We start from the raw sequence: 72,089 nt of genomic DNA, 5'->3' as shown, positions 1-72,089 counted from the left end.
GTCAAACTATAGGAATGCAATGGCTCAACCGTGTAATCCTCTAGAATTTTTCGATTCTTCTAATTTTTCAATTTTTACATATCAATTATGTTTTTCATAAAATTTGACCAAAAACTTTAATAACTGTTGGATTAAGGTGTCTAAGCTCATAACTAAAATTGTATAAACTTTCAAATAGAAGAAAATGCCTTTTTGGGTTGCCATCATAATCATAAATAGCTAGAAATGATATTAGGAGAGAGAGAGAGAGAGAGAGAGAGAGAGAGAGAGATGATTTGTTAATGTATTATGTGGTTAACATATTAATTGGGAATATATAATTGATACGTTAATTTGTTATGTGATTAATAAATTAACATGTGATCATAGTTAAATAATTGGTTTGTTGATTTATATGGTTAATAAATTAATTAATAAAAAAATCGATTAGAATTAATTAATTATTAATCCGAATTAATCTGAAATTAATTAGGGATTAAATTGAAATTAATTAAAAGTGTAAGGGCAGAATTGTAATTGTTCAATAGTTAAACAATAGAGGCAATTCTAGATTGTTTCTAGGGTTGGACGACTTCTTGGAGCCTTTTTAGGGTTTCTAGAATATTCCTCATTGCTAATAGGGATACAGATTTGAATGTATTAAAATATTATTATTTTAAAAATCAAATCCTGGTTTATCCTTGTGATCCCCTACCTACAAATATGACCCCTTGGCTCATTACTTTCATTCATACCTTTACCTACAAGCATAGGAATGAAATTTATATCCCTCTCCTATCTTTCCTCTTCATTATAGGGTTTCTAGGGTTTTGGATACAAACTATTTGAGACATTAGATTTCTGGTGCTTGCTTTTCAAGGTATTCAAGAATGATATTGATGTGATTATTTGCTATAATAATCAAGAAGTATGTAAACCCTAACTCTATGTAAAATTCGATTATTATAGTGTTCCCTTAGGTTTCTTGATATTCATAGGTTCTTTCTATCAATAGAGAAAACATAGATTTAAACAGGTTGCATGTAAACATAAAATTGAAGTAATTTTACACCTCATCCATAGATTTATAATCTATAAAACCCATTAGCGGTATCAGAGCTAGATTGTTTTCTATTGATTGTACATAATAGTGATTGGATCAAAATTAGGGTTTATAGAAATTAAATCCTATAGCCTTGAAATTTCGACTTGGCTAGGTTTTCTTGAAACCCTATCCTCCATCCCTTATTTTCTAAAATGTGAGGGTTCCCTTAGGGTTTTCTAGTTTCCTTAATTATTGTTGTAAAATCCTTAAAATTTGAATAATTAAAATTGGATAACCCAAAACCCTAATTTTCAACATTAGAAGGGTTTTGGATTAGGATTAAATTTGAATTATTTTATTAATTGCTTAATAGAAAATAATTATTTAATCCTTAAATGATTTAAATTGGCTTAATTAAAAGTCAATTAAAAGATAAAAATTAAATCATAATTGGTTTAAATTTATTTAATTAAAAGTTTAATTTAGATAATTAAAACTTTAAACCTTGTGTTTTGAAATGTTTTAAAATACACCTTATATATATATATATATATATATATATATATATATATATATATATATATATATATATATATATATATATATATATATTACAAATTCAATTACTATATGTATAATAATGAAAATGTTTGTTTATGGATTTCAGAGGCCTAAGCTAGGGGTGTTTCGGTATTTTATGGGTCTTGAAGTTTTATTTCGAGAGGTTTGGGGCCGGGGTGTGTAGCTAGAAGCGTAGGGCTTCTCGCCACCTTTTCGTGGATATATAAAGTTTGTTGGAAACGGACCTCAGATAAGGAAGATATGACACTTGGAAGTAATTGGCATTAATGGTCCCTAATGGAAAAAGTTGTGAAGGAAGGACCATGCATGCAAAGTGTAAGGTGCGTGGGTACGCCCAGCGTAAGCTGGGTTACGCCCAGCGTATGAATGGATATGGTCGCGGGTGTTTTTGGCGTACGCCCAACGTACGTCCAGTGTCCAGAAACCCTAATTTTAGGGCCAAGCATTTTATAAAGAACATAATGGCTCAAACCCTAGCCTCCTTATCAGCCTCCCCAACCTCAGAGAACCCCTAGAACGCCTCATCTCTTCATCCTTGGGTGATTTTGACTTCAAGAAGCTCATTTTGGTGGTGTAAGCTTGGAAGAAGAAAAGAAGAAGTTGGCAAGGAAGAACTTGGGAAAGTTGGAGCTCATAGATCTGGAATAGCATGATCATTTGGAACTTTTTGGAGGTATAAAGTTCATAACTTTACTTGAGGGTGCTTAGATCTAGTGAGGTTTAGTGTTGAAGTAATTTTGGTCCAAAATGTGGAAGCTTTATAGCCAAAATCTGATTTCCAAGCCAAGGGTTGCCACCCTTGGTGCTAAATGATTCCCTAGGTAAGAAAGTTGACACCTTGATGGTCTTAATGGATTCATTCAAGAGATAAGACCATCTTCATGGAAGTAATTCATCATTTTTGGAGTTTGAGCTTGTTTGGGCCAAGTAAAGTCACCAAGTTAGTGACTTTATGGATCAAGACGTGGAAAAGGACCAGGATCTTTGATTGTAAATTCTGAAGTGGATTATTAAGCACTTAATGCGAAAAGGGCTTATCAGGAGGTTTACACTGATCGTACGTGCATGTACACCTAACGTACGCACCACTTAGCTATTACGCTTAGCGTACGTGAATGTACACCCCGCGTACTCTGTCAGGTTTGGGCTTTGCATTATTGGGCCTCGGTTTGGGCCATGCTTTGGGTCTTTGGGCCTTAGTGGGCCATCAGAAGTCAGATAATATGGGCCAATGAAATGTTTGGTCTTAGGGTAAGGCCCATTAAAGGGATTGGGCCAATTTAGCAAATTGGGCCATTAGTGGGTCACTAGTGGGCTTGGGTAGCGCACCTAGTGTTGGGCCTTTTTCATTATGGTTTGGGCCTTAGTTATGGACCAAGTTGTCCTAGGGGTAGAATGATTATTCTACCCTATGAAGGGTTATTGAATTAGACTAAGTGATATTTTGGTATTGAAGCTCGGGGAGCCGAAGGGTCAGCAGTTTTGGAAGTTACAGTTAGCAGCCATAGGAGTTTTCAGCAGGGTTCAACAGTGCGCGGTGAGTCTCCTCACTGTGTGCGTGGGCCTACGGCTACAATGCCGGCCCATTTAGTTTACGTATGGTAGGAAGACCCAGGGGTTAGCCCTAGGCATTGTATGATAGTATGTTTCCGGACCACGGTCCGATGCCGGGCGAGGCCCAAGGAAAGTTTATATGTATGTTATTCCGGACCAAGGTCTGATGACGGGGCAAGCCCGAGGAATGTTAGTATGTTAGTTATACTTGTTGTCTGTGTGATACTTATATGTGCCTGGTAGGGAGGTGAGTGTGGGCGAGGTCCCGCGTCTCATTGCTAGCTGAGTATGGACGGGGTTCCGTATCTCATTAGTAGCAGAGTAGGGGCGGGGCCCGAGATAGGAGAGAAGTGAGTGCGGGCGGGGGCCCGTATCTCACTATCAGCAGGAGTGTGGACGGGGTTCCATGACTCATCAGTAGCAGGACATGGGCGAGGCCCAAGTTAGGCGAGGCCTTAGGATAGGAATACAGTAGAGTACGTTTTCTTATGTGTTAGCATGTTTATATGATTGTATGTGTATAACGGGCGAGGCCCAGAGACATGCCGGGCCTAAGAGAGACAGATCTGCATACCAAGCGGGGCTCGATGCCAGGCGGGGCCTGATGCCGGAGCGAGTCCGATGCCGGGCAAGGCCCGATGCAGCGGGGGGGGGGGGGGGGGGGGGGGGCAGTATGTGGTTATGTGTATGTAGTATGTGGTAGGTTGGGGAACTCACTAATCTTCATGCTTACGGTTTGTAGTTTTGGTTTCAGGTACTTCCGGTAGCGGAGGGAAGAGCTCGGGATGATCGCATGGCACACACCATTGGTTTTTAGCCTGGGATGTTTTACTCTGATATGATATGTGTAGACATGATACTCTGATTAAATATGTTTTGAATGAATGGTTTGACAACTATGGTTTTATTATGGTTTTAAAATGAAATTTTTGGACATGATTTTTGGGTCGTTACAAATACCATGCTATAAAGAGGGTATAAGGAATCGGCCTATAAAATGATCGTTGAATGGGAGTCCTTTTCGCCCACTGCTCTCCTGTGTGGTGGATGGTTGTTAGCTTAACAGGTTCGATATGACATAACCTCGTTAAAAGTATAATGATATAAAGTAGTAGAACCTTCTTCAAAATCCCACTCTAGCTACTTTAGGAAAAATGTGAAATATATGCTAATCCATGAAAACGCACATTATTCTTTATAAGTAGTTAGTGGAGCGTGTGTGGCTAAACGACACACTAATTTTGGACTATAAAGTTGATTGATGGTACAAATCGTAAATTATCATTGTTCATGGAGCTTGTGTGGTTAACCGCCACATCAATGTGAGATGATAAATGACATCAAGGTTGTCAAAAAGGTTTTTCATGGTTATTCACATCTCGTTTGTGATCCGCATCATCCCAGTGACAAAAGTGAGAGCATAATCCGAGATTAAACATGCCATTGATAAGATTCAATGAATCTCAAAAGATCTAGGAGTGTTATAATATTGAAATCGGTAAAAGCCTTACCTACCTAAAATAGATTCGAATTTGATTACAACATCCCTCTTCAAAGTTCGAATCGAAAATATAGATCCTAGCCTTAATTTAAATTTTTAAGTTAATAATTCAAGATTAAAATCAACTAACTTGAATTCTCTCTTTTCCTACTTTTAGATGTTTTATGAAGATAGAAATGGTCTTTCTCATTCTTATGGAAATGATTTTCCTTAATCTTTTGGAGATGGTCTTCCAATTTCAAGTCAAATTGAAATTGTTTTCCCTTCTTTAAGAAATTGTGGAACTGGATATCATGGTTCTTCAACTCTTCCACCTCCTCCAGTAACTCTCCCAACTTCATATTTCCCTCAAGTTGAAAGATATAAGACTACTCAATCCCTATTTTCATGTAAACATCAAGATGGAAACTCTATGTGTGTGCTTGTATAGAAAATGAAATCATACATTGACAAGTTGGATATAATGGGTGGCTTTTTCGTAAGGGAGAAAACCATTGATTTCGATCTTCTATCGCTTCCAAATTCATATGATCAGTTCATTGAGAACTTTTAGATGAGGATATCGATGTGACCCTAATTGATCTGAGCCATATGTTGATGGTTGCTGAATCAGAAATGATTAAGAGCACATCTGAAGAAGAGATGATTATAGGGTCTAATTCCAAGGTTTGCATGGACATTGACAAATGTGACAATGGTGGTCCATAAAAGATTTCTCTTCCCAATAGAAAGGGGTCGTCCAAGATCAAACCATTTGATTGTATGGTAAAGCAAAATGCTAGTTATGGGATTGTTCCATGTGTTGACTGTAACATCTCGTTATTTTCTTGTAGAAAGTCAAACATGGTCAAACTAAAGTCAACTAAAATTTTATTTTATCTTTTATAAGTTAGAGTAATGTATTTTATGGGTTTAATCATAGTATTCAAAATGTTGTTGTGTTAAGAAGGGTATGGCTTGAAATCCGAGAAGTCTCGCATGCCTTTTCTTCTTTTCCTTCGAACCGTACACCAACCTCAGACTGGGAGCACTTCGGCCGTAAACGAGGCCGCAACCGGCTTCGAGTCGTATACCCTTCGGACCGCAAACGAGGTTCACGGCTGTGAACCCTTCGGACCGTGAATCCCTCGCCATATATATAGATTTAGTTCATTTTTCCTTCATTTCTCACATCTTCCAGCCAAGAACTATCAAACTCTCTCAAGTATCATCAAGGGAAACCTTCCTTTCTCTTCAAAAACGTAAGTGATTCATCTCGATTTACTAGTTAATCTCCTTATTCAAGTGAAATCCTTTGACTTCATCCATGAATTCAACACTTTTCGTTTAGATCTTCAAATCACCATCTTTTTCACCAAGAACACACACTTGTTCTTGGGCCGTGAACCACTCAATCTTCAAGTTTTGGGCCGTGAACCATCAAATCTTCATAGGATCAAGGTGGCCGTGAACACCCCTTAGGGCCGTGAACACTTCTTTGTTGGCCGTGATCTTCCTTTAGCCTTCTACTTTTGATTCTAACACTTCTTGGTAAGTGTTTCCTACATCCTAAGGCTATTAATTATACACTTTAAGTGTTAATCCACTAATTGTATACATATATATGTTGTTATATATGCTAAATAGGATACATTTGTACTCGGGACTTCACTCGTGTGAATTTTCATCCTATATCGAACTTTCAGATTTACTAACTATCAGGTGAGTTCATACCCCCGTATTTTCATAGTTTTTACTGTTTTAGGGGGGGGGGGTGGGGGGAATACAAGCCTAACACAAGGATATTTTTGTGTTACACGCAAATGGTTTCAAAATATATTACTAAAATGAATTTCAATTGTTATCAAATCAAATGGTTTTAAAATTTTGTTAAAATGACATCAAGTCACCAAAAGTATTTCAAAATGTTAAATTCTTTAAATGATTTTATAAACTTATATTTTTCCCCAAAAATCATATATATATATATATATATATATATATATATATATATATATATATATATATATATATATATATATATATATAAGATTTAAAAGGCTTAGTACTGATAACTCACTTTGGTTCCTTTTCCTGGTTTGGATGTGGGCTTATAAGTATCAGTTATTTGTCCGAATGTCATTTAAATGTTACTTATATATATTTGTATATATATATAAATATAAAAGTTATTTCATTCAGTTGAAATACCCTTGTAACATGTTGAGCAATGGGTTGCATTCATGAACAGTTAATACCAATTCAGAAAGTACATATAAATTATAATAGGTATAATTTGTGATTCATAGAACATTAATTCACGATTCAAGTATACTAGAGTACACCATTTTACAAGAACAATAGTTTGATTCAAAACTAATTAAGAGTGTGCATCTTTCATGTACATGTTAAGAATGCTAATTTAGGAGTACACAATCAATCATTATTTCAGAATGATTGGGTTTTCATTTATATTATACACGTAACGTCTATATGATTTTTATGAGTCATTTGATTCAGGTTGTTTAATTCATTTAAACAACATAGTTAAAGTCCTGACATTATAACCAGAATCTCCAGTCGGGGATCGAAGCAAGTGTGTATAGATCTATATTGGGATTGACAACCCCGCACTCAGACTGCTAGCTACGGCCAGGCATACACGCCTACGAGTGACAGTTGTTATCAACAGTTTAAACGCCTTCAAAACGTTGTTTCAGGCCATCTAGTCTCAGTATGGTTATAATAACTCATTAAAAAGATATTAACAATACAGTTAGTGTATAATTAACTAAAAACGAGTACATTTTCAAAGTACCAGTTTACCAAAAATACAGTTACAATATTACATCTCAGTATTCAATAACAGCTGGTGAAGCTAGGCACACTCACTTTTACAGTTTATACAAAAAGGATACAAAAACAGAACACTGGTTTACAAACATAACAGTTTTATGTGATTAAAACTACTTTTCATATACAGCAGAAAATATAGGATTTTCTGGAACAGTTTACATATTCAAGAAAGAGAAAACATACTTTCAAACATAAATGCTTATGCACTCACTCAACTTTATGTTGATACTCTCTTTTCAAATTACTTGTATTCTCAGGGAATCAGTAGACAGGTACTCCCCGAGCTTTTGAGAAGATGGAGCTATTTTTGAGTCATGTCTTCTTCTTTTGTATAACTATTTTGGTATCAATATACAGTGATTGAACACATGTAAATACTTATACTTTTTAAATACAATGGTTGTTTGTACTTTGATTACTATGATGCATGTGTTGTGATACTACAAATGAAGTCATCCACCCCCGGACGTTTCCGCCGACTGGTTTGGGGGTGTGACATTGACCCCCAAAGAGTCCATTTGTTTCTACTACCAATTGAAGGGACCTTGGTTACGAAGCTGTGCAAAGTACCTGAAGGTTCTCATAGATGTTAAATTCGATTCATATGACTCTACTTCAGGTACATCGATCATCTAACTCCATTTTTTTATAAGTTCATATTCATAAACTCTTAATACATGATGTGATGATCACATTTTGATGATATTGAAGGATCTAAGAGAATGTCGGAAGCTTAAGCAAAGTGAGCTAAATCTGATCGTGAGAGATGGACTTTTCTCACATGGTTCGATGGTCAGAATTTGGAGCTACTATTAAGAAGTTATAAGAATTTAATAGATTGATGTTACTTTTTAAAGATGTCTAGAAACATAGTTTTCTTTTTATGCATTATAAGGAAAAGTTCCAATTTCCCCTTTTTAATAAAATGAAGTTTTGGTTCATTTGGTTGCCTCAGTTTATATATCCTTGCAATGGCTTAAATGAATATGTTGATCGTATTTCTAATAATGTCAATGTTAATTGTGGATTTGATTCTTATGATATCATTTGTGGTACTTTCATAATCAACCAAGTGAAAAGAAATCATATCACCAAGTTTCAATTGGACAGAGACTTAGAGTCATACAATTCGAATTGTGTTATGCATGAGAATCTTTTTCATTGGAAAATTATGACTACATTCATTGTTCACATGTTTATGTGAGGCGAGTGAAAGACTAATGGATCTAGTACATGTTGATATGGACTATTCAGATCTATTACAAAGGACAATAACTCTATTTGTCATGATTTACTGATACTTTAGTTAATATGTTTTTGTTTATAAGATTAAACAAAATTCTAATACTTTCAAAAGATTCAAAGAGTGGCAGAACAAATAGAAGAATCTATTAGGAAGAAAGATAAAACGTTTCTCCAATCTGAAAGAAAAGGACAACTACTTTATTATCATGTTTTATGATCATCTTAGTGATTGTCGAATTATATCACAATTGATTGTCGAAGAATATCTTAGTACAATTGTATGACTAAGAAGATGAATCAAATATTGTTGGAAAGATTTTGATCAAGAGATGAGTCATACTTCGTTCCAAATCAAGTTTTAGAGTCATGCTCTAGTAATTATGAATCATATCTTGAAACTCTTTTCAAATATAGAAGGTTGAAATCACCTCGAAATATGTGGAGAAAAAAAATGTGTTCTTACTGTAACACATATAGAATTAGAGTTACAATGTTTTTGTTAATCGAGAAACAAAAGATAAACTGAGACCTATTCTATGAAGTTTTTTCTTGTCGAAAATTCACACGAACTTTTGAATATATTTGTTTTATCTCATCAAGGAATGTTCCTTGAAAGATAACTCATATGTCAAGAAGTAAGTGGGATTTGTATTGATCTTGATAGTTTCAAGAGTCAATACACAATAAACCTTTTAGTTATCACTAGCATGCGACCTGGATAACCTGTCGTGTTTGACTGACACATTCTTATTTCTGTGCAATTCAAGTTGAGTTGGCAATGCTTATGAGTTCTATGTTTTTTCATTTAACTACAAAAGCAAATCACATTGGTCAGTGAAAGTACATTAATAAATATGGGTGAATTGCTACAATATGGAAGTAGTGGTAGGCCCTTGTGCTGCCAGAGGGTAAGAAATTTAGAATAACAAAGTTTAGTCCATGAAGGAAAGATAAAATTGAATTTATTTTTGTTTTAAACCTTGTCTTATGATTGTAGGTAGGAAATGATAGATTTACATGGATGGGAACGCATGCACTATAAAATCTATCTTGCAAAGGTTTCGCTCTAATTCATGAAAATGATTATGAGGAAATACTTTCACTGATAGATTTTAAAGATTTGATAAAGATCAATATGGATATTGGTTGTGTTAATTGCATTCACAAATTTTCAATATGATTATGGCATCCCTCGTCATATTTCGAATTGTGAGGAATGACATGGAATTCTTTAAACTTTCAAGAGATATATATATCAGTATTGAAGGTTTTAAACACACACATATGCTATCCAATTAAGGTGTATAAGCTTAAGAAGTCTAGTTAGAGACTTATCGAAGTATCGCATAACGGAGAAGGGTATTGATTTCTAGAAGTCCAGTTGATTTTTGGGTACATGTCAAAGCTAGTGGGAGCATAATTATTATGCTAGTATTAAATGTTGACAATACTGTCTATAGGGAACGATGTCTCCAATTTGCAAATTGCAAAGTTTGGGAATTGTTTTACTATAGTAGACTTAAGGGACAGGGCACTCATACTTCGTTTCAAATCTAAAGGTTTAGATTGTATAGTTTAACTGGACTTAGTCAAATACATATATGAATATCATGTTGAAATATTTCAACATAGGACATTTGATATATGGAAATATTATAGAAAAAGATTGAATAGATATCAAACCCTTATATGAGACATAATGAATCGAATCCCATATGCTTCGGATATAGGATCGATTACATATGTTATAATATTCGCTTATTCTAATTTTTCAAATGCTCTGAGCATTGTTAGAAAAAGGACAATACTTTTAATTGAATAGAGTTATTAAACAAACTGTCAATAACATTATGAGTTTTACCAAATATTGTTTGCTCTTTGACAGTTAGAAGTATGATATTATTTAGGACGGACCATAGTGACAGGTTTCTGGATTGAGACGATTTTTGGTCAGAATTGAAGGTCATATGAAAATATGGAAATGTTTCCTTAATGGGAGATGCTAATAAAATTTATATGTGAGTTAGAAACTTCAATGCAAGAGAAGTATTCAAGGAGTGTACCTTGAAATTGAGACTTTCTAGTAACAAAGTTCCAGTGGAATATTCTTTAACATCGAAGATTCAATCTTTGAGACTTTGGAATCTCAATATCATAGGAGATCAATGCATTTAAAGTTCGAATTCCACTACATCTTAGATAGTTATAAGAATTTGGAATTGTGAAATAAGTATCATTGGAGTAATGTCTAGTTGATATGTACACAAAGGAAGGACCATAGCGAGGCATAGTATGCATGTCCATAACATGGCATGACTGATGTTATTTAATTCAAGTGGTTAGTTGATTATTCGAAACATTATATAATGAATAAATTCCTAATTGTTATGGTGATTAAATAATAAGGATTTATTTATATTCAAAAGTATGGTACCATAGTCATTTGGTTTATTATTGTGTTTCAGTTTGCATGTTTTACTTCCTGAATGATTTGATTATTAAAATTCCACGGTCTCTCATACTTTTGGAAGTAAGTAGTGAATTAAATTTATCATAAATTGAATTGTGGATTGTTTGTGGGGATTAGACATTGCAATAAGATTGCTACAATGTTCATGAGTACTTAGAAAAATAGGGATTTTGAGTATTGGATAAACCCACTTTCAGATAATTACTTCATAGATTTTATCATGAGTAATTCTGACATGATAACATCTTTTATTCTTCAAACGGAGATATATATGTTGTAATTTACAAGTCAGTTATGCATTGGTATTGTGAAAATGCATCAGTAACATGATGCCATAAACGTAGTGTCATGTATGATTTAGTGAATAAAATATACACGTATATAAGTCGAAATTTATTCGTTCCTTTTGTCTTATCAGGAAAAGAAATATATTTGGGCCCCTCGATGATTTGTTGCTGACATTTGAAGTGCTTGGCCAAGCCCGAACTAAATTGATGTGTTCAATTTTTTGCTGTCATCTGAATTCAGTCGCCATCAATCGGGAAATTAGGAAACAAAATCATGGACTATGAGATTGATTCTAACCCATATCTCATGTCTATACAATATCTTTTAGAATGAAGGAATATATGATCACTTATCTAGGGCCAATGTCTGATCAGATCAGTGTTCGATAGTTGCTTTGGAAAGCACTCTTTGTTATTGGTTATACTTGCAATTATAGTTATAGACTTATCCAAGTGGGAGACTGTTAGATTAACGTGTCTAAGATCATAACTAGGTTGGTATAAACTTTCAAATAGAAGCAAAGTCCTTTTTGGGTTGCCCTCATAACCACAAATAACTAGAAATGATATTAGGAGAGAGAGAGAAAGAGAGAGAGAGAGAGAGAAATGATTTGTTAATATATTATATGATTAATATATTAATTAGGAATATATAATTGATATGTTAATTTTTTATATGATTATAAAATTAACATGGGATCACTAGTTAAATAATTGATTCGTTGATTTATATGGTTAATAAATAAATAATAAATCATTAGAATTAATTAACTATTAATCTGAATTAATCTAAAATTAACTAGGGATTAATTAAAATTAATTAAAAGTGTAAGGGTTGAATTCTAATTGTTCAATAGTTAAACAATAGAGGCAATTCTAGATTGTTCCTAGGGTTGGACGATTTATGGGAGCCTTTTTAGGGTTTCTGGAATATTCATGATTGCTGATAGGGATACGAAATGTAATATATTAAAATATTATTATTTTAAGATTCAAATCATGGTTTATCCTTGTGATCCCTTACCTACAAATATGACCCCTTGTGTAACATCCTATTTTTGAGGTAGTTCCAAATTTAACCCTAAGAATAAATATTTATGTATTTTAACCCTTGTGTGTGTGTAATGTTGAAAAAAGGCCCATAGTGGCATTTTGTAAATAATGGGGTGTGGGGACATACGTGGGGCGTACTCTTAGTATGCAGTGCGTACCTAGTGAGATCTCAAACCCAAATTTTTAGCGTTTGGACCCTATTTAACCAACTTTATGGCCTCCAAACCTCATCCCTCATTAGCCTCCAACACATCCATAGGATCTTAGAAAACCCAAGCTACTTGTTAGAGCATTCTTGACCCTTATGTGTGTTTTTTGTGGTCTTAAAGGAGAAAGAAGGAAGTAGAAGCACCTTGGAAGCTTGAAGGAGTTTTGGATCTAGGATCTTCACCTATATAGCAACCTCCAAGAGGTATAAAGCTTTAAACTTGGCTTGTAATTCCTTAGATCTAAGTAACTTTTTGATTCATGAGCATTTTGATCCCAAGTCTTGACCTTTTTGGGTCTGGCATGCTCCAGCCCATTTAGACTGTCCTTTCAGACGTTCTGAGAAGTTTAGAAGCATAAAAATAGGGTTTTGGCTCTTCTATCTTTCCCATGCATGTGGTTGGTTGTCTTAATGGGTTAAGAGGTTGGGGTTTCTAGCATTTAGCACTTATTGGCCATGCAAGACCATAAAGTTGGAAACTTTATGGTCAAGAATGATATTTGGGACTTGGATCTGTAATTTGGACGTAAAAGCTTAAGTATTAAGAACTTATTGAATTAAGAAGAAGTTCATCCGCGTACGATGGGTGTACCAACTGGTATGATGCGCGTACGTGGTCAAGCCCCTGTTTCCTCGACGATTATTGAGTATGAACCATGTTCTGCTGAGTACGCCCAACGTACTCGGCTCGGTTGACTCGGCTAGGTTGACTTAGCTGAGTTGTTGACTTTGACCTTTGACCAATGTTGACCTAGGAGTGGTTTGAATATTTTGGGCCTTGGGATTGTTAACTAAACTTAAGCCCTGGATCCATTTAGGTGATCAGTTGAGTTGACTTTCAGAGCTGCGTTCTGTTCAGCATTCACTTCGGACTGAGAGGAGAGTTTTCCTCACTATACTCATGGGTCGAATGCACCAAGGTAGGCCCATTGGATTAGATATCTTGGTTTGTTTTATGTTGTTATGTTGAGATATGTGTTTACTGGTTATGTGATTAGATTGATAAACCTGTAGGACTACCTGTGTTTGCTGATTTTTGATTGATAATGTTTATATCGCTATGTTATGGTTTACTAGGTTGAGGCGGACCAGCTGGTACAGAAGGCCAAGATACCCAGGGCGGTCCAGATAGATTGAAGGCCTGTGAGGTGGTCCATTTAGGGAGAAGGCCCGGTGAGCGGTCCAGATAGGCTGAAGGCCCGGTGCGGTGGTCCAGTCATGTTGAAGGCTCTGTATGTTAGTTGTTGTTTGTTATGTTATGTGGTGGAACTTTGGGGGAACTCACTAGGATTTGGCTTAGAGTTTTAGTTATTGTTTCAGGTATGTCATAGGATCGTGACAAGGCAAAGGCATGATCGTGCACATTCTTCAGTTTTCATGTTATTGGATTTCAGGATACTCTGATTACTGAAAAACGCTTTTGGAACAATGGTTTTGTAAACATTATGGTTTTGGATTGTTGTTTTTGAAGAGTTAAAATTTGTTGTGATTTTTGGGATGTTACAAGTTGGTATCAGAGCCTTGGTTGGAGTGAATTGGAAGAGCATCCATGTGAATCCAAACTCAAACTAAGGAACTGCAAGGATTTTCAAAAACAGGTTTCAAAAGTGACCAAGGAAGGGTGTGATGTGTACGGTCAGTCGGAGCCAAAAAGTTTACCCCAAGTTACCACACTGTTATTTGATATGATGTTTATGATAGAATATCATACTAGTGATAGGCTAGGGATCTTCAGGAATTGCATGATAAAATTGCCTGATATATGATGCCTGATATCCTAGGGTTACTTCTTGTATGGAATTGACATCATTACTGTAGTTGCTTTGTGTATGCATCAATATTGTATGTAACTAAGATTTTATAGCCTGAGAATGTTTGGTTTGGCCTTATTTCATGTTCCTTGTTTGGTTGTGGGCTTAGGGTAGAATCAAATATTCGACTATCTATAGGATCTAGTGTTATGTATGATTACCATATGCGAGTGTTGCAGGGTTGGTGGAAGTTTCATGGGTGAGTATATGCGTGAGCAGCCAGTTAGAGAAGAAATGTTTAGCCACTCTTGAGAGGGTGAGGATAGGATGTATGTGTATCCTAGTTATTGTATTTGTGTGGGAGGTTGTGATGATCCTTTGGGAAAAATACGGGTAGGTGAGGAAGGTAGTATGGGACCATACTACTATAAGCACATGACCGTACGCGTCAAGGAAGTCACAAACCCCGAGGGTTCGCCTATCTGGGGTGGTTGTGATTATATGAATTATGGAATTCTGATATACTCTAGTTTATTTTCAGTATGGTGTTCACGTGGGGATTAGGTTCAGGATCGGGAGCGAGCGACCAGGATAGGCCAGGGATGACTGATGACCAGATTAGGGAGGTCATTGCCACTGAGGTGGTTGCTGCTATCCGAAGATCTATGTCGGAGATGTTTGGGTCTATAAAGACCTATATGGTCAAGCATTTTGATGATCGATACGCTGCTCTTACTGAGGTTGTCGCTGCTGCAGCTACCGCAGTTGTCACTGCTGCGGGGATTGGTGGGGGGAGAGCCTTCCAGTACCGGGAATTCGACAACACAAAGCCCCGAGATTTTGATGGAGTTAAGGATTTAATTATTGCAATGAGATGGTTGTCTGATGTGGATAGTTGTATCTTCACATGCTCTTGCCCTGGTTACCAGAAGGTTAAGTGCACCCCGAGTTTCTTCAGTCAGATGCAAAGTATTAGTGCAGGTTGGTGACTAGCTCGTACACTCCTAAGCAGATGGCCGTTGTGACTTAGGAGCAGTTTTCTAAGTTTTTTTGCACAAGCTATGTCCCCATGGTGGAGAAGGAGAGACTGGCCCATGAGTACTTGGATCTGAGATAGCGGACCGAGTCGGTGACGGAGATCACCAAGATGTTTACTGAGAGGGCTCTTTTCTTTCCCGAGTTTGCTGTTTCTGAGCAAGCTCAGATGACATGGTACTTGAGCATGCTCAATGCGGATATCCGCCAGTTTATGTCTACCCAGCGGTATGGTTCACTTAAGGAGCTACAAGAGGCCCCTGTCCAGTCACAGCCTGCAGCGAAGCGGTTCAGACCCACTGATTCGAGATCCGGGAGCCAGAGGGGTCGCACATGTGGCAAGTGCAGCAAGGTTCATGAGGTTACTTGCTGATCATCTGTTGGATGCCAAAAATGTGGCAAGGCGGGGAAATTTACGAGGGATTGTCACCATCCGGCCCTAGTACCGAGCACCAGAATTTGTTACCATTATGACCAGTTTCGCGATGTGATGGTCAACTGATTGTTGCTCGCCGCCAAGCAAGTGCAAGCTCCAACGCCAACCACTATGAGGATCACCGATGGATGCCAGGGTAGGGTCAACGGGTGGTGATTCGAACCCCAATCGGGGGAGAACTGGCTATGTATGGAGAGGGTACCAGGATTGGGTCAACTTTTTGTTCTGCTGCCAGGGCTCAACAGTATATTCAACATGGTTGTATTGGTTATCCCGCCTATTGGTTGATACTCGGGTTGGGAAGTAGGCTTCAATTTCTGATGTTCTAGTTTGTTAGAGAGTTTGCTGATGTGTTTCCGGAAGAGTTGCCCGGTGTGCCTCCCGAGAGTAGGTTGAGTTCAGGATTGATTTAGTACCAGGTGCGGCTCCGATTGCCAAGGTACCGTACCGATTGGCACCGCCGAGATGCAAGAGTTTTCCTCTCAGCTTCAGGAGCTGTTGGGCAAGCAGTTTATTAGACCGAGCAATTCACTATGGTGAGCACCTATATTGTTTGTCAAGAAGAAGAATAGATCACACCGGATGTGCATTGATTACCGGGAGTTGAACAAGTTGACGGTGAAGAACCGTTATCCCCTTGCATGGATTGATGACCACTTTGATCAGTTGCAGTGTGCATCTTGGTTCTCCAAGATCGATTGGAGGTCAGGGTGCTATCAGATGAGGGTTATAGAGGAGGACGTGGAGAAGACCTTGTTTCGAACTCATTATGGTTATTACGAGTTCGTGGTGATGTCGTTTTGGCCCACCAATGCGCTTGCAACATTTATGGATTTGATGAATCGGGTGTGCAGGCGGATGATCGATCAATTAGTTATTGTGTTCAATGACGGTATCTTGGTGTATTCCAAGACTTGGGAGCTGCATGAGGATCCCTTTCGAGAGCTTCTAGGGGTTTTGAGTTTAGAACGGTTGTATGCCAAATTCTCGAAGTGTGAGTTTTGGTTACGAGAGGTCTAGTTCTTGGGGCACCTTGTTAACTAGGATGGGATTTTGGTCGATCGAGCCAAGATCGAGACGGTTTTGCAGTGAGAGGTCCCAAAGTATCCTTCTGAGATCAGGAGTTTCTTCGGATTAGCGGGGTATTATCTATGATTTATTCAGGGCTTATCCAAGATTGTTGTACCCCTCACTTGTCTGACGAGGAAGGGCGTGCATTTACGCTGGGGGCCTAAGCAGTAGGTTGCATTTGAGACACTGAGACAGAAGTTGTGTGAGGCACTAGTGTTGACCCTCCTTGAGGGTGTTGAGGATCTGTGGTGTTTTGTGATGCATCCATCACTGGTATGGGAGCGGTGCTTATGCAGTGTGGTTGAGTTATTGCTTATGCTTCTCGGCGGCTAAAGTCGCATGAGGTCCGGTACCCGACTCATGATTTGGAGTTAGGAGCAGTGGTGTTTTCTCTCAAGATTTGGCGGCATTACTTGAATGGGGTCTGGCGGACTATTTATATGGATCACAAGAGTTTGAGATATCTCATGGACCAGCCGAATCTGAATATGAGACATCGTAGGTGGATTGACGTCGTCGAGGATTATGTCTGCGAGGTTGACAGGTTCACTACTGACAGTTGGTGGGGTCAGTCAGACTATGTTGGAGGAGGCGCACAAGTCCAGGTTTTCGATACACCTCAGAGACACCAAGATGTAGCGGCATTTGAGGCTTAGTTATTGGTGGTCATGTATGAAGAGAGATATAGCTTGGTATGTCGAGCGGTGCTTGACCTGTCGGGTAGCCAAGGCCAAGCACCAAAGGTCGCATAGAAAGTTACAGCCATTGGAGCTTCCCATGTGGAAATGGGAACAGATCACCATGGAATTCATCACCAAGCTTCCTCGGACAACTAAGGGGTTTGATGCGATTTGGGTAATTATGGACTGGTTGACCAAGAGTTCCCATTTCTTAACCACCCGTGAGAGCTCATCGGCCGAGAAATTTGCCAACTTATACGTGCGCGAGATCGTGGCTCATCATGGTATCCCACTTTCCATTGTATCTGATCGGGATGTTTGATTCACTTCTCGGTTTTGGCAAAAGTTCCACGAGGAACTGGGTACAAGATTGCACTTTGGTACAGCTTATCATCCGCAGATAGATGGACAGAGTGAGTGGACCATCCAGATGCTCGAGGATATGTTGATAGCCTACATGATTGATTTTGGTGGGAGTTGGGAGTCCTACCTCCCTCTAGCTGAGTTTTCTTACAACAACAGCTATCATTCCAGCATTGGTGCACCGCCTTTCGAGCTTCTCTATAGGAGGAAGTGTCGCACCCCAGTATGTTGGGGAGAGGTTGGTCACAGGGTCGTGGGGAGGACTGAGGTAGTCCTTCGGACGACAATTTATTTAGCAGATTAGATAGAGATTGCAAACCGCCCAGAGTCGACAAAGAAGTTATACCGACAGGCGTCGATCTGAGTTGGAGTTTCAGGCCGGTGACATGGTTTTGTTGAAGGTATAACCCTGGAAGGGTGTAATACGCTTCAGGAAGAGGGGCAAGTTGGGGCCCTGGTATATTGGGCCATATCGGGTGATTTCCAGAGTTGTCAAGGTAGCTTACAGGTTGGATTTGTATGAGGAGCTCAGTCAGACTCACAGCACCTTCCATGCTTTGCAGCTACGGAGGTGTGTGGCTAATGATTCAACAGTTGTTCCTTTCGATGATGTTCAGGTTGATGATCACCTGAATTACATTGAAAAGCCAGTGGAGATTTAAGATCAGAAGATAAAGGCCTTGCGCAACAAAGTGGTATCGTAGGTCAAGGTCCAGTGGTAGTATCGGAAGGATTCCAAGGTCTCGGGAATCCGAGGCAGAGATGAGGGAGCATTACCCAGAGTTTTTGCAGTAGATAACTTCGAGGACGAAATCTAATTTAAGTGGGGGAGAATTGTAACACCCTACTTTTGAGGTAAATCAAAATTTAACCCTAAGTATAAATATTTTTGCATTTTATCACTTATTTGTGTGTGATGTTGCAAAAAGGCCCATAATGGCATTTTTGTAAATAATGGGGCGTGGGCATGTACGCAGGGCCTACGTGGCGAGATCACAAACCCTAATGTTTAGGGTTTAGACCTAATTTAACCAACTTTATGGCCTCCAAACCTCATCCCTCATCAGCCTCCTACACCTCCATACGATCTTAGCAAACCTTCACTACTTGTTTAAGCATTCTTGACCCTTGTGTGTGTTTTTGCTGGTCTTGAAGGAGAAAGAAGGAAGTAGAACCACCTTGGAAGCTTGAAGAAGTTTTGGATCTAGGATCTTCACCTATCTATCAACCTCCAAGAGGTATAAGGCTTTAAACTTGGCTTGTAATTCCTTAGATCTTGCTAAGTTTTTGATTCATGAGCATTTTGGTCCTAAGTCTTGACCTTTTTGGGTATGTCATGCTCCAGCCCATTTAGACTGTCCTTTAAGATGTTTTGAGAAGTTTAGAAGCATAAAAATAGGGTCTTGGCTCTTAAATCTTCCCCATACATGTGCTTGGTTGCCTTAATGGATTAAGAGGTTGGGGGTTCTAGCATTTAGAACTTTTTGTCCATGCAAGACAATAAAGTTCGAAACTTTATGGTCAAGAACCATATTTGGGACTTGGATCTGCAATTTGGACGTAAAAGCTTAAGTATTAAGCACTTATTGCGTTAAGAAGAAGTTCAGTCATGTACGTGGGCGTACCAATTGGTACATTGCGCATATGCGGTCAAGCCCCCGTTTCCGGGTCAACTATCGAGTACGCCCTACATTTTGCTGAGTACGCCCAGCGTACTCGGCTGAGCTGACTCAGCTGGGTTGGCTCGGCTGAGTTGTTGACTTTGACCTTTGACCAATGTTGACCTAAGAGTGGTTTGAATATTTTGGGCATTGGGATTGTTAACTAATCTTAAGTCTCGGTTTCGTTTAGGTAATCAGTAGTGCTTTCGAAGTTGTGTTCTGATCAGCATTCACTTCGGACTGAGAGGTGAATTTTCCACACTATACTCATGGGTCGAATGCACCAATGCTGGACCATTGGATTAGATATCCTGGTTTGTTGTATGTTGTTATGCTGAGATATGCGTTTACTAGTTATGTGATTAGACTGGTAAATCTGTAGGACTACCTGTGTTTGCTGATTATTGATTGATAATGTTTATATCGCTATGTTATGGTTTACTGGGTTAAGGCGGACCAGATGGTACAGAAGGCCAAGATACCCAGGGCGGTCCAGATAGACTAAAGGCCTGCGAGGCGGTCCAGTCAGGCAGAAGGCCTGGTGGGCGGTCCAAATAGGCCGAAGGCCCGATGCGGCGGTCCAATCATGTTGAAGGCTCTGTATATATGTTGTTGTTTGTTATGTTATGTGGTGGTATTTTAGGGGAACTCACTAAGCTTTGGCTTACAATTTTAGTTATTATTTCAGATACTTCAGAGGATCATGGAAAGGCAAAGGCGTGATGGTGTACATCCTTCAGTTTTCATGTTATTGGATTTTGGGATACTCTGATTACTGAAATACACTTTTGGAATAATGGTTTTGTAAACATTATGGTTTTGGATTGTTGTTTTTGAAAAGTTAAAATTTGTTGTGATTTTTGGGATGTTACACCTTGGCTCATTATTTTCGTTCATACCTTTACCTACAAGCATAAGAACGAAATTTCTATCCATCTCCCCTCTCTCCTCTTCATTATAGGGTTTTGGGTACAAACCATTAGATGCATTAGATTTATGGTGCTTGCTTTCCAAGGTTCTCAAGAAGTATATGGATGTGATTATTTGCTATAATAATCAAGAGGTATGTAAACCCTAACTCTATGTAAAATTCGATTATTATAGTGTTCCGTTAGGGTTTTTGATATTCATAGGTTATTGCTATCAATAGAGAAAACATAGATCCAAATAGGGTGCATGTAACATAAGAGTCAAGTAATTTTCTGACTCATGCATGGATTTAAAACCCATAAAACCTATCAATAACATCCTAAGAGTGTTCCAAGCTTCAAATCACCTAAAATCCATCAAAAAATATGCAAATCAAATAGTTCCACATATTTACATAAAAGTCCGAAAAAGGAAATAACCCTAAATGTGATGTGAATGCATGAAATAGATATACTAAAATATGCATAAAATGTGTCTAACAAGATAGAAACATTTGAATGATGTTAATAAAACTAGAAGCGCAAAGTTTTAGATACTCAATCATGAAGATGAATTTAGAGGTGATTGATCAACAAAAAACCTTAGGCGGGCAATGATGGATATGTATACAGAAGAACGAGAAAGGTAGAAAAAAACGGGTGAGGTAGGTTGGGTCGGGTAAGTGGAACCGCTATTAATTTTTTATTATTTTATATCCTAAATGGGTAAAAGGAAAAGAAAAGGAATATTGAAATATAGAAAGGATAAAAAATGTTTTTTTTTTCGAGACGAGAGACCACAATTGTAATTTCTCCAAACCACATGGATGGTTCTATTAATTTCTCAATAGTTGGACCAAACCTACAAAATAGACTAAACCTTAGAGACAATTACTACAAATTATTAAAAGAATAAAAATTAATTGTTGATTTGTATTTGTATCGACAATGCATTCCAAATGATGACCTGCTATCACTGAAATCGTAATGACATTGCATTGATTTGAATGACTTAAATATAATAATAATAATAATAATAATAATAATAATAATATTAATAATAAAAATAATTACAACAATAAAGATAATAATAATGATAATAATAGAAATCCTACAAGTTTCCGACGGATATTGAATCCTAAAAAAGCATTTTTGCCAATTATCGTTGTGAATTTCAAAAATATTATATGTTGCTATTATCGTAAATACGTTTCTAATCATTTTCATAGGTAAAAAGGCATTGCTCTATTAGTGATCTTATGCGGCATCACTATGACATCTAATATGATAAATTTTGTTCAATTCTTTTCACATAAATGTTGTATCTTTAGCTACGATTTAGGCTATGTTTGACATACTATCTGAAAGGCTAGCTGTTAGCTGAAAATCTAACTGATACACTACAAGAAATACGTTTAATACCGGCGACATTATTAGCGGCGACAAAGGCATTACCGACGAGATTTCAAATATGTCGTCGGTAATGCCTTTATCGTCGCTAATACCATCGTCGGTATTGCTAAAAAACCTCGATATGTGTCAAATGTCTAGGCTTCACCATAGCCGTCAATCTTAATTCCAAACCAACGGTTAAATGATGCGCGTCGTACAAGATTATTACCGACGACAGAAATAGCGGCGACCCCGTCGCCGCTAATACCCTAAAAAATGTTGACCGCGACAACTTCCCTCCATTTACCATCGAGTGTCTCCGTTATTGCTCCATATCGCCGCTATTATCGTCATTGGTAATAGCCTAAGTCGATATCATCCCCCTGTCGACGTTCTGCTTTCTCACTATCACTCCCACTTCTCTTCTTCGGCGATTACGACTCCACTCCGACCCTTTGGAAAGCTTAAGGTCGTTCACCAGCCGATTACCACCTCTAACCGACAGGAACACCACAGAGGGTTTTTATACCGGCGATTTTTTGGTGTTTACTAGCGATTAGGTGTGTTTTTCAGCGACCCTTCGACCACAAAACTGCCGACGGTAAGTAATTTCTCGTCCATCCTGTCGGTTTTTCTCCTTTGAAGTGTTTCCACTCTAAGATAATTTTTTTATTGATCAAGAAATCCACAAAACAACCATAGTTGTTGCTGCTCCGGCGAGGCCACCGCCATTGCAGATTTTTCCAGCGGAAACACCACCACAACTGCTTCTGATTTCGATTTCAGGTTAGTGATTCTCTTTGGTATGCAAATAGATGGTATTTGGTATCCAAACAGATGTTATTTGAGCTAAAACAGATGGTATGCAAACTTTTATGAGCTAAAATACATATTCAAGGTTATGATAAGAAATCTAACGATTTTTTCATAAATTTGATAGTAGGAAAACATATGATATTTGGTATTTATTATGCGAATTTGTTTAATCCAACAGTTTATATGTTTATGAGTCCATTTTGTTTAAATGTATGTATTGTATGTATTTGTATTGTATATATGTGTATATGTATGATGAATGTATGTGTATTGTGTATATGTGTATTTGTATGCGATTAAAATTTTATGTGTGTATAATGTATGCATATGTGTATTTGTATATATTGTATATTATATATATATATATATATATATATATATATATATATATATATATATATATATATAGTTAGGTTCAAATGTGGATTGACATCTATTGTGCGGACGTGTGGACAATGCTATTCTGTGATAATGATAAAGAAAATATGTTGTTTGATAATATAAATACGTTCAATCTTAAATAACTATTGTCATTAACACACATTCTCACTAATTAAATCGTCTATAAGGTTATTATACACTTTTTATTATTATTCTTATTCTGTTAGAATTTTGTCAGAATGTTTATTGAATCGTATTCTGTCAGAATGAAAATGAATGGAAAACGATTTGTGAGAACAAAAATAAATAAGAATTAGTGAGAATGCATGAAAATGACGATATCTTTGTAAGATTGAACGTAGTCGCATTGCTAAACAACTTATTCTCTTAGTAATTCTCATAGAATAGCATTGTCCACACAATAATTGTCCATCCACATTATAACCTAGCCATATATATATATATATATATATATATATATATATATATATATATATATATATATATATATATATGTGTGTGTGTGTGTGTGTGTGTGTGTGTGTAGGTGTAACATCCCAAAAATTCAACAAATTTAAAACTTTTCAAAACAACACTTTTGTCTAATAGAAGTGTTACAAAACCATTATTTTAAAAAATTATTTAAAATCAGAGTCTCGCAAGATTCAATTAGTTGTAAAACCAAGGATGTGTACAGTCACGCCATCACCTTGCCACGATCCACTAAAGTACCTTAAAGAAAGCCACATTTCTTCAACCTAGAATGCTGTGTTGGTTCCTCCAACACGCCGTGTCTAACCCTAGATAGGGGATTTATTTCCTCAATTATTCCACAAGATTCCAAGTGTTACAACTCTCCCCCACTTAAATTAGATTTTGTCCTCGAAATCATTCCGTACTATCTCCTCTTATGAATGATGATCCTGATTGAACTCCCTGAATCCCAAAAATGACTAGGGAAGTCACCCCGCTCTGATGACCGCCCACCCTTACTGATTCCGAATAAAAAATAGATGATACCCAACCGCTATACCTGAAATTTGAAAACCCTAAACAATTTTAGACTCCATGACAGATAGCACCAAACAAAACATCCCCCACAAGGACTCAACTTCAAAACCCGAATCGAACAACCTATCCAGCCTGGCCGAATTTACAGATACCCGAGAACATATATCCATACCACCTACCAGATCCATGATAAAAGACAACCATCACTACCTAGCTCAAAACCAGGAATTCAATACCTTATCTGAAAAGAACCCAAACACATAAATCACAAATTTTCTACTAATCCAAAATCCATAAGATGCACCAAAATCCTTTAATTAACCCGTGACTCCCTGACACGCCACTCCAACCACTGCTCCTACAAGCAAAGATGAGAATTCTAGGAATCCCACATTTACCTCCAATCCTTAACAATTCGGATGTACCCCCATTAGGTAAAGCACCAGATACATTAATGAAGAACTTTGATTTGAGACTTCATAACCGGTTCCCAACCTTGATAATCAACCCCTCATAACAGCTGGCGAGCAAACAAGATTATAATGTAAACATTCCGAGAGACTTTCTGATACACGGTAGATACTCTCAACCACCTTTAATTGTTTCCATTTATCCAAACCAGCTGATTTTGTCTCCCGACATCCATTAATGCATCAATACCAAAAGTACCCTTACAAGGTCCTCAGCATAGGTCTGGATTGCCACCGAGCCCTCAGCATGAGTCTGGAATGCCTTACCTGGCCCTCAGCCCATGACTGGAATGCTCCCGCTATCACACCGATCTTGTCGACATTACATATTCTTCCTGGCACTCGCGACCCACATCACGGGCCAACAGGCTCTCAACCTCTTTTCACTGCCCCGCATGGACCTAAACAACGTCTCTCTCAACGTTAACCGAGCATAACAATGCCATAACTAAACCAAACCCAATTCCTTCACAAAACAAGTTGCTACCATTGCAAAACTCAATGAAATCATGGTCACACCCGATCCAAGAATAGGATAACCGGTTGCACCCTTGATCCAATTTCAAGGCTATCACCACCAAGCATATAAATCAATCCAAGCCCCAATGTTATCTTATCCAGCTCACATAGTCACAATTAATTACCATAATGCATATCCTGAGAACCCCATAACCTCATCCAAAAAGGGCAGAAGTACCAAGGTTCTATCGAACAACGAACCTCAATCTTAACAGAAGACATCCTCATGATCGATCAAAACAAGATTCCATACTTGATTCAGACTGAACACGAGATTCCATACTTGATCAAAACAAGATTCCATACTTGATTTCCGAGACGACTCTGATTACCACCCAACACAAGACTGCTATGAACCAAAATCCCACACCGCCATTGAGGGTAAGCATACCCAGCGACCAAAGGAACCTAAAACATACTAAATCTGATGATAAGATGACGCATCCAGAGAACTTCAACTGCCACACTCAAAACCTTCAAAGACCCTTTGCTGAAATACAAACAATGCGACCAATAATCGTGAATGCATGACATTAAATCGAATGAACCAAAACCCTTACGGGGCCGAACGCACCAAATTCTGAAATTGATTCCTTGATCTATCCCTGCCCTAAACTAGACTATAATTAGAAATCCTTACACCCAGCTGACAATTTTCCCCTCTGCCACCGATACTCGACCTGAGTAATCTCAGCGGTTCTTATCTATTCATTGGCACCCCCAATAGGAATCAATATATGCATCGAGCTCCTTGATCACTCCTTTACCGATGAGCGAAAACCCATGAGTCTCCTCCACAAATGCATACGATCATTACCTATTATATACCCCTTCCTTGACCAAACCCTGAACCGAGATTCCACAAACTCGCACCGTGGGTCCCTAAGAACCATTCCTCAATACCACGAACCCGAATAGATCAAAGATCCTCCAAGTAGAACACCCAGTTCTCCCCCACTTAGGGTTCGAAATACCACCCACTGGTGGTGAAACCAACCAATAACTCACCCTGCTTAACTAGGTACACCCATCCCCAGACCCTGGGAATGGATAATACACAGAATGATCTTCCAAATAAGGATCACACAAATCCAAAGAGAATCCTGAATTTCAGCTGAATATCTACAAAATTTCCCAACCACGACCACTTATCACTAAGGATCCCATACAAGTGCATAAACAAATACCGACTTATGATCCCAAAACATACACTCGTCGCTTACACTTCCAACCGCCAGGCCGGTGCCCGTCCTGCTATAACCCAAGAATACAGACCCTTAATCACATCACAAAGCATCCATAATACATCAACCCATATGCACACTACCGGGTTGACATCATGTCTCCAAACATTGCGACCAACAGACCCCAAGTTGGGCTTACATCCCAACCTTGAAGGTCACAAGCCTACTCACTCCTTCCATGAACTCGGAAACTGAAAGGGTAAAATCCCCACCATAGATAGCGACATACCAACCATCAATCAACCACCCGACTTTCGGCTGCGATCCCCAAGCCGCTCATATAAAACGTTTCCTCCTTGAGTCCAGCGACTCGAATGCGCGACCTTGAGCAAAATCCTTGGGACCTCAAAACCAATAAGCTCCTTTAGGTCTGCACCAATCAATCCAAACCAATTTCGCCACTAGGGCAGAACCATTCCAGACCCATCCCCAAGCCTGAGCAACCATGACCAAAGATCAACAGATACAGAGCTACTGCCACTGATCATGGTATCCAACCATGCTATCTTCTCTCGACCAGTCCTTAGAATCCCTAAAACTTTCCTCGATTCAAGTATGGATCTTGTGCTTTCAGTAGTATGGGCCCAATACTTCCTTCCACACCTATCAATACTTTAATCACGGATCATCTCGGGTCCTCTAAGGCCTACTCATGATAATACTCCCAATACCCGCTCAACAGCGAAACAATTGCACTAAAATACTTCCTAGGCTCTCCTAGGATTTCCCTGCCTCCCCTGCCATTAGCTGCTGAAGAACTCCTAATAATGTCAGTTAGCTACTTCATGAACACAATCACATGTGATAGAGCTCAGATAATCCTTCAAGTAAAAGACTCATCCCTACAACGGTTGGACTCAGACAAGAGCTGCACAATAGGGTCAAACCCGTCACTCAGAGATTATTCAAGCTTGATTACATGTGACTTAATGTATTCACTTAACAGCTAACTCACATCACTTAAGAGTCCCACAAAGCACAAAGCAAGCCACATTCGAGCAGTTTAGTAGAATGGTACTAGAACATAATAAAATCAAACGAATTCTCATACAAAATTCCCGATCTCCAAATCCCGGCACCTCTGATACACCTTCGACCTGCCCTCACTCTCTCAAGAGTGGCTAATCATTCCTCGTGCTGACCCGATGTACACTGCATCCACTCATGAAACTTCCACCAACCCTACAGCCACTCGTGCCTGCTAATCGTACATAATGTTGGATGCTATAGACAGTCAAATATCTGATCCTACCCTAAGCCCTTCATCAATTAAGAACATGAAATAAGGCCAAACCAAACATTCTCATTCTATAGAATCTTAGTTATGTATAACTATGATGCATACACTAAGCAACTACAGTAATGATGTCAATTTCATATAAGGAAGAACCCTAGGCTATCAGGCATCATATAATCAAGCAATTCTATCATGCAATTCCTGAAGATCCCTAGCCTATCACTAGCATGTTGTTCTAACATATCACAATATCAAATAATAGTGTGGTAATTTGGGGTCTACTTACTGGCTCCGGCTAATCGTACACATCGCATCCTCCTTGTTTATTTTGAAAACCATTTGAAAATCATTTTTAAAATCTTTTTCCTTAGTTTGAGACTGGATTCACACAAGTGTTCCTCCAATTCACTCAAACCAAGGCTCTGATACCAACTTGTAACATCCCAAAAATTTTAAAAATTTAAAACTTTTCAAAACAACACTTTTTTCTAACAGAAGTGTTACAAATCCATTATTTTAAAACATTATTTATGTAACGTCCGTAGATTCGGGCTAGTCAATTTAGAGACGATAAGCGTCAAAAATGACTTTTTGATAGAGGATTATTTAGAATAAATAATCTTAACTAAGTTGTAGTATCTGTCACAAGGTTTCCGTACATATAAAGAATGTCGAAATCCGAGTTATAACGAAGAAGTTATGACCTGTCGAAGTTTCGCGATAAAACCGACATGACACCGGGAATCATAAAAAGTGATTTTATGATAGAGTACTTTTTAGACTTAGGGTTCTAAATGAAAGTTTTATAGTACGTCTCCACCTTCGCGTGGATATAAAGAACGTCAAAAACGGAGCTCGTATGCAAAAGTTATGTCCTTCCGAAGATGTAGCTGTCTGAGGGCATGACACGTGTCAGAAACCCTAATCTGACTGCACTCACGACGTGAGCCTCTTTTCTCACGATGTGAGGAGTCAAAACGCCACATTTCGAAGCTAGAAGTCTACGGAACGATAACTCAAAAGCTCACTACGTGAGCAAGGATTTCTCACGACGTGAGGAGTCAAATTGCCACATTTCGGACCTAGAAGGTGCGTGACGAGGCTACGAAGGGATAAGTTCTAAGCTCACGACGTGAGCAATGATATATCACGACGTGAGGAGTCATATGGCCACCTTCCGAAGCTAGGGACGCAAATGGCAAGTCTATGAGGTGAGCAGGCTTGGCTCACAACGTGAGTTTTATAAACTCACGACGTGAAAGTCCAAAAACTTGCTATAAATAGCACGTTTGACCTCAGCCAATCTCACACGTAAATCTTCTTACCTCTCCCTCGTTTGCTGAAGGCCTTACGCGTCCCGAGCCCAGCAATCACGAACCGCTGACCATTTCTAGTTAGATTCTATCAACTCACGCTACTAAGGTGAGTGCATAGTTACTTTCATCTTACACATAGATATGAAGTATTTTATATAAAATACGTGCTATGTGTGCATATTATTTGAATACTTGCTTTCTATGCTGGACGAACGATTTTATACATGTTTTAAATGATTTAAGTTGTATATGTATTTTATATCTACAAAAATGCTGATGTAAAACATGGGTAGATGAAATAGTTGGTGTGTGATGAAATAAAATGATGAGAGGTCTCAATGTTTAAGATGATCTAGTCATCTAAGACAACGACCACAGACTATTCTAAACAGTCCATTAGAACGTTAGCAGGTTCGTAACCTGTAGGTGTTTTTGAACTGAGTGTGTTCACTAGGTATTTTTGAACTGAGTGTGTTCACTAGGTATTTTAGAACTGAGTGTGTTCACTAGGTATTTTAGAACTAAGTGTTCACCAGATGTTTTGAATTACGTGGTTGCTAGTTATAATCTATAAACCCTGGTAACGATGGACTTTGTGTCTATTCCTTAGGATAACCCTTAGGAATAAATGAACGAGGAATAGCTGATTCTTAGGGTAGAATAAAGAAGATAATGGGGATGGGTAATTTGGTTGATTGTTTGATGATTAAACATAATAATTATATTATTGTGGGTTGAAAACACTATGTGCTCACCAGGTTTCAAAACCTGACCCACTCAATATATTTGTATCACAAGTATCGATATGAAGCTATATTACACTAAGAGATTAAAGGAGATGTAAATCACTAGTGTAAATAAGGTCTGTTTATGCTTATGTTTTTGTATTGACGATGACATCCCAAGTTTTAATATAAACAAAATACATTTCTTCAGAAATTCTTTGATAATATATTTATCATGTTTTCTGGGAACAAATTCCGCAATATATTTCTTTAAAGATATACTCTGGTTTTCAAATAAAGCATAAACAAATCGGTCTTTTCTGGCCGTGAAATTTGGGGATGTCACAGTTTAAAATCAGAGTCTCCCAAGATCCAATTATTTGTAAAACCAAGCATGTGTACGGTCACGCCTTCGCCTTGCCACGGTCCACTGAAGTACCTGAAACCATAAACCAAAAACTGTAAGCACGAAGCTTAGTGAGTTCCCCCAAAATACCACCACACGAACAAATATTATATACCAACAAGTAACAACATACTATGAGTCCAATCAACCATCGGGTTGGAATACCCTAGGCCCCTCAACCATCGGGTTGGAATACCAACATACTATGGGTCCAATCAACCATCGGGTTGGAATACACCAGGCCCTCAACCATCGGGTTGGAATACCAACATACTATGGGTCCAATCATCCTCGAGATGGAATAACCTCGACCCTCAACCATCGGCTTGGAATGCCAATATACTATCGTTCCAATCATCCTCAGGATAGAATATATACCCTCGGCCCTCAACCATCTGGTTGGAATGCCAACGTACTATGGGTCCAATCAACCTTCGGGTTGGAATACCCTAGGCCCTCAACCATCGGGTTGGAATGCCCCGGTTTGTTGGCTTACGCACAAAGCAGTGAAACCTCAGCCACCGACCAAACATGCGCACATATAACAGATAATCATATAGTAGTCTACAGTAAGTCAAACAGATCTACATATCACTAAGCATAACATCATCCTATATACCAAGATACCGATCTAACAGATCACTACAGCACACCATCATACGATAAACCAGGATAACAATCCAGAGGGCCAGCCTTGGTGCCTTCAACCCGTAAGTATACTGAGGAAGACTCACCTTGCACTTCCGAATCTCACGGAAAGAATCACTGGCTGCTGGCTCCCAAGAATCCCCGCGCTATCAATCACAAGATAAACATCCATCAATAATCGGATCTTACCCACACTAAGTGTCCAAACTAGGGTAAAAGACCTTTTTAGCCTCTTCATAACTTGGCCCAAAAGCCAAGGCTCAAATTAACAATCCCAAAGGCCTAAACATGGCCCAAAACATCCTAAGGTCAACCCTGATCAAACTTTTGGTCAAAGTCAAAGTCGATAGCCCATGTTGACCAAACATGTCGTGTTATTCAATCATCCAGATAATCAGGAAAACCCCAGCCAACATGCCGTGTTGTCTTGCAAACACGCGTTAGCCCAAGATTCAACAGCTTAATACAATAAGCTCTTTTCTCCAATACCAAGAGCACCAAAGCTTAGATCTAGCCTCTCATATGGTCTCGAAGGATAAAGTTTCCAACTTTATCCATTGGGACTACCCAAAAAGGTTCGAGACTCAATCCATAAGCTTAATAGTGCAAGGGCTTGATCAATAAGCACTTAATCCATAAAGACATAGCCCCAAAAAATAGATTTGACTTCCTTAAGCTGGAAAACCATGTAAAGTTGCCAACTTTACGTTCATGCATGTCTAAATGAAGCTCTTAAGCTTAAAAGGACTTAATAATTGACTTAATGCATTCATAACACCAAAACTCTCATAAAGCTTGCACTTTTATGCTCAAGGATACCAAAACAAACTCGGGTCTGAAAGAACAAGCCCTTAAACGACCTAACTCATCCATTAACCCAAAAAGGGACCAAAAGCACAACAAACTAACTATGAAGAGATCTAAACATATACAATACAATATGCAAACTTGATACCTCATAAAGCTTCCCCACATGATGATGATTCTGGATCCAAAGCCTTTTCCCCAAGCAAAGCAACTTCAAGATCTCCTCTTCCTTCACAAAGACCAAAAATGAGCACCAAGAACTTCTTACTAGCTCAAGAACACCCCCAAGATACTTAAAGATCAATTTTAGGGTTTTAGTGACAATGGAAGCTGGTAAAGACGTCATCCATGAGGACTTAAGGCCTTTAGATAGGGTACAACACCCTAAAATTAGGGTTTTCTCCACCGGCCGCCAACATGTTGTGTTGCTCCATAAACACGTTGTGTTGACCTTAAAGAAAGTTGCGTTTCTTCAATCTAGACACGTCTTGTTGGTTCCTCCAACACGCCGTGTCTAACCCTAGAAAGGGGATTTATTTCCACAATTATTCCTCAAGATTCCAGATGTTACAATAGGTATGATGGATGTATGTCTATTTGTGTGTAATAAGAAAGTATGTATGTAGGATGTCTTAATTTTTTATGACTTAATTAGGCAAGCCTCAAAACTACAATGCTATAATTGAAAACAAAAAAAAGTAGGATGCTATAAATCTTAATGTCATTTAATGCTACAATTAAAAAATAAAAAGTAGAATACTATAATTCATTTCGCCATGTAAAGTATAATGTATAATTGAAACTTTATTTGGATTCCTAGTTTATGTGTATTTGTAATAGAAATTGTATCTGTATATTTTATAATTTTGCAGGCAACGATGTTGATATAGCTCTTGTTTTTGTACATCATGGTTGCTGTTAAGGGTCGTGGACATGGGGGTGATGGAGTTGAGGACCCATATTTCCCAAGTGGTAGAGGTGCTGGTCAGCATGAGTAGGATGGTAAGTCTTATTATGAATTGTTATTTACTATTTTTATCCGGTTATTATAAAATATCATTTCTAATAATTTTTAATTATATTTGTAGTAGTGCCACACAGGAGAGTCCGAGGAAAAACGAAAAACCTTAAGCTTGAAAGAGCGATCTTACATAATAAGGGCAAACCGATTGACATGGAGTATGATAGGGATATGACATATGATCTCGTACGAGATCTGAAGGACAGGTTTACGCGCGAAGTTGGGAAAATAATGTGGCGGATGGTCCCTTTTGATAAATGGACTTGGAAAAAAGTTTCCCCCGCGATAAAGGATACAGTAAAATAGCATTTAGGGAAAAATTATTTATATAAGAATATTTTATATGGTTAATTATGATTGGTTTTTACTTGGATAACTTTTTTTTTGGTTTTATAGAGAAAGTTTGATTTGGATGGGATGTCCCGGGATCCAGACGCTGCTATGTTGTTAGAGAGTTTTGAAGCGGCTTTGTTAAAAGGTTATCGAAAGCGTAAATCTAAGGCAAAGGAATATTTTTTGCAAGTTGGAGGCTATGAGGATATCCCGAGAGCATTAGTCAACCCCTCACATGATATGGATGTTGATAATTGGATGAAAATAGTTGAGTATTTTCAAACGGCTGAACACATAGCTGCTTCAGAAAGGAACAAAAAAGTCTGTGAAATGCAAACGATTGTGAACCGTTGGGGGTCGAGATCGTATAACAATACTTGCTATAAGTAGGTAACGTACGATATTTATTATTATTATTTTTTTAAATATAACCTAATTTTTAATGTTAAACCGAACCTAGGGAGAGTGGAAACGTTTCGCAAGGCTCATATCGATAGGAATGGTGTATTTGTTAGTGTCGAGGCAGAACAACAATACATAAGTACTTAACTATAATTTTATAATATAATTAAGTGTTTATTTATACTTAATTGTTAATCACTTTTTGAAAACACAGAATCGGTTAGTGAAAGAGCTCTTAGAACAAACGCAAGGGTCAGAAGGTGAAAGAGAGTTAACACCCGCTTAAGAAAGATCTACTTTCGAGAGAGTATTAGGTGAACGACGTGGCCAGATCAAAGGCATCGGCCGAAAACTTTCTGCTATACCGGCGATTTCACAGCCATCGCAGCCACTACCACAGTCATCACAACCATCACAAGTAAAACAAGATTATTTAATTTCAATAAATGCATGTTGATTTGGTAATTTTGGTTTGTGGTGATTATTTGCTAAAAACTTTGGTAATTGGTTTTTTGTCCCAAGTGCAAGAAATAGCAATGTACTTTGGTTTTTGTCTTAGTTTAAAAATAGCAATGTACTTTGGCATCAATAAATGCACGTTGATTTGGTAATTATATTTGTAATTGTGCTTATGTTTTAAGTGCAAAAATTAGCAATGTACTTTGGTTTTTTGTCCATAGTTTAAAAATAGCAATGTACTTTGGCATCAATAAATACATGTTGATTTGGTAAATGTGTTTGTAATTTTGTTTATGTTTTAAGTGCAATAAATAGCAATGTACTTTGGTTTTTTGTCCCTAGTTTTAAAATAGTAAGTACTTTGGTAGTTTTTTTGTTTATGTTTGATAATTTAACTTATAAGTTTATATATGTTGTTATTTATTATGTAGTTGGAAAATCTTCGGGAAATGCTCAACGACCTGACATGTAGAGATGAGCTTTATGCGTTTTTTCAATCGGGGAAAGATCATGGAGGAAACGACGGGAACGGAGGTGATGGTTCGTTGGATAATTAGTTTGTGTTTTGTAGGTTAGACTAGTCTTGACACTTTGGTACTAGCTTGTTGTAATTATAAACCTTTGGTTGTTTATTTTGGTATGAAATTAATTATATATAATGTACTTACACTATTCGTACCTAGTCCGATATTATATACATTTTTTTGCATTTAATGTCCTTATGTATCGGTTTTTTTGCACCAAAATCGTTGATTAAATTTTTTTTTAAAAAAAATAAAAAATGTTATTACCGGCGACACTATTAGCGACGACGACGGGAGCATTAGCGGCTACATGAGGTATTACAGACGACAATAGCATTAGCGGCGACAATTGTTTTTACCGGCGACATTTTGATCAATAGTGACAGAGCAGTAGCGGCGATTTTTCCACTCTTTAGCGGCGACTTTTGTCGCCGCTAATTTCCTTTTTTCTTATAGTGATAGCTGAAAAGCTAGTTGTAAGATAAAAACTAGCTAATAAAAAATGACGTTTGATAAACTAACTGAAAAACTAGCTAAAAGATATAAAATTACATAAAATGATATTTAAGAGAATGTGTTTCTATAATTAATTAAGGGATATATTTGGAAAATTTTAAAAAAATCTCCTAAAAAGCTAGTCTAAATAGATTTTTAAAAAGCTAGCTTACAAGCTATTTTTCGGATTGACAAACACAACAACGTAAAAAAAACTCGAAAAATAAACTAGTTTATCTGCTAGTTTTGACGCTCCAAACACAGCCTTAGTGATACCTGATAATAACAATAGTCATGATGGACGCTACATAAGGCTGATCATGTAATAGAACATGAAAAAGTTTATTGAACTATTGGTTAAAATTAGAAAATAAGCAAATTAAAAGCAAATTGAGAGATATTTAGGTTATTTTGCGACATTAACGCAAGTTTTTAATTATTAGGGTTTGAACATATATGATAATGGAGTATGCTGCTAAAACTAGTAGCCACAAACACAGAAGAGAAGGGACTTAGAGCTTGAAAGGGAATTTACAAATCTTGATTTAATGTCTCATGAAATGATAAAAAGATAAAACCTAAACATGGAACGAATTGAAAAAGAAAAGTTTAAACCCAAAAAAATGTGAACATGCAAGTAAATCAAAGAGGGGTCCTTCAAAAGTGATTCTGACAATCTCTAAGAACAGTTGCTAGTGGCAACTTTTGATTAATTATCACAATGAGATGATTCATTGTCTTGCTCAATCTCAGAAGCAGCTTCTTCTTCTTCTAATTCAAAGCAACAATCATCAATCCCATAAGCTGCATGCCCATTCCCAAATGCCTTTATATGATCTTTTAAAGATCTCTTGTGTTTGAAATCTGATCCGCAGCTACAATACCAAAGTTTCCCACAGTTTTTCTCATGGGTTCGCCAATCTCCTCTGACAGCAAAGGCCTTGCGGCATTTTCTACACATAAACGGCTTGATCCCATGCTTCCTTTTGTAGTGTGTCTGAAGGGTTCTGAAATCTTTTAGTGGCTTGGCCCTTGGGTGATCGATGTTGTTTCGACACCCAGGTGCACAGCAGTAGCATGGTAGCCTTAGCATCGCTGTTGGCTGTGTTCCCCTTAGCGATTCTGGTCCTCTCCTGTATTGAGATCCATGGCCCCACATATGCATCTACAGTACATAAATCATTGATAAAATATCATATATTGGAGATATTATGTATATTATATATAGCACAAATGTCACATTAGTAGTCGAACAATTGATTTATTGACTGAATTATATCCATGTATGCTACACTTCATTTACATGCAATCCAAATTAGCACGCATACCATTAATTTAGCTAGAGTTATTTCGAAATGCATTTGCTAATGATATAGTAAGAGCAAAATGAATCCCCACTGAAACAATTCGAGATTTATAGTATTGCTGATGCCACTAAAACCTAGGTTTAAAATGCATTGGGAGAGTAAAAATCTTGTCGATAAAACTATAAGTGGCTAGTACTAGTAGTACACGAATCTTGTTACTACACTGGTTAAAACTTGTTCAGTTCATCAAATAAATTAGGTGCATTAACGTACAGAAGTTAAATTTTATGGGTGCACTCTAAATTTCATCTGGATCTGTTAGGTTTTCAAAATCAATAACTACTTTATTTGTGGTTAAAAGCAATACATATCTCCTGCTACTGCAATAAATGGAAGTAAAAGACCACAAGAAAAGCTGTACGAGAAGGACTCAAAGGCTGTCTACATGTATAATTTGCTCTCTTTAATAAACAAAAAAGCAAAATACTATTAGTAGTTTTTGATGTGTGTATAACATAGAATATCCAAACCACACTCAGCAGATTATGTGGGGTTTTTTGGTGGGAATTTACATGTAGATTAAATCAGCGTGGTCAGAGATATGCAGATAGATGAAAAGAAGGCTTCTTTTTCTTTTTACCTGTTCAAATATGATCAAGAAGATCATATATGTATCTTAGGTGGAGCAGGGAGATGATGAATAGAACAAGAGAAAGGTTTCAGTTTTGACACAACTGCCGATGAATAGAGAAAAGGAGAAAAAGAAGAATGCAAACTTCAAGGAACAAAAAGCATAATCCTTGTCTTGTTCAATCACAGAAAAAGAAGAAATTATTTTTACAGCACTATCTCTGACCAGTATTGATCAGTTGGACCAAAGTGTTGATTTGTTCAAAATCCCCAAAAACCCACAAATCATGCAGATGAAAGAAAAAAGTCATGGGACTGAGAATTAATTAAAGGATAAATTAATGCTATATAAAATCAAAACTGAAAGTGAAGAAAAAGAGGTAACTAACCCTAACCCTAAAAAACAAATATTATAGATATATACTTTCTTTCATTATACAAAAAGTGAAATACGAAAAAAGGAGAGTTGAAAATTAGCAAGAAAAGAAGTGTACAAGGAAAGACGAATATGGGTTTTGGCTTTTTCTTTTTCTTTTTGTAACAAAAGAGATAGATTCAAAGGAAGGGGGAACAAAGGTTGTATTATAGAGAGCTTTTAAGGTAATACCTGCATGTTATTGTATCTGTTGAAGGTTTTGAAGCAAAGAGGGCAAGAGAACTGAGTTGGTCCAATCAGAATCTGAGCTGGAGTTGGGATCCAATACTGACCCTTGTTGAGTGCGCTTGTAAGATACCCGTTGCTGTGTGTACCTTCTTCCTCCTCCACTTCTTTATGATCAGCTTCAGTAGTATTGTTGTTTGAATTGGTGGAAAGCCTTGTGATGAGATCAGCTTCAGAAAAGCTAGGGCTTGGGAGACCAAGATGTAGAGCCACAGTTACAGTCTCATAATCATCATCATCAGTAGTAGTTTTGTCCTTGTGATGATCTACGTCCATGGCTATGGTTGTGGTGGTTGTACTACAAGAATCATTAGTTGTACTGCTAAGATGTTCTTGATTTTGGTTGGGTGATCTTCTTGATGGGCTAAGGCTGAGGAGAGGAAGAGCTTCCCTGAGCGGTGGAGAAGGCGGTGACGGTTGATAGTAGTGAGTGAAACTGGAATAGGAAAGCGGGGGAGGTGCTGCGGGAGCAGGAGACAAGTAGTAATAGTTAGGGTTAAGATTAAACCAAGATCCATTGTAGTAAGTGGAGTAAGGGTGATCGCTGCTCATGTTGCAAAAGGTAGGAAGCAAAGATCAGATGAACAGCTAAGCTAGGATTATATACGTAGATAGAGAGTGAGAGAGGGAGAGACAGAGAGAGATGGCCAAAAAGTTGAAAAGGTGAAGACTGAACAAAAACACCAAAGCTAAAAGATGTGCAAGGAGAGGTTTTAACAAGGCAAATCAAGGTTGATAAAGTATTTAAAGCTCATCCTCATAATAAAAAAATAGATAGACAAGATATCACTACCTCTCTCAGATGTGACTAAACAATAGACATACATGCTCCATATGAGAGAGAGAGAGAGAGAGAGAGAGAGAGAGAGAGAGAGAGAGAGAGAGAGAGAGAGAGAGAGAGAGAGAGAGAGAGAATCAATTAAGATTAACGGGGGGCAGTGAGAGAGATAATGTTGGGACTTGAAAGAACAAAGGTCCGTCATAGCACCTTCCTGTGAGGAAAGACGAAATTTGTAAATATAGGTAAGTACCAAAACGATCCCTGAATAATTAGAATTCATCATTTCAGTCCCTTAGTTAATTTTAAAGAAGCCTTGACCTCATGAATTCATGATTTGGCTCTACAATTAGAGTACTCTTCCACAGATGCTTTATTTGTGATGTTATTGTGTTAGAAATTGTTTATTTGAAGTGTTTATTAATTTATTGTAGTTTATCATTGATAATAAAGATAATAAAGACTTGTAAGTATTTGGATAACATCATTCCATAAATATTTATTGATTTTAATAAAGAATTTTTATAAGTTAATTCATTCTTATTGACTTGTTTAAAGAGTTTTTGATAAGTTATTTTCTAATTATACATATAAACACCATCAGAGCCGGTCCATTCTTTTCTACTATTCGGGGCGAGATAAAAAATTTATGCCCATATATATATATATATATATATATATATATATATATATATATATATATATATATATATATATATATATATAAAAGGTATGATAACGAAAAAGTATATATAAAGGATTTATAAAATAAAAAATGCAGTAATTTTTATAACTAAACAAATAATACAAACAAAACCTTATAGAAATCATCTAAAACGATGTTCATGCATTTTTTTTGAAGTGAAAGCGTCTATTTTACAGTAATCAATATTTTGTAAATAAATCACTTTCGATACTTAAAATTGCTAATACTTTCGATCTTTCTTGAGTTATGGTACTTCGGAGATACGATTTAAAAAGCTTCAATTTTGAACTTTTTTTTTCCACGGAAGCAAACAATTGAGACCGTCAACAATATTTTATATGCAACCAACACATTAGCCAGCAAAATCTGAAATATAACTCCTACTTCATATCACATAAACAATAACACATAAGTTAAGAAAGGTTGTTTATACAGAAAATAATGAACACAAACAAAAATGAATTTAAACTCACCTAAATCTTAAAATCTGATTTCTGAAAACAACATATACAAATCTGATTTGGAGCTCAAACTTGTAGAAGCCAATAGAGAAATCACCCAATCTGATTTCAGAAACAATAGAGAAATCAAATACGATACAAACCCAAATTTCGATATATAAGAAATCAGATACATAAGAAATTAATCAGATTCTTGAAACAAGCCTAAATAAACACAAATTTCGAATAAACTCACCAAGTTTGGACTTTTTCCCTGTAATCAAATAGAGATGAATTAAGATAAATTAGAAAGTAATCATATAAATAAGAAAGTAACATAGATTTCGAATGAAAAATGAACTCATCTGGCCTTAATTTGATTTCTGATTCTCTAAAACAACCAACAAGAATCAAATCACAATTCACACCCAAAACAGTGAAACACTAAATCAGAACTTCAGAATTAAGTTTCTTGTATCAGATTAGACAAAATCAGACCTTAAAATCGGACCATATTAGAGAAATCGCTGCTAAAATCGGGACTAAGTGTTGACTGATAGAAAGAAATTAAGATTTGAAAGGTATCTATAATCGATTTATCGACTGGAGGTGAAAATAGAGAAAAATGTTCTTACATTGTGGGAGACGTATTCAAGGTACCATCGAACGAGGCAACGACACTGCGTTTCTAGGCACCATGCGACGTTTGGTTTCTCTATGCGCATGTTTAATGATTATTTGGCAAATAGTTTGTCCCTTTTTTCTCTTCCGTAAACTGATAGATTCAACAGATAACCAGACATGGACTAAATGTTTGGGCCATTATATATATATATATATATATATATATATATATATATATATATATATATATATATATATATATATATATATATATATATATATATATATACACACACACACACTAGACAGCTGGACTATTTTGACGCCCTTTTAAATTTGATACCCTGGGCCTAAGCCCATGTCACCTATGTATTCGGCCGGCCCTGAACACTATTCTCCAAACAAAAAAAGATAACTTATTAACTTATTAACATATTATTTTTTTCATGGTACTAGATAAGATAAACCAAACATTTTTTTTTAAATCTTGGTTTTCATGTTGGATAAGTTAATAAACATTTTTACTTAAAAAACATAACTTCTTTTATTAATAAAAAACATAATATAGTTCAATACATATCGATGGAACAGGGCCGGTACATTGTTTTTTACTATCCGGGGCAACATAAAAAATTTATACCCTTATATATATATATATATATATATAAAAGGTATGATATCGAAAAATTATATATAAAGGATTTATAAAATAAAAAGTGCAGTAATTTTTATAACTAAACAAATACTACAAACAAAACCTTATAGAAATCACCTAAAACGATGTTCATGCATTTTTTTGAAGTGAAAACGTCTATTTTTTAATAATCAATAATTTGTAAATAAATCACTTTCGATACTTAAAATTGCTAATCTTTTCAATATTTCTTGAGTTATGGTACTTCGGAGATACGATTTAAAAAACTTCACTTTTGAACTTTTTTTTCCACGGAAGCAAACAATTGAGACCGTCAACAATATCTTATATGCAACCAACACATTAGCCAGCAAAATATGAAATATAACTCCTACTTCATATCACATAAACAATAACACAGAAGTTAAGAAAGGATGTTTATACAGAAAATATTGAACACAAACAAAAATGAATTTAAACTCACCAAAAACTTAAAATCTGATTTCTGAAAACAACATATACAAATCTGAGTTGGAGCTCAAACTTGTAGAAGCCAGTAGAGAAATCACCCAATCTGATTTCAGAAACAATAGAGAAATCAAATACGATACAAACCCAAATTTCGATATATAAGAAATCAGATACATAAGAAATTAATCAGATTCTTGAAACAAGCCTAAATAAACACAAATTTCGAATAAACTCACCAAGTTTGGGCTTTTTTCCCGTAATAAAATAGAGATGAATTAAGATAAATTAGAAAGTAATCATATAAATAAGAAAGTAACATAGATTTCAAATAAAAAATGAACTCATCTGACCTTAATTTGATTTCTGATTCTCTAAAACAACCAACAAGAATCAAATCACAATTCACACCCAAAACAGTGAAACACTAAATCAGAACTTCAGAATTGAGTTTCCTATATCAGATTAGACAAAATCATACCTTAAAATCGGACCATATTAGAGAAATCGCTGCTAAAATCGGAACTAAGTGTTGACTGATAGTAAGAAATTAAGATTTGAAAGGTATCTATAATCGATTTATCAACTGGAGGTGAAAATAGAGAAAAATGTTCTTACATTATGAGAGACGTATTCAAGGTAGGGCATTGATTTATCCCATCGAACGAGGCAACGACACTGCGTTTCTATGCACCAAGCGACGTTTGGTTTCTCTATGCACATGTTCGATGATTATTTGGCAAATAGTGTGTTCCTTTTTTCTCTTCCGTAAACTGATAGATTCCACAGATAACCAGACATGGGCTAAATGTTTGGGCCATTATTATATATATATATATATATATATATATATATATATATATATATATATATATATATATATATATATATATATACTAGACAGCTGGACTATTTTGATGCCCTTTTAAATTTGGTACCCTGGGCCTAAGCCCAAGTCGCCCATGTATTGGGCCGGCCCAGATGGAAGGCAAACAGGAAACAAGATGTGTTGTTAGCCCTTTCTGGATGGCAAAACTAATCCTTTTGAAAACAACATCTGTGGATCTAGGAGATATGACATTAGAGTGCATGACCCGTTGGAATCTGTTGAGGAGCTCCACCGCCTCTGGTGCGAGAAAACCAAATGTGTCAAATGCAAAAGGTACAAACACATGTTGATTTTCTATACATGCATTCTCGTACTTTGCCACTTTGCACGCATTGGCTTTCAAAGCGGCATGCCCTGCTGTGAAACCCCCGTTCCTCAATCTGACGAGAGGAGAGACCCCAGTAAGATCCACACACGCGTGCTTCCCTCCTACCCATCCAAAGTCCAAAAGGTCAGTCGGTCTAAGTGTGGATCTTCCATCCTGCGAGTCCGTCAAAAAGTTCACTGGCGCTTCTTTCTTCGCAGAAATACCAGCACGCCGACAAGCATCAAAGAGAACATCCCTAACCACATCATGTCTGTACTTGAAACCAGGGAGCTCTCTACAATGAACCGCATGTTCCCCAAAGGTATCCAAACATTCCTTGCGGCAAACTGGGCATATCTCGTCAATTGGGAATAGAGGTATCATCAGGCGGTAACAAAGGATAGTTCGGTACTCCACAGGAGACATATGTTGGCCAAGGCCATCAATGGGGATAGTTAGCAGAAAATCCTGAGCATGAAGTGCCCGAAGACACTCAAAAACTACTTTCTGTCTAACAGTCAAGTCGAACTTGACTTCCATATCTTTGACGATTTTGTTAAAAAGGGCACACGCCAATGCTTTTTGGGATTTAGGGGGGCGGTGTCCTTATTAGTGAAACCGCTACGGTCGAATCCCAGAGTCGTATCGCGAAGACGAGTCATAGCACATAGGTAATCAGAGTCCATAACACATATGACACTGTCACGCAAGATGTGGTCTTGTAATGCCCAAGATTGGGCCCTCGAGGCTACAAATGCGTAAGAGGAAACCTCGTATGCCGAGTACAAACCCAAACCACCGAAACGAACAGGTAAGGAAGCCAGACGCCATTGAATGTCTCGAAATAAGGGGCCTCCACATACCACCATATCCTTGATAGACCTGCGCAATCCTTTGTCAAAGAACAAAGTTACCTCTTCTATGTGCACCGGCTGGCAAGTCCTTAAACCAAAGAAAATTTTTGCAATTCTCATACGTGATCGAAGCAAAAGGAGCTCACTATGTGGGTCACACAGTTATGGAAGAAGACCCGTCAAATCAACAGCATTGACCGCTCTCTTCATGGCCAGCCCGCTAATAAACCATGCGTCTCTATGAGGCAGCCCGCTAATAAACCCTGCGTCCCTATCACGCCTTTTATTTATTTAAGGATTATAAATTAAACATGATATGATTAATAAACAAATAAATGTTGAACATAAAACGTTTATCATATCAAATTTTATTAATGTTCTTTTAGGAGAAACATATAATTTGAAAAAAAAACTCATTCATAGTTTTAAAACCAATTAGGATCTTCATATTCGACATGTTAAATGTTGTAAATATTATTTCTTTAGTTTGGCTGTCATTTTCTTAACTAAATCTTCATCTTGTACAAGTAATTACCTCTAAAAATGAAGCAAAGTTTCCACTAACCACCAAGCAAAATAAGTATTTTAAAAGGAAATTGTGAAGAAGAATGATGCTTTTTTTCCTTACTTAAGACATCTGTAAGTATTCAAGATCCATGTTTTTTTGTTTCTTGAATGCTAGATCTACGATATTTGGCTTGGTTTTGCTCCCATCTTGTTGTTTGGGTGGAGTTTGGAAAACTCCAAACCTAAAGGTTGAATCTTGAGGTCTTCTAGACCCTTTGTGGAAGTTAGAGATGATTGTTATCATGCATTTGATGCTATACAAGGTCATGGATTCATTTTTGGTCCCTTTTGACTTAGGTTAGAAGGTCTTTGTGTCTAAGACATTCAAATGGATAAAGTTTGGAACTTTATCTATTAAGACCATATTTTGATAGGTTCTAGAAGGTTAAAGTTCAGATCTTAAAGGATAAAGACCCGAGGGAAAAAATGGTTGTTATGTCGGGATTCACGACATGATTGCCTTGGTGTCTCGGTGCAACATCGAGGGTTTTCGTGACTATTTTGTTGCCTAGTTTTCTTGACATGACCACTAGCTGGTACGGCGTGAAGGACGTTGACTGTTGACTTATGTTGACCATTAACTTTTTTATCAATTTGACTTTTGGTCAAAATAAGGGTTTTAGGTTGTAAATTGAGGTGTGACCTTTGATTGGTTTAGGTGGTGCCTATAGCTGATTCTGGGTGACTTTGAGTAGTGTCATTTCAGCTCTTTGATCCAGGTGAGTCTTTTCACTATACTATATAGGACATTGGGTGTCAATGTATGATAATTGTTTGTGTTGTTGGTGAAAATTTATGACTAACATCTTCTACGTGATTCACAGTAGACATGTTGCTAAAGATCCTGGATATGATCTTGGTCAAGGTCACGAAGGGTACTAATTTAATTTATTATTCTATTTTTTATTCCACTGTATGATTCTGGTGCTGAAAGCATCAACGAAGACCCGGTCAAATCAGAATTATCATTGGAAACATCAAGAAAAGACTTGGTCATCAGAAAATTCAGGATAAGGGAAGACTAATCATCAAGAATATCATAAGCAAAAGATAGTGTCGAGATTCTAAGGATTTAACTGTTAGGAATTGAGACAGGGTACACGCAGCGGAAACACTATCACACACTCACAAACGAAACGAGAAAATAAAGCAATAAAGAACACAAGGATTTTACGTGGTTCGGATTCGGTGTAAATCCTACGTCCACGGGCGCAACTAGATTTTATATTAACTCACTATAAGATTACAAATGGTAATATCACTCGGCACAAATACAAAGAGTTACATCGCACATATATATACTGAGAGAGGAGCCGTTTTGTTTGACCAGCCACCATTTGAATTTTCTTCCATTCACATGTTACGGCCGAAACAAAATTGCACATGGATTCCATTAAACAATTACTACTTTTGCCGTCCACTCACCGTCCAATAAACAAATATTAAACAATTCAATTGTTTAATTTGTCAAGTTACATTTATGGCCCTTGAACTCTTAGGAACTTGTCAATTTGTTCAAGACTCCATAAATCTTAACAATCTCCCACTTGGAGGCTTGAACAACTTTAGCTTTTCTCCGTCATTCAACTCTCAATTATTCCAGTAATCTTAAAAAACAACCAAGTCCTTTTAGGCTTCCAGTTCCAATGAACAAGCTAAAACTTAGTTTGATTTCTCTAGTTGCAGCCGCCCCTCATCATCAATTACTAGAAGGCCCAGTTGAAGCTCCCACTAGCTCCAACTCAGTTATGGCTAATCCCACCACCGACTCATCCTCTGTCTCAACTGGTTTGGACACTCCACCGGATCCAGAGATACACCGAGGACCACTAACACTCTCCAAACATAGCAAACATCCAACAGGAGAGAAATTTTCAGTCTTAGTCTTCAAAACCCAACGGCTCTTTGTAACTGTACCCGGGACACGCCCCGTGCTTCCACTGTCACAGAATCTCCTGACTGGTTTAGACTTTCCGACTCGTTCAGCTAACATCCCCCTGGCTTCAGAATTCATGTTTGCAAAATGAACTCTCTTAGCCATAGATTTAGCGAACCAGATTTTGTCTTGCTTAATCGGGATGGTCATACTTCCCTCAGCAGGTACCTCAACCATATACAATGACCCACACTTCAAACCTTGAGCAATCACCGAATTACCATTGACCACCATCCATTTACCACCACCAAACCTTACTTCCAGTCCTTGTTTATCCAGCTGACCAACAGAAATCAATTTCTGGAATCACCTTGACATTTTTCAGGTTCCATGTAGTTCCCAATGAAGTAACCAGATCAATATCTCCCATGCCCGTTACCTGAAGAATCTCGTCATTTGCCAACCGTACATTCCCAACATCTCCTTCTTTTAGATTCACCATCGTTTCCCCGTTGTCCATGGCGTGAAACGAAGCCCCTGAATCCATGACCCAAGAGTCTACAGAACTTTCCATACTGAGTATCAATGCATCATCCTCAGACACACTCTCAGCACCAGCAATGTTTAATTCTTTCTTTGGACATTGACTCTTAACATGTCCCACTTCTTGACAGTTCCAACATTTCACATTCTTCAAAGTTCTAGAAGAACTTTTTCCCCGACTCCCACTGCTCCTGCTATTCCCTCTACCTCTTCCGACATTTAATAAATCAGAAGAGGAAGATCCACCTTGATTCTTGCGTCTGATATCCTCGCCTAGAACCAAATCTCTAACCCCTTCAAAAGTCATACCACTGGTCCCCACGGAACTCGTAACAGCAGTAACTGTTTCGGACCAGCTATCAGGTAGAGAAGCTAGTAGCAGCGAAGCTTGAGTCTCATTATCAAATTTAATTCCCACAGATGATAATCTGGACAGAATTGAATTTAGATTATTAATGTGAACCGTAACTGAGCCTTCCTTATTCATCCTTGTAGTGAACAACTCCTTCATCAAGAACACCTTGTTAGCCGCCGATGGTTTCTCATACATATTTGACAGAGCCTCCATCATACCACGCGCCGTGGTTTCATTCATGATGTTGAAAGCAACGCTCTTCGTCAATGACAATGTAATAACCGCCTTGGCTTTCTTGTCCTTTGAGTTCCACGCATCTTCAGCAGCTTTTTCCATTTTCTCCGGTTTGTCTCCGAGTACCATGTCCAAGTCTTTCTGACATAGCAATGCTTCTAATTGCATTTTCCACCAGCTAAAATCAGAACCATTGAACCTTTCGATTATAATCTTGTCTTCAGCCATTACGGCAAACAAAAAAAAAATTAGGTACACTCGTGTGTGACAGAAAAAACGATCGTACCCTCCAAACCTCGCTAATCTAGCTCTGGTACCAATTGTTAGGAATTGAGACAGGGTACACGCAGCGGAAACACTATCACACACTCACAAACGAAACGAGAAAATAAAGCAATAAAGAACACAAGGATTTTACGTGGTTCGGATTCGGTGTAAATCCTACGTCCACGGGCGCAACTTGATTTTATATTAACTCACTATAAGATTACAAATGGTAATATCACTCGGCACAAATACAAAGAGTTACATCGCACATATATATATACTGAGAGAGGAGCCGTTTTGTTTGACCAGCCACCATTTGAATTTTCTTCCATTCACATGTTACGGCCGAAACAAAATTGCACATGGATTCCATTAAACAATTAATACTTTTGCCGTCCACTCACCGTCCAATAAACAAATATTAAACAATTCAATTGTTTAATTTGTCAAGTTACATTTATGGCCCTTGAACTCTTAGGAACTTGTCAATTTGTTCAAGACTCCATAAATCTTAACATTAACTTAGGAAACTTATGTATAAATAAAGAGTTGTATACACTGAAAAACCACACAACACACTCACCATTAATAAAACACACCAATTATTGTTCTCCTTACACTCTCTACACCATCAGCTCTGTTTTGTAATCTTTTTGATTACTAAAAGTACTCGAGGCAGCCGAATATTTTCGGCTCTCGAGGTTTTATATCGGAGATCATAGCCACGAAGTAACAACTATTCTAGGTAAATGATTCATTTATGTTTTAGGGTAATTAATGATGTAAAAATGTGGATTTTATAATGGTTACGACGTGGTGAAGGATACACTACGACATAACCATGGATGTATAAATGTGCATCAATCTTGTACGCCACGATGTGGAAAGCTTATGGTCACGGTGTGGCGGCTACCTGAGTGATTAACCCTAATTTCGAGGTTTGTTCCCCTATTTAAGGGAGGTGAGGGCTAGGGTTTGCACACCCTCAGCCTCCATCACCCTCTTTCACCTTCCAAGAAACCATGGCCTTCATTTTGATATTCTGAGCTCTTTATGGTGGTTTTAGCCCCTTGAAGAAGAAGAAAAAGAAGAAGAAGAAGAAGAATAAGAATAAGAAGAAGAAGGTGTCATTGGTGCATTGTTTTAGGTAGGAAACTTCTTCCTCATCATCTTGTGCTGTTTTAGGACTCTTGTAAGTCCTCAAGTTCATGCCTTTTGTGTTCAAGCATGCTAGATCTTGATATTTGTCCATTTTCCTGCATGTTTGAGGTGGTTTGAGTGTTGGGATTTTATAAAGTTATAAACTTTATGAGTCCTTGGGGTCCCTTTTGTGACCTCTTGTCCCAGATTTAGAAAATTATCAAGTTATGAGTTCCATGCATCAGATTGGATCTCATTTTTCTTCATTTTGATCTAACTTGTGTTCAAGACATACATTGGACATGAATGTCTAAAAAGAAATGATTTTTATGATGCTTTGGGATGGAGAAACCCTTTTGGAAAGTTTGAGTGCTTAGCTTGAAGGATTAAGAGCTTAAGGCATTAAGTTATCCAGAATAGTTCCTACGACGTGGCGATGGATAACTTCGCGAATGTTTTGTCCTAACACTGCCATGTCGTGGCTAAAGGGTGACCATGACGTGAGAGTCAATTGGGGTTGAATTTGACCTTTGACTTTTTGACCATTGTTGACTTTGTTCAACTTTAGGGTTTTAGGGTGTAGATAGAGAGGGTACTGATATACTGTGTTTAGGTGCATCGTAGTACCGGTCTTCACTAGTGTAGAGTTATTGTGTTAGTATGCTGTTTTCAAGGTGAGTCTTCTCACTATATTACCTATGTCATAGTAGGGTGCATGCTAGACTAGTTGAGTCTTATTTGTTGACTGTTGTTATGTGTGTTTATTGATTTAATGGTAACTCAAAGACTGCTAATAGTCTATAGGGTTGCTGATAACTAATAGGGTCACCGATAACCCATAGAGATATTGTGAGACCATAGGACTGCTGATAGTCATCAGGACTTCTGATAGTCTCAGGGTTGTTGATAACCCATAGTTGTTTATTATGTTGTGTTGTATGTGATATTTTGGGGAACTCACTAAGCTTTGTGCTGATAGATGTGTATTTATTTGTGTTTCAGGTACTTAAGATGATCGTGGGAAGGCGAAGGCTTGACTGTACACTCTCCTCGGCATCTTTACTGATTTCATATTTTGTGATACTCTGATTTTTGAGATGATTGTATTTTAATACTTATGGTTTTCTTGACTTGGTTCTTTTGGAAACAATTTTTTATTTAAATTAAAAAATGAAAATTTTGGTCGTGATTTTTGGGATGTTACATAAGATCAATCGATTTCCTCATATATCTTGTGTCGCATCTTGAATATTTGCTTTTATATGTTCCAAACATCTTTAAGTTTCTACTTATCTTCTACATCTTCGTTTTTTTTTTTTGGATTTTAACATATCTGAATCATCTAAAATCATTTACGGATCTTAAACATCTCTGCAGTTTTAAATATCTTGAACATCTTGGGACTTTTCCAACATATTTATTTGAATCATCTAAAATCTTTTACAAATCTTAAAAGACTAAACTGCACAAATGGTCCCTATGGTATGTCGAAAATTGCCACTTTGGTCCAAAAATGTTTGGACTAGCACCAGTGGTCCAATGTTTTCATTTTGTTGCAAGTTTGGTCCAATTTGTTTTGAATTTTTTTAAAATACCGATTTTGCCCTTTGTATTTTCTTACTTTAATTTTTTTATTACAGAAATTCAAAAAAAAAGAAAAAAGAAAATACTTATTCCTCTCTCTCTCTCTCTCTAAAAAAACGCATCACTATTCTGAAAGAAGAAAATACGACTAGAGACTTTCTCCAGTGATCTTCATTTGTCCGAGCACCACCACCTCTATCTTCACTTCTCCTGAGATATACAACAAAGAAAAAACTATCAGATTTGTAAAATCAGACACATATATGGAAATCTTCTCATATAGAAAACCCCTACCAAATTTACATGAAGATGAATAAATGGTCTAAAAAGAAAGAGAAAGGCAGGTTCGATTCCAGATATGGGAAGAAGGATAAAGACAGTCCAAGCGACCGGTCATAGCAAACCCTGATCGTCGTTGTCACAGGAAACCCTCGAGAAAGATCCGATCTGCAACTCCACAAAGACAGTGATTAACAAAAAAGAAGCTCTGATATGCAACTGCATCTCGACGAACATGACGACGATCCTAATTACCATCGTCGCCACCTCTGTAAACCCTAACTTAGTCTCCCTCCTTCTCCAATGGTTATGCTGCCTTTCTCAGATCTACGCCATATTTGTTGACTTGCAGATCGTTACCATGTTATTTGAGTTCCTTAGGATACATATTAAAACCCTTGATGCTCATCAGATCTTAAAGATGAAAACCCTAGTTTCAGATGAGAAGGGTGGTGGCGTTAGGGTTTCGTAAAACTGGCATTCAAAACAGACCAAAGATGGTGGTGTAGCAATCAGATCAGACTCTAAGGTTACGTGTACATGGTGAATGCAAGGAGAAACACGAAGGCTGGACAAGATCATCAGAGGTTGGAGTTTGACAGACTTAATCACCGCCTTCTTCTGGTGCTTCCAACTGGGTGTGCTTTGAATCAGATGCTTCATCATCATCCTTTCGATCATCAAGTTTTGTGATGGACTTTACCTTGAACTTGTGTAATTTTTTGGTTTCCTTTATCTAATTTGATGTTCTTCAACCATTTTTTGATGAATTTTTGGGGAAGAAACTAAGTAATGAAGAAATGGGCATTAACGAGAGAGAGAGAGAGAGAGAGAGAGAGAGAGAGAGAGATTTGATTTGATTTTTGATTTTTTATATTTTTTTTCATCTGAAAATTAAAAAAACAATTAAGAAAAAAAAATCATATTAACAGGGGCAAATCCGTCATTTAAAAAAAATCAGAACAGATTGGACCAAACAAGCAACAAAATGAAAACTTTGGACTTCTGGTGCTAGTCCAAACTTTTTTGGACCATAGTGGCAATTTTGAGCAAACCACAGGGACCATTTGTGCAGTTTGGTCATCTTAAAAATGTCTATTGTTTTACATATCTTGAACATCTTGGGACTTTTCCAACATATTTAACATACTTCAAACATTTTACACTCCTTATTCGTTTCTTACAGGAAAATATTTACAACACTTTTTTCTTTACATTCTAGATATAACTTAAATTCTAAACATATCAAGCATATAAAGCATTTAAAATATTTATTTGCATTTTTATTTTATCTTTAAGATCTTGACTGTTCGTCAAGATTTTCAACATCTTTAAGATATTGATAGTCCTTCAAAATCTTCATCATTTTTTAGCATCTTAAACAATTTACATTTTTTTCTTCCTTAAATCTTTAAAAAAAACATCATACCTCACATATGAATTTTGTTACAAAACTAATAAATACATTTTTTACAAAAAGAATTTGGCACCCACCGTGAGGCAAGTAGTGTTTTGATTTACAAAAAATTTCAATTATTCAAATAATTTTCAATTTTTAACTCTTTCAACGATGTCCACTTTACCTATCACATCCCAACCAGCATGCCTTCGAAAATGTCTAGAGCACCTCCTACATCCTTACCAATGGCCACAAATCCTTTGACAATGGGGGCGGAATCTACCCCAAGATTCGCATTCACTTCAGCCGCGAATGCTACTTGATTCTTAATAGAGAAATACCACAAGCAGCCCCAATCCTCATCTCCAACGAAGAATATTTGAACACCTTGAATCAAATAAGAGACTACATGAGGAGACAAAATGAAAGCAACAACAATTTACAAAAAGAAGTAGACCGACTAAGATTTGAAGTGAGGAATCCTGCTAGAGATGTTACAATGATTACTTCTCCAAGGATCACTCCTTTGTCCCCGAGAAATATGAACTTTGATATGGGAGGATCTTCATAGAATCTTATCAAATATATAGTCCCCATGGCGACTGTTATATCAACTGAAGTGAGTTAGAGATTGATTAAGAACACGGTTGAATCAATAAAAGCTGTAAATGGACACGAGATCTAAATAAGATTTGTTTGGCTCAAAAAGTATAAAGAGTACAAGAGAGATTTCGAGTACAAATGATAATGACTTTATGATCGTTACTCTAATCTATGTACTTACCTTATTTATAGGGTACAACAGACTCACAAAAAGTTACAAGGACTAGACATTATGTATCGAAACTAAAATGCCTTGTAAAATAGATAGAGTGTCTAAACCAGACTACTTTTGACACTTTACAGACTCAAACTACTTTCGACTTCTCACTACTCACATTCGACCCAACACTCTCCCCCTTAGTGAGAAAATTCAAAAATTAATCAACCAGATTCGCTATCAGCAAAAGCCATTTCTGATTTCCATGTACCACAAAAGCATCTTCCTTATCTCAGCCTTATCACCATCATCATCATCATTCTTATTATAATTGTTGATTCAAATCAAGATGTTGGTGAAATGGGAATTTGTGTATCTTTCGAGATCAGTGATTTGAAACAAAAACTTTGTCACATTCCCTTTTCTTGCTCTTTCCTTGGAAAACAACACCATAAGGTTGATGGATGATTTCACCATCTTCAAACTCATTGATGTTCGGCATTGCCTTTGTCAGAGTTTGAGGCACTTTCGCATTCTTCTGGATAGCTGAGGCAAGATCAATATTTGTGATAGCCTGATAATCATAGTATCTATCTAGAAAAGCCTTAATATGACCAAATCCGATGATGAAGTCATTTCGGTTCGCCTATTGGATCTTCGACACATCCACATTGATCAAAATCTTATTGATCGAAATAAGATCATTTAGGTTCATCAGGGGAAAGTCAGCAATTGTGAACTCCAATTCCACATTGTTTGCTCTAACATTTGAGTAACGAAAATTCTGAAGCAATCCCTCAAACAAGACATCCCTTTCAATTTGCATTAACTTCACAATCTTCACCAACGACCATACATCATCTTCATTCTTTCCTAATATGGCATGAAAACGAATTTTCAGATTTTTGTATTTGTTTTTGTCTTTGAAATTATCAGCCAATTTGAACTGTGGATATATGAACAACATGTGATTGATTGGAAAATTGAGTTGATTGAGATCCAAATTTTCAGTTTCAAAGTTCTTCTTTGGTCTTTTGAGAAATTCGTCATTCTTCCCCAAAACTGCAATTTCAATCGTTTCATAACACCAGTGCTTGTTTGGGTCACCTTTGTTCAAGCCTGGAGGATCATTCTCTCTTTGACGAAGAATGTTGTTAATCTGCCTTTGTCTTTCTAGCTCAGTTTCTTCTGACTTCTTCTTCTCTTCTTTCGACTGTTCAATGAGAATGACTTTTCCTTTGTTTTTCGGATCAGTTGTTGAAGTTGTATTGATAGGAGCATTACTCAAACCTCATTCACCTTCCTTAATCGAAATCCATTTCAAATGAGCTTTTGGGATATTTGTTGTTGTAGATGTTGTAGTCAAAGACACCATTGTAGGCTTCATGGGAATTGAAGTTGGAATATGGGTCGAAATAACCTTCCCAAACACTGCTCCTGTATCACCACCAGAATCTTTTGAGGATCCAAATCCTGTATCTCCCCCTTGCGAGACTTGCACAGAACGAGGACCATTTGTTGGTAAATGAAGTACCAAATTAAGGATTGGCACGAGCTCAATCTATATGTTCGACTCAATATTTAAAACCATCCGTGAAAGTAATTCTTGAGAGATGGTTGATTGATTCAAAAGATCAACCTTTGACAAGCTTTCCTTAATTCCAGACAGGAATTCCTCCATTTTCTCAAACACCTTTTCGTCTTTCTCAGACTTGGCTTCAAATTGTTTGGTGTATTCGTTGTTAAACTCAACCAAACTCATGATGGCACCAGCAATGACATCGACTTTTCCATGCGACAATTTATAGTTTTCCTCCATCTTCTTTACTTCTTCCGATAGCAAGGATTTGAGTTCAGCAACTTTGAGATCAAGAGACTCCTTCCTTGCATTCACCTTTTCGATGAAGATTTCATGACGTTCCTTGGAAACATCACGAAGCTTATGAATTTCATAATCATATCTCTTTGAATGAAAAGCCAATCTTTCTTCTTGTTTTTGCTCAATACCCTCTATCAGATCATGCAATCGTGACTCTTGAGCTTTCATCAAGTAGTCCATTTTGACTCCAGTTACATAAGCTTTTCCTCCAGTAATTCTTGATATTTGAATAAGAGAATTGAGCTTTGAATTTAAGATCTTGAATTCCTTACCTGACATGATGAGTTCATCAGGAATATTTTCTTCTTCTGGGTTGAATTCAAGATCAGCAAATGAAACCATGATATCATCATCATCAGCTTCATCTTATTGAAGTGAATTCTTTGTGGATTATGAGGAGAAAAGAGTGATGATAGGTTCTTGTATAATACTAAAGAATGTTGGTGAGACAGTCGAAACTGGAACTGAAGTAGAAATGGGTGATGGAGGTGGTGGTAAAGCTGTTGAAGCTTCGATGGAAGATGTGACAGTAGATTCATTGTTGATCATCCCTTCATCCATTTGACATTTGTTTCCTTATTAGATAAGTCCACAATGCTGTCTAGAGTTCCGACCTCCTCCTGACCAGACTCGATATTCGAAACCCCGGATGGTTTGACTAACGTCTTCTCAGGGATAATTGTTTGTTGTTGATCACTGAATTGATGTTTGTATCCATATTAGATACGTTACAGTGACACCATGAATACTTGTCTCCTCGAAAGTCGACCTAACATGGGTATCCTTTTGCGGTGAACCAATATAAGAATCATCGATTCTAATGTCTGACCTTTCGCTATCACTACCATTCCTGGTATCGTCATTCACATTCTCAAGTGCAACATGAATTCGATCGTGATTTCTCTTCTTGATCTGTTGAGCAACATCCAAAACTCGATGCTTCTTTGACTTTGGAGATCTGGTACACGAAACTTCACGAACAAGAACTCCCTTCCTGGTATATTGTAACTTTCGAACCTTCTTTGGACCACCCTTTGGAAGAAATAGGATTTGAGGGTTCGACTTCAGTAGGCTCAACACTTTTGACAACGTTCTCTTGAGTAGATGTATTGATAGGAGAATCAGAGGGTTTCTTAGTTCATTTAAGAACCCCAGTTTTTGTTGGAATGGTTTCTTTAACAATCTCCTCCTCCACAACTTGTTACTTTTCTACTCGTTTCTTCTTTTTTGGAGCCTTTGAGCCTTTCAAGGTGCCTTCTGTCCCCTTTTGATAAACTTTTGGTGGAAGAACCCCAGTTTGAGTAGAAGAATCAATAGAAGCCAAGTTATTTACCAACAACTGATTTTTAGGATCCACCAGTTTGAGCATCGAATCTGGAATTCGAGCAACATTAGGAAATACATCAACATCATCCATAGAAACCCTCGGAGCAGTCATCGTCGGGAATTTTGCAGTATCAAAACCGGATGGAACCAAAAGATTCTACTTTCTGTAAATCTCCTTTAGAATTAATCCCCAAAATCGAGCACTCGACACACCAGTTGCGAGCTTCGTGTGAGAGATCGAAATTCCAAATTTTTCCCATAAAGTGAAGCATAATCAGCATTTATACCATAGTACAATCCCTCCATGACGGAGTATACTTCAAGCTTAGCCTTGTCAAGCCTAAAGCTTCTTCCTGTTAAACACCTTAGAACAATCCCAAACAAGGAACTCCAAACACAAGGACGATTGGACTTCTTAAAGTGGTTGATTGCAGTGATGGTAGGTTGATTTCTCATTTCATTGAACATATAAATCACCTGATCATTCATAATTTCATAGAAAGTACCTGAAGTTGGTAGTCGCAGGATTAGGGCAAATTGTTTCCTGGTGAGCTTCTTTGATTGTAAATTTGTAAGGTGGAATGTAACCACCTTGGTGGTTTTGTTGAAAACAGCGGTTGAAGCAGCAAGAGACAACCACTCCATTGGGATTGCAAACAAAGCAGAAAGAGCATATGATAGAACAGAGTTGTTCAATGTTTCAACAAGCATCCTTAACTCCTTAGGGTATTAATCAAGTGTGGGAACAAGATGAAGATTAGTGTGTTGAATCTTCATCATCAGTTGCGAAACATCTTCGTCATTTGTTGTTGTTTGTTCAACATTACGTTGGGTAGCATCCATTATTGAGAATTTGAAGAAGTTTGAGACGATGAACAATTAGGGTTTTGAGGTTTAATCAGAGAGCAGAAAGTTGAAAAGGAAATCATCATCTTCCTTTTATAACATATGTTATTTTTGAATTTGAATCGGTACCCAATAAGAAAATGCCACGTGGTGTGTTAGTTACTTAACCGGCACCGTAAAAATCGCCACGTAAGAAAAGTGACCATCACATTCCTCCTTGATTCCCGTGAAAATCCTGAATTGTCACTTCCATCGAATCTTTCGCTTTTCCCAATCGGATAAGAGTCGTCATAAGTTTCGTTCCCATATGAGTATGCCATGAGTTTCGTTACCAATGACGAACAAATCCATCAGTATGGAGGCAGGGCTCATTCGCTTATGGGATTGTGAAGCCAAATCATATGTCAGACTTTGAAAAATCTAAGTTTCGAGTTGGTAATACCCAAAACCTCAAGGATTTCAGTGCTTTCGTCTGCCAAAGAATGAGATAGAAGCAATAATAAAAAATAGTGACAATCGTGATATCAAAATATTTTTGATATGAAAACAGATTGATCACAGGAAAAGATCTCTTCATTCGACATCAAGAGAGATGAAGATTGCATCTATTATGTCTCCCCTGAATTACAATCGAATACCCGTAAATTAGTATCGAAGTGCTTCTTCTTATTTAGTTTCGAAGGTGGCTTCAATTTTACACAAGATCACAACTTAACATAAGTATGATTCAGTTGAGCAAAATTACTTGGATGACCAGTGTAGTCAAGAACAAGTATGGGTGGTGATTATTATAAGTAAAAAAAGTTCAGATAAGATATTCAAATGGAAATCTCATTCCAAAAAATGAAATACTGGATCTTTTTGGGCAAAAACGTCTTGTTTTAGAACATTTTATCAAGATCGCGCAATATGAATGGAAATGAGATTTTGAATATCAAAATGGTACTTGAAACAAATGTTTTTTTAAAATCTTGAACAAGATGTTCACCGTCAATTCTTTGTTGTTAAAGATTTTTGGGTTTCACTTTCATCACGGAAAAATGATCAGGGATCATAAACACAGAGGTTTGACATACCTATATCCTAGTAGGTTTCGACCAGAGATGTCTTGGGTATGTGTCATAGTACGTGATCGTGAAAGAAGTTTTGGGTGAAAAAGAGTTGGTGAAAGAACTCATTGTACCTCTGCTAGAAATTTGGACCAAGAAAAAAACTCCTAACTTATCATGAGAAGAGTAAGGTAGCTCGTTCAACTAATGTGAATACAGCCTGATTGGGAAGAAACTTTTGTGAGAAAGGTTTCACTAAGGCTTTGAACACAAAGAGTCTTTGAGGACAACATGTTGCAGCATGCTTCTAGGGACACTTAACTAGTACATAGTTTCGAATAATACTTGTGCCCTTGATGAATATTCTCATGTGGCATGCGAAAGATCATCATGTTGTTACAATGAGATTCCAATCAAAATATTTTTGTATTTATCAAAGAGAGAACAATTTTAAGAAAATCTTTTTGCATTTTTGATTTTTGAAAAAGAAAAAAAAATAAGAAAATCTTTTTGAGATTTTTATTTTTGAACAAGCAAAAACAAAAACAAGAAAATCTTTTTGGATTTTTGATTTTTGAACAAAAAAAAACAAATATAATCAAAACATTACCTAAATACTTTCGACCCATAAGCTAACCGTCTTTAAGAGTAGGTTGTGAGAGAACAAAATAGATCTGATGCGCAGGGACAAGGTTTGAGAACTCAAACCTTGAGTGAATGCTTAAAATCAATGTCTGCTTGCTAATAAATGTTCAAGTCAAGCCTGGAAAGACCAGTCAAGTTTTTGATAAAATATACAACAAATGATCAAGTCATAAATGAAGTATGAGAATAAATGATCAAAGTAAAGCTAATAAATGAGGAACTACAAGAATGTTTGAAAGAAGTTTGAAATAACTTAGTAAATGCCAAAAGTTGAGTGAATGATCCGTATTTGACTTTGCATTGAAAGCTCCTATAAATAGGAGTGAAGGTTACAGCGAATGAACTAGAAAACTTACATAGGACCGGACAATAGAAATGTTTCTGACATTCTGATTGTCTAATATTACAAAAGACTAAGTCCTATGAAAAGTCACATCAATACAAAGACAAACTTAATAAATGCACAAAGACAAAATATCGTGACTCCGGATCAGCATCCACTCCGGACATGAGAGTCATTCCGGAATGCCTTCAGCTTCTTATCTTCTTCTCTTCTGGCCCGGAAAGATTCCGGACCACTCTTCACAATTGACTCCGGACCATTTATATCGGAACACAAGTACTTCAGAATTCAGACTTAGGATTGCTAGAGGTTCACTTTCAGGTTCCAACAATCTCCCCTAAGTGACCTTAGCAATCCATTCAATTATACTGCTTCTTCCTTGATGAAGGTGTAAGCTCGGAACAACCATTCTCTGACTTCAATGTACCAGGCTAGTTGACATACAAACTTTGCTTTGAACTTTTCCGGAGCTTTAGACTTTGACGCACGAGAGATGAAATTCTGGAGTGCTTTGGTAGGGACTAGGTGTTTGTCAAGGACACGGAAAAAGTCCTTCTTGTTTGTCTTTTTGGTAGTGTAGATAAACCCTAGAACCGGATCATCAATTGGACCATCTTCAAGCAGTTCAGCTTCCGGAAGAACATAGGTGATCTTTGTAACGAAGTCTTCAGTTCCGTAGAGATGAGCCAGCTCATAGTCGCACCTGCAAAATTCCGCGATGTAATCTTTGAGGAAGCTTAGAGCAGCATGAAAAGCACCCATGCCGATATCGTTGTTTTGCATTCCTCGAAAGTGAGCAGCTAGAGTCAGAATGTCGTTCAGATTCAAGGAAGGGAAGTCCGCATCAGTAATGGTTCGGTAGGAAGGCTTGTTCCGGAAGACGTGAAATCGAAATATTGGGCAGTTGAGTTCGAATTTCACAAGGATTTTTCTTGCAAATCCATGGACTTTTGTGATTCTTTTTCTAGTCCATGCTTCCTTAAACGGTTGAGCATTCTTGGAGTAGAATGTTTCAAGCCTTTCTCGTTCCGTTCGGAGGATCACTTCCGGATCGTCATTTGGATGAAGAGGAGCAAATTTGATGTAGTACTTGCTGTAGGGAGAGAGAGGAAGATTGAGTTGTTCAGAATCGTTGGTGGGAACATTGTGGTACATATACAGAATGATTTATTGATCGCGGAGTATGCCTTCACGGCAAAGAGGAGATATCCCGCGCATCGGATCAGGATTATCCTTAAGAGCTTGGATCTGGTGTTGTCCTCCAGTGCCTTGTTGATTTCCTCCTGAGACCATCCTTGTTTTTGCTTGAGAGGATGTCCGGAGTGGAAGGCTTGTTGTTCAGCAGTCATTGGCATTTTGCCTTTGTCTCTTTTCAGTGCGGCCATGATGACCTGCATGTTTTCATCCACAACAAATTCCGGAGTGGGGTTCGGAAGAGGATCTTCTGGAATATCATTAGGGATCCGAAGTGGAGAGCCCTGATCTATTGCAGCAATTTTTGGAGTCGGAATATGTCGGAGCATAGAAGAAGTGGCTCGGAAGGCTTGAGCTGTGAGGAATGATTTGGCTTTGGCCATTTGAATGGCCCTTTGAAGAGCGTCTGATATTGCGGACCATATCCTCTTATCTTCCTCAGTCAATGCCTTTGGGAATAGCTTCTTCGGAGCTTCGAGGCCTAGAATTCCTTTGGTGATATATTTCTCTTCATCACTGTCTTCTTCATCATCAGAGGAAATTCCTAGAAGTCCGGACACAACTTGGACTTCATCGTCGGAATTCAAGTCTTCATCTCGGAGTGTGAACTCCGAGGCAGGTTTGCATGGTTGGATTGGACCTTCTCCCCCTCTTGCATCGGGAAACCTCCGGACCGGTGCAAGCATCAGTGACTTCTTCATGTCATCGAATTTTTCAAACACTTTTTGGAGACCAATGTTGAGTTGTTTGGTGAGAGTATCATAAGCCTCAGAAGTAGGTGCTTGAGCAGCAAGGTGATTGAACAGATGCCCCAGGACGGCTAACATCTCATCAAACTTTCGATTCGGAACATCGACAATGTTCCAAGTGGATCGAATTAGTTTGATGAGGACTTGTTGAATGATGAGATTCATCGCGTCCTTCTTCTTTATCTCCTTCTCCAATCTTTGGATTTGTTTCTCATGACACACATGGGTCTGCTTAATGAGATCGTTAGTAGCAGACACCAAGTCGTCATGGACTTTGAGCATAGAGGTGATGGTGTCAAGATAGTGTTCAAACGAAGCATCGTATTTAGCGTCAACTTCTTCCAGTGAATGCTTGAGCCGGATAGAAATCAGTTGATCAAGTTGGGCTTCTCGTTCCGAAACTGAAGGTCCAGACTGTTGTGAGAGGGACTGAAGGATGGTATCGAGTTTGGAATCAAGTCCAGAAACCTTTTTATCCATATTTGTGTTAAGCTCTGTTACGTATGTTTCGATTGAGGAGACCTTCTTCATAGTGACCGACACATTGGTTTGAATTTCTAGGAGAGCAAAAGGATCAATGTAATCACCAACAGAGGATTCGAAGTCAGAGTCTGAGTGTTGCGGCGGAGCTTGTCGTGATGAAGTATGTGTGGATGGACCAGGCTTAGTAATGGCATCATCTTCATGTAGCTTGGAGTTGGATCTACCATCCGGAGTGGTTGAAGAAGATGATCCGAAGTCAAAAGCATACTTGGAGGTTGATGGCTTGGATTGAAAGCGGATGGATGACATGAAGTTGGGGTCCGGAACAGATTTGCATTCATCAGTGCGAATTATTTCTTCGAAGTGTTCATCATCCGGATCAGTTTGGAATACGTTGGTGTGAGTGGTGATGGGAGGTTGTTCCGAAGCTAGTTCTCGATTGGCATCATCATCTGTAGGAGGAACATACGGAAGATTGCTTTGATGAGCTCTGTTGTACATTGAAGTAAGAGCGGCCTCCACTTGAGCTCTTGTCAGATCCGGACGTCTGGAAACAGCCCTGTTAACATAATCTTCCCATTGGGGATCGTTAGCACCTGGTCGTCCTGTACACCTTCCGGGTATCAGACCAGTTGAGGCATCCGGAATAGGAGGGACTGCTCCAGCTCCGGAATGCTTAGTGTCCGGAACAGGGGTTCCGGAGTGTGTGCTTGTGTGAGAAACGAGGGGGATATCAAATGAGACTCGTGGGTGTGTTCCAGGGGGCTGCAAGGAACTATGGTCAACACCGACATCACCTTTTTGGGAATGTGAGGGTGGATTATGTGGAGACTCCCCATGGGTGTGTGCATGTGATGTTGAAACATTGAGGGGTACCTCAGATGAGTGGGCTAGTGGGGTGTTCGGACGGTCAGTGTCAGCCTGAGTGTCATGAGCATCTTCCTTTGGAGAGGAAGACCCGACTTTGGGTCTCTTTTGAGGCTTTGGCTTTCTGGGAGAATTCTTCTGTTTGGCAGATTTCTTAATCTTGGATCCTGACACGGAAGGTTTGGCCTTTTTCGAAACAGGCTCAACGGAGACTGGGGCAGGTTGTGTTGGGTCAAACACAACTGAAGTCTCTAGATGATGTTTCAAATAAATGGAATCGGAAGGTATTGAAGCCAGCATATGGTCCGGAAGTCGTCTTACCGGACCAAAAGAAGATGGGTCCTGAATTCTATAAGCTTTGACAACTTTAAATGAGACACATACCTCCGGAGGAATCATGGAAACCGGAAGTGGTTCAGAAAGCTCCTTGAAGAGCTGTTGGATCGTCAGTGCCCAGAACCTAGGGCTTGAAATCTCGTTATCCTTCCTCTTGATGGCAAACTTCCAGAAATCTTGCCCTAGGACCTCCGGAAGATCAACTGCATTTGTGCGTCCGGAGAAGATGCTATAGACCACATATAGCCAGTCCTTGCTGAGGGTGTCCGTACCACCGTGCTTTCCGGATAACCCTCGAATTATGAAGTGCATCAGCACCGTCCACAGTCCGGAGACGGCTGATTTCTTGAAGTCTTTGGCCCTGTAATCTTGATTGTAGCCAATGTGATTCGGAAACGTCTGAAACTCTTCAGCGGTAGGTTCTTGAACTCTGAAAGTCTGGGGGTTTTCTTTCACACCGATTGCTTTGAGAAACATGGTCTTGAAGATAGCCACAATCCTATCACTGATGATCTTCGTCTGCAACACCCCTTCATCAAGTTTGATGCTTGTGAATGCTCTGTGGAGATGATGAAGTGGAAGAGGTGGTTCGAGAACTTTAGTGAGAGGAACAGAAATTGGGTGATTTGTTATGAACTCGATCATAACACGAACAGATTCATCATAATCTTTAGGGTTTAGGGAAAACAGTTGCGCCGTGTCCCTTAGAAACGGTTCAGGAGATGTTAATGATGAAGAGCCTTTTGATCGTTTCTTCTTGGCAATGGACTTCTTGGGAGTTGAGGCGGTTGGAGCAGTTTTTGGTGGAGAAGAATGGGAAGCCATTGTTGCAGAATTATGAATGCTTGATGAACACGAAGAACATAGAGAGAATTTAAGGGTTTTGGAAGTATTGGGCGTGTAAAGAGGTAAAAGGGGGTTTTAATTGGTACTTATAGGTAAGGGAAGTGGGTCGGGTCAATGGGGGTAATGATGAGGATCCGAGTTCGAAACGGGTTGCATTAAATGAGTAACTGCTTTTGGGGGTTGAGTTGACCTGGGAGGGGAAAGGTTGGGTTGTTTGTAGCTTGAAATGGAAAACCCTAAACGGCGATTCGATGGTTGCTTTATGGGGGCGTGCAGTCGTGACACGAAAATCAAGGAAGATAGGATAAGGATCTTCTTAAAAAAGTAACCGTTGCAAAAAACGTTTTGCCTTATAAACCTTTGGAATTCCGGATGAGCGTTTCCGGAAAGTGTATGATCCGGAGGATAAAGAGTTGTGCTCCGGAACATGATTGTTTTGAAAAATGGTCCGGAATGAGAAATAATCCGGAGAGAGAGTTGCGATTCCGGAGTCAAAGACTTAGTGCGATTTCAGAAAAAAAATTGTGATTCCGGAGCAAAAATTCATTTCGATTTGGAAATGGTTTGTGATTCCGGAGCAAAAATTCCGGAATAATGATTTTCAAGAATTTCCGAAGTGAATTTGAAAAAGTTTCCGGAACATGATTTTGAAAGCATTCCGAAGTAAGATTTTAAATAAAATTTCGGAGCAAGATTTGTAAAGCATTCCGGGGTGAGATTTGAGAAACCTTCCGGAGTGAATTTTAAAATTCCGAAGTGCAGAATGCAATACCTTTCCGGAGTGGAATTCCGGGATGCCATTATGAAGTATATTCCGAGATGAAAATTCAAGCACTATGACAATGTGGACTTTGAATAACAAATAATCAGGATGAACTGTACAGCTTAAAACTCAAGTGATGGTCAGAAATAAAGACAAGTAAAATGATCCTATGTATTCCGAGAGAAAGTAGTTCCAAAAAAATTGAGATCGGAACTAATTTTCTTTTGAATACGTCTATCACAGAGAACAAGTCTCTTGAAAAAACTGAGGATCTGGTATCATCATACCCATCTTGTTCAGAAAACCATTGAATTTGGTTTCGTCTAATGCCTTAGTAAAGACATCAGCAATCTCATCGTCAGATGGAACAAAAATGAGTTCAATGTTACCATTTAGAACATGATCTTTTATGAAATGATACCTTATATCAATGTGCTTAGTCATTGAGTGCTGAATTGGATTGTGGGAAATCGCAATGACACTTTGAGAATCACAATAGATAGGAATGCATTAAAAGCGGTAACCATAATCCAAGAGTTGAGATTTCATCCATAGAACCTGAGATGTACAGCTGGCAGCAACAATGTATTCGGCTTCGGCTGTAGAGAGTGCAATGCAGTTCTGTTTCTTGGATGACCAACTGACCAAACGATCACCTAAGAATTGACAGCCACCTGAAGTGCTTTTTCTATCAAGTTGAAAACCACCATAGTTTGAATCTGAATAGGCCTGAAGTAGGAAGCTCTCATTTGCTGGGTACCAAATTTCGAGACTCTTTGTACCTTTGAGGTATCGGAAAATTTGTTTCACAGCCAAGAGATGAGACATCTTTGGGTTGACTTGAAATCTGGCACACAAAAATGTGGAAAACATGATATCCAGATGACTTGCTGTGAGATAGAGCAGGGATCCAATCATTCCAAGATACTTCTTTTCATCAACTGAAACACCTGAAGGGTCGGCAAAGATCTTGTGTCCGAAGCCCATTGGTACCTTGGCTGAGGCACAGGTGTCCATTGAGTATTTCTTGAGGAGTTCTGAAATGTACTTCTCTTGGTGAATGAAGATTCCTCTGTTAGTCTGTTTGACTTAGAGGCCAAGAAAGAAGCTTAACTCCCGATTCATGCTCATTTGAAATCGATTGATCACTAGTTTAGCAAAGTCAGCAACCAAGATGAATCTGTAGATCCAAAAATGATGTCGTCCATATAAATTTGTACCAACATGAGATGCTTTCCATTTGATCTTCGGAACATGGTAGGATCTAGAATTCCTCTTTGGAAATCGGAGCGCTTGAGAAAATCAGTGAGGGTCTCGTACCATGCCCGATGGGCCTGCTTGAGTCTGTAAACTGCCTTTCGGAGTTTGTAACAGTAGTTCGGAAAGGAGAGATTAACAAAACCGGGGGGTTGTTGAAGGTATACTTCAGTGTCAAGTTCACCGTTAAGAAAAGCACTCTTAACATCCATTTGGTAAACTTTGAAGCCTTTGTGAGCAGCATCAGCAAGAAAGATTCTGATGGCTTCAAGACGTGCAACAGGAGCGAAGGTCTCATCATAGTTGAGTCCTTCAATCTGTGTAAATCCTTTTGCCACTAATCTTTCTTTATTTCGAATAATAACTCCTGCGTCATCTAGCTTGTTGCGAAAAACCCATCTCGTACCGACAATGTGATGATTCGGAGGAGGAGGCACGAGAGTCCAAACTTCATTTCGGTCAGATTCTGCCAGTTATTCTTGCATGGCTGTAATCCAGTCATCATGCTCTAATGCTTCCTTGATGGATTTGGGTTCAACCATGCATATGAATGCTGAGAAATGACATTCATTTTGGATACTTGTAGCAGAACGAGTCTGTACACCAGCATTGGGGTTTCCGATTACTTGGTTCGGAGGATGATCCTTTGTCCAGACGTGTAACCTTGGGAGTTCTTGTGTAGCTGTCGATCCGATATCAACAGTGGAATTAATTTGCTCCCCCTGAATGGTTTGAATATGAGGATGATGCTCCCCCTGAACTTCTGAACCAGAGAGATTGACATCATCATGAGAAGGGAACTCAAAGAAATTTTCATTTTCATAAATGTTGAGAGGATTGGAGTCATCGAAATCAGCATCTGCATCTTGGAAGCCATCCACATTTGATTCAAGAGAGGGATGAGCATTCTCCCCCTGAACCTGAAAAGGTTGAAACGGTTCGGAATCAAATGGAGGGAGGCTTGGGATCGGACCGGAGACATTTTGCGAGACAGGGGCTTCTCAAGGAGAGATTGGATTGAGAGTTGGCCTTGTTCGAGATTCCAAATCAAGGGCGGTTTTAGAAGGACCAAAGAGAGTTTCAAAGTCAACTTCAAGTATTGTTTGGGGGTTCGGACATCCTGGCGGAGGAGCATCGGACTCCATAATGTGAGTTGTAATATGGGTTGGGCCAGAATTCCAAACGAAGTTGTCATTGAAAGTAACATCAAAGCTTACTTCCAGAACACGAGTTCTCCGGTTAAGAACTCTGTAAGCTTTTAATTTTGAGGAGTACCCAAGGAAGATGGCTTCATCAGCTTTAGGTTGGAACTTGGTAAGCTGATCACAGTTGTTCTTGATGAAGCACCGGCATCCGAAAACATGCAAAAACGAGATTGTTGGCTTCCGACCATTCATTGCTTCGTACGGTGTCATGTTGAGGCGTCGATTGATGATACTCCGATTTTGAGTGAAGCATGCAGTAGATACATCTTCAGCCCAAAGGTAGAGTGGTAGATTTGCGAAGTTCAGCATGGATCGAGCAGCTTTAACGAGAGTTCTATAGCGTATTTCGACTACACCGTTTTGTTGTGGAGTATAAGGAGCTGAGAAGTTGTGGTCGATTCCTTTCTTAGTGAGAAATTTCTCAATGGTGGAATTAGTGAATTCCGATCCATTGTCACTTTGGATTCTCCTAACTGGGAGTTTGATAAGAACTTCTATTCCTTTGATAAAATTGATGAGCTCTGAGGCTGTTTCGGATTTCAGCCTTAGGAAGAAGACCCAAGTGAACCTTGTAAAATCATCAACAATCACAAGAATGTATTTCTTATGATGAAGACTTTCTACAGTGGATGGTCCACAAAGATCAATGTGTAGAAGCTCCAATGGTTCCGAAATGGATTTTTCTATGATAACAGGATGACCCTTCTTCGATTGCTTACCACACTCACAAGTAGCACACAAATGATCATTTTCGAATATGAGAAGAGGTAAACCTCTCACCATTTTGCCGGATACAAGATCATTCATGTACCGAAAGTTTAGATGAGCGAGCCTTCGGTGCCATAACCAACTGACGTCAGAAACAGCTTTGGTGAGAAGGCAGAGTTGTCGTTTGCCAATAATCATGCTGATGTCGAGCGGGTAGATGTTCTTGTTACGAAGCGACTTGATTAAGCACTCTTTTCGGTCTTTAGTCATTACATAGCTGTACTTTTTGCAAAATTCCACACGTCGATTTGAATCAGTGAGCTGAGCAACACTTATCAAATTATGTTTCAGATCAGCTACATAAGCCACATTTGAGATACAGAAGTTTCCATTGGTGAGAATTCCATAACCACGAATTTGGGAGTTGGAGTTCTTGCCATATGTCACGTAACCAGCGTTTGGAGAGAGCTTTAAATCTCGCAGAAAGTCTTTCTGCCCCGTCATGTGCATGGAGCAAGCACTACCAATATACCATACTGTTTCTTGCTCCGAAGCACAAAGTGCCTGCAAAATTAGTGAGTAATGGAGTTTTTAGGCTCCGAATTAGTCTTTGGGACGTAGGCACGGGCTTTGGACTTTGATTGTGACTTAGGAACAACTTTGTGTTTCTGGGTGGTATTTTTTGAGTTCTTTGAAAACAGACAGAATGCTAATGTTTTTTTCATCTATCCAGTAGTCATATTCAATGACTTGAAGGTTCCGAACAGTCTTCTTCGGACCTTTGACTTCCAGAGTGTTGGTAACATTTGTAACCTCCGAAATTGTTGTTTCATCAACAGGAGCTTTGACTTTCCACACAATATTTTTCTTTGAAGATTTTGAAAATTTTGTTTTCTTTACATTTGTGGATTTGCTTGATGACACATTGGTTTTTGAAAGATTGGGTTTAAAAATTGTGCCATTAGATTTAGCAATAAAAACAAATGAAACAGTCTGAGGAGAAGTGTTTTGGACTGTCATGGCATTTCCACGAGATTTAGGCTGAGTAGATTCAGAAGGTCTTTTTAGGATCGTAGTGGGAAAAAAGGAGTTTTGACTATGCGTTGATGCATGAGAATTCCGGGATATACTCGGTTTGGAGTTTTCAATGAACCTGGATTTTTTGTCTAGTCTTAACTTCCTTTTTATGTGCATTTCGAGCTTCTACTTTGGGATCTACAATATCCTTCCTATTCAGCATTGGTTTTCTCTTAGGGTGAGACGAGGATTTTGAGGTTTGTCCTACGGATGGATTACTAAACTCAGGAGTAATGGGAACCAATTTAGTTTTTGAGTCGACTAAGGAATCCGATTCGCAAGAATCAGAGGACACACAACTTGATTTTTCAACTTTATCATCTAAGAATGCCCATAGAAACTCAGAGGTATCAGTTTCAGTTGTCACCGGAATGATTTCTTCAACCACACAGATGTTCGTATGATTACACCTAGGAACATAATCTACGCAATTTGAAAGACTGTGATGAAATTTCATGGTCCGATTCAGGTCCAGGTTTAACAGAGGCGGAAGTAGCGTGGAATCAGGACACTTGACAACAATTGGTTTGAACTTAGGAATTAGGGACTCAAAATGATCTGTGGTCTCAGGAAGTGGTGACAAGGGAGAAACAGGGGTGTCCGAATGTTTGATGTTCGGAACCTCTCCCATGAATGTCAAATTTTGCAAGTCCTTCAAGGGACTAGCAATTGGTTTAGGAAACTCGCTTCAGAGGCCAGGTGCTTTAGATCATGGATGACGAAAATTATGAGTCATCCGAATGTCCGCTTCAAGCATGTCTATGGAATTATGCAACACATCTATCTTAGCATTAATACGTTTATTATCAGAAATCAAAACATTTCGTTCGGAATAGGTGATTTCACATTTGTCTTTTAAAATGATACATTCATCGTTTAACATTACAAGTTCATGCTCTAAAGACTCGATTTTTAATTTTTTATCCTCGAAACGTAACCTAAGACGATTTAACTCACACTCCTTCTTCTCACTCGCGTCTATGGCAGACTGATAGGCTTTCTAGATGGTGCTCATATCTGTTTGAATCTGGGTTAGATAAGGTTCACATAGAGACAAATCAAAATTATTATCAGAGATCATAGATTTTACATGCTGAACGATGCTTCCACCAGGTGGATCGTTGGTGGACATGTAGCAATAGTGAGGTTCAACAACATCATCTTCATCTTCTAACCCAGAAGACCAATACCCTTCATCACATTCAACAGTTTGTCTTGCCATCAACACATATTCCTTCCAGTTACCATGTCATCATCATCCTCGGATGACCAATATCCTTCAACATCTCTTGAAACCGTTGTTACAAAGGCTTTTTCGCTTTCAGCCATCTCTTGGGCTTTTCAGACGTAGTAGGCAGAATCCTTGATTTTTGGTTTCTGCGGAGCATCAGCCAGGCAATCTTTAGAAAAATGGTTTGCATGTCCACACTTATGACACACAATTTTTAGTTTGTCCGATTTGGAACTCTGAGAAGGTTCCGGAGTAGAGTTTGGCTTAGAGAGGTTCGGTTTGTATGGGGGAGGATTTTCCAAAGTTGGTTTAGGTTCCGGAGCTGAGTATGGTAGAGGATTGGTATGGTGAGGAGCATGGAATCTGTTTTGGTATGGTTTGTAAGAGGGATTGAACAGACGTTTGTATTTCATTGAGAGTAGAGTAAACTCTTGTTTGTGTGGGTAAGATGGGTGCGGATGTTTGAACATATGGAACAATGGGTTTAAAGGGATCTAAAGTAGATGAGTTCAGAGTGGTTGATTTGAAATAACTGACAAGGGCAAGAGGACCTCCGGAGAGTGCCCTTATGGTTTGAGCAACATTAGACTCGTGTCCTTGAAGTTCATCAAAAAGTTGATAGAGCTTCAAATTTTTCAAGGAACCATCACTTTGGAGACAAGATTTCACATTTCCCCATCCTTTGCCGAGACTGTTTATGAATTTGAGATTGTACTCCAAAGGAGTTCGGACAATCCCATGAGCAGTCATGTTGTTGACCACGATTCGATAACGGTTGGAGGCTGAGGCCACTGATTCACCAGGAGTGGTAGTGAAGGTATCAAAGTCGTTGACAACTGAGGTGAGGCACTTGTCTTTCATATTTTCCGAACCTTCAATCAGGTCCTGAAGAGTGTCCCAAATCTCTTTGGCTGATTTGCACAACTTGATGTGCTCGAAGAGGAGTGAATGATCCGTATTTGTCTTTGCATTGAAAGCTCCTATAAATAGGAGTGAAGGTTACAACGAATGAACTAGAAAACTTACATAAGATCGGACAATAGAAATGTTTCTGACATTCTGATTGTCTAATATTACAAAAGACTAAGTCCTATGAAAAGTCACATCGATACAAAGACAAACTTAATAAATGCACAAAGACAAAATATCGTGACTCTGGATCAGCATCCATTCCGGACATGAGAGTCATTCCGGAATGCCTTCAGCTTCTCATCTTCTTCTCTTCTGGTCCGGACAGATTCCGGACCACTCTTCACAATTGACTTCGGACCATTTATATCGGAACACAAGTACTTCGGAATTTAGACTTAGGATTACTAGAGGTTCACTTTCAGGTTCCAACAGGTTGTGCATTGAAAGTATTCCATCAGATATGAATTGAAATCATGCACTAAACGATTCATAAGGAAGTCAAATGTGAAGCCATTCGAACGCTTACCATGAACAGAACATAAACAATCGAAAGTGAATAAAAACACACGAAATTTATCCACTTGGAGTTAGATCACATTGCCCTCACCCTTGATATGTCTTATTTTGTCTTTTCTCCTTGCTCTAGGAGTAAAAATAGCACAAATTATGCATGTTCCAAGTCCGAGGGATGGGCCTCCTGTCTTGTGCTTCCACGATGTAAGTGTTGGATAAGGTGTATAAGTCCATAACTTATTTGGTATATACTTGACCCGACCCGGCATGGTCCATTTGGGTTGCACTTCACCCGAACTATTTATATGGATAACATTATGAGAAGAGTATATTTGCGGCCTACTAATATATTATAAGTTATAATATATTAATATGAAATTGTATTATTTAATTAGTATTGATCTTAAATTAATTATGAATTAATTTAATGATCATAAGGTGACTAATTAAATAATGGGCTATTGTACTTATATAGTGTGGGCTAACATTCATAAGGAAATGGGCTAAGCTTGAATGGGAGTCCATGGAGCTTTTAACCCATGGATCCTTGGAATAGGAAAAGACATGGGTTATTAGGGTTTGCATGGTTCATAACCCTAATCATCTACACTATATAAAGAGGCTTATGGTGCTTGAAAATGCACTATGTGTGTGTGAATAAGGTGTGGCCGATTGCTAGAGTATTAGAGTGCTCTCTCATAAGTTTTCCAAGTTTGTGGTGATTTGTGATTTCCATTTGAGGCATTCACATTATTGGTGCTTGGCTCTCAAACTCCCAAGGAATCAACTCACTAACAAAGGTATGTAATTCTTCTAGTATCTTTTATGTTTAAAAGTACCCCATGTATGCTAGATAGGTTATGAACCTTGGAAAATTATTTTGCATGTATTTTAGACAAACATAGATCCAAGGTTTCTAGGGTTGCATGAACACCTTAGGAGTGTTAGTTTGCTCAAAACCCAACAGTGGTATCAGAGACTAGGCTTGTTTGTTTGATACTTGATGCAAACTTGTTAAAAAAACTCAAGTTTTCTGCATTCTGTAGCATGAACTCGCCGAGTCCACAGGGGGACTCGCCGAGTCCATGAGTAAATTCATCCTACTCGTCAAGTAGGTTCGTGCACTCGACGAGTAGAAGCCTCAGAATGCAGATTTTCGAGTTTTGCTGCTGGAAATGGACTAGAAACATTACCCTAAACTGTTTTGGTGTTATAAAACCTGTTTTAGATGGTGTAATTTTTATGCTAATCCATTTACAATGGCTTATATCAAAATTGCATGATGATATGTGTTCATATGTTCTTGGAATTTTTGATATGATGTTCATGTTCTTATGAATTATTGTTAGATCATAGGAATTATTTGCTAAATTGTTTATTGATAATTCTTGATCATTTATGTGTTTTAATGGAGTCCATAATTTGTCCTCAAGTTATGTATTTCCAAAGGTCACTTTCATTTATGCACACTTAAAACACATAAGTTACATGAAAATGAAGAGTCTTCATTTTATGAACCTTTAATTCATAAGTTATGAAATGAAAAGTTTTGAATAGTTTCAAAACTTGTCCTCAAGTTTTGGAATTTGTAAAGTTAAACACACTTTAATATACTTTAATTCCAAACCCTTAGAGTTTTAAAAGTTAAAATTCAACCCTTATACTATTTATAACATTAATGGTTAATT

The 72,089-nt window shown here is 37.9% G+C and overlaps 1 protein-coding gene across 1 annotated transcript; it reads right to left on the bottom strand.

Moving 5' to 3' along the window:
- Positions 1–35,326: 35,326 nt before the first annotated feature.
- LOC145160780 (zinc finger protein WIP5-like) lies at positions 35,327–38,279 on the bottom strand. The gene is made up of 2 exons (XM_079080106.1): positions 37,415–38,279; positions 35,327–36,035 (listed from the first exon to the last, which is right to left on the bottom strand). Exons 1-2 carry the CDS (start codon positions 38,018–38,020, stop codon positions 35,580–35,582), a joined length of 1,062 nt encoding a protein of 353 aa, XP_078936232.1. The 5' UTR covers positions 38,021–38,279; the 3' UTR covers positions 35,327–35,579.
- Between the last annotated feature and the right edge of the window lie 33,810 nt (positions 38,280–72,089).

This window comes from Lactuca virosa, chromosome 2 (genome assembly GCF_052849685.1).
Source record: "Lactuca virosa cultivar CGN04683 chromosome 2, Lactuca_virosa_CGN04683_v6, whole genome shotgun sequence".
Lineage (NCBI taxonomy): Eukaryota > Viridiplantae > Streptophyta > Magnoliopsida > Asterales > Asteraceae > Lactuca > Lactuca virosa.
Note: the sequence above shows the minus strand (reverse complement) of the source record. Positions and strands in the feature narration are given on the sequence as shown.

Coding starts and splice junctions, on each gene's coding strand:
- LOC145160780 (XM_079080106.1), bottom strand. CDS start 38,020: ATGAGCAGCGATCACCCTTACTCCACTTACTACAATGGATCTTGGTTT. Junction 36,036..37,414: donor ACAGATACAATAACATGCAG/GTATTACCTTAA, acceptor TATGTACTGTAG/ATGCATATGTGGGGCCATGG.